Raw genomic sequence first — 53826 nt, 5'->3', positions numbered from 1 at the left:
TATTTTTTATTAAAATTTTCACAAAAATGGAATTTGAATTTAACAAAATATTTGTATAGATTATTAAGGATGGTTTCAACAAGGCAGAAATTTGAACTTCATAGAAGGCTTAAGATTTTTTTATACTCTAGAAATTTATATTTTGCATCATTTTCAATGAAATTAGGCCACAAAGATATACTAATCAATGCACTCATTTTTGCTTGTATCATCTGTCCTTACTTCTCGCTGAGAAATTATATATCATTCTAAAAATTCATATCGCCCAATCTGCGTTTCACTGCAATTTCCACTTAGACTTTAATTATGAGACAATAATAGGCAAATCTATATATTTTTTTTTAATCTGGATATTTTCTGCTCCACATTTAAGAGTTATAAATTAATTTTTTCAAAATCCCCTTCAATGATAAAACATGACATGAACAAAACACTATATTGATATAAAAGAAAAATAGAAAGCCTTGTAAAGAATTGAAAGACAAGGAGGAAAAATAAATTCAAGGTTTATCTAATCGTATGTGTTGCTGTTTTTTGAACTCATCATGAAAAAGAATTTGTGAAGACGAATGTAGTTTATACTTAATTTGATGAACAACACATTTATATATATAAATGGTTTATGGTGGTTGCATTGTGTGTTCATTTTTAGCTTCATACGCAGTACTAGCTATTAATAGATTCAGCTACTGCTCTGCATAGCTCCTAGTGGAATTTTCCATGCGCATGCGCATTGGTTATTTTATTTGTAAACATTGGCTGCATTCATTGTCTAAAAGAAAACACGGAAAATATCCCAATAGCTTTTTTACATGGAATTTCCCCGTAAAGGAGTATTATCTTATTGAGGATTGTGTCTTACAGAAAGTTTTTAACAGGTAATTTGTTCGATTCGGAGCCTATTTATGTCATAAGGCGAATAGCGTCGCTTCATCTTCCAGTTTGCACATCGCCGTAACCTGATATCAACAGCGCATCGTTAAGTAAAATCGCCAAGATGCACATTCTTTTTGTTGGCGACTCACATGTACGCAGATTTGGAAACTTTGTGAATGGTAAACATCCCGTTGAAACATTTAATATAAGGAACTTGGGATCGTTTGAATCCTATGGTATAAGTGGCGGATCAATCGGTAATCACGCACACACCCGCGCCATCACTGCCGCGATCAGAGATAAGCGACCGCAGCATGTCATTGTGAATTTGGGAGGCAACGATTTAGATTCCTCTGAGGCATTGACTGTATCGTAATGAGACTGATTTCATTTGTGTCACTACTTAAGAGACAATTCAACATCAAAAGCGTGGTGATTTTGAGTTTTATTCCCCGGGATCGGACAAGACATATCAGCCCTTCGGAATACACTCGTCGAGTGGATCAGGCTAACCGCTTGTTGAAGACTTGCGTAACACAAGACGACATGCACTTTTGGAGACTAAAAGGTTTTACCTGCAGCAGGAATAACGTTTTATGCGACGGAATCCATTTAAATCATCTTGGACAGTACAAACTCTTAAGACAAATTAGAGGAATTCTCCTTCTGTTATCCAGGGATCACTAATTACCCTTGAAGACAGGGGCTTCTCGGGTCTACAGGCGAAAATACACATTATGTGTTCTTGTTAACATTTTAAATTTCTTTAACTTTTTATTTTTATGATCATCATGCATATAATATTTGATTTAATAAGTTGTATAAAAGTTTTATGGTTTATATTACATAATAATTTCATGAATCGTCCATATTTTTGCTCCTTTGGTTAAGCATATTCAGCAATGTTTACAATTCAATTATTTTGGTTACAGCAGAAGTTTGTGTCCTAGGGTGAATCTACATCCGTGGGTTCCAATATTGTTTTTATTTTGACTTGGAAGGTAAGAGTTTTTTGGCTACCTATTTCTGTATGACGAAAAACCTAATGATTTAGCCGTAATCGTTTCTTTGGTCTAAATCATTCATGTTCTAACTGCTTAATTATTTGGCAGTAACAACTTTTATTTATGCTTCAAATGGAGGCACCACAATTAATGGCAAATGCTAATATATGAACTATAATTAGTTCACCACACTGCTTCGGCAGATTGTGTTTTTATATGATTGAACCATTCTGCTTCGGCAATATGGTTTTTTATATGTATATGGATCACGATTTGTTACCACACTGCTTCGGCGGATAGTGGTTATATACGATCCAACCACACTGCTTCGGCAGATTGTGTTTTTATATGATTGAACCATTCTGCTTCGGCAATATGGTTTTTTTATATGTATACGGATCATGATTTGTTACCACACTGCTTCGGCGGATAGTGGTTATATACGATCCAACCACACAGCTTCGGCATATAGTGGTATTATATTTTATATTATGATTTGATATCACACTGCTCTAGCAGTTTGTGCTTTTATTTAATTCATCCACAAGGCTTAATAATTCGGCCAATTGTGGCAAAATATGTACACACATATATTTATACAATATACTACTTTATTTATCAATAGCAAACAAAAGATATGATTTATAAACATATATGCAGTTAATGCAAGCCTTAATGGTTCTGATTATAATGATATTTTCAGTAAACACTGATTGGTAGCACTCGTACAGTTGTTTCTAATTACCACCTTATTTATGACTTATGAATTTTCTTAGGATGGCTTCGAGACCAAAACGAAGAAGAACCTCGACCAAACGTCAGGATCAGCCTACAACAACGACAACATCAGAGACGAGAGGCGAAGAAGTATAATTTTCCAGCAATGCATGTCGAAAATCATGCCGACGATCGAGGAGACGTTTAAAACGTGTATGGACGATTATTTTAAGTCCAAGTCTGCATCTTCGCCTCCTCCAACCGCATCTTCGCCTCAGCCAACTGCATCCTCGCCTCAGCCAACTGCATCGTCGCCTCCGCCACCAGTGCCACTGGAACCAAGTATGACGTCGCCAGCATCTACACTCCTTAGCGAAATTACAGGTGATCAATCTCTAGATAGCACGAACAAAGATTGTGTAGCTAACTCAGATCCCCCCCAGACCCTATCTGCCTTGTCCTTAACGTTAGGCGTAGATCAAAAAACACGGGCAAAAATTCAGAGCTACCAGTTCGTCAAATTTGCTTCACTAATTAAACCCATTGACCCTGATGAAGACGAAAGTTACAGGACTATAGAAAAAGACGGACATCTGATCTTTAAAAAGACTTCAGACAAAACTCAAATCACTTCCATCTACAAATGGATCGAGTGTTTCCATGTTTTTGTTGCTATCTACGCGGAAAAACACCCTAACGAAGTACCAAATCTTATGGTATACGGCCAAATCGTGCAAAAAATTTCTAAATCAAGCGGTGACAAGGCGGCTATTGCCTACGATGAAAGTTTCCGACGCTGGCGACAACTGGATCCAAAAGCCTGCCCATGGCAATCGAAAAATATAGAATTGTACCAGGAAGCCATGGCACAGGGACTAGAGCTTAAGTTTAAAAATAGAAACCAGCCCTTTCGTGCCTCAAACACCCAGGCTAAGCACCGCTATTGCTTCTCATACAACAATAACGGATTCTGTAAAACTAAAGGATGTCCACACCCCCATGTCTGCCAAATCTGTGCGGCTAGACACCACAAGAGACAATGCCCAAAGTTTAAACCAAATGACAAACCTCAGACACAAAACTCCAAACAAGGCGCAACCAGAACAGAATCGACAGCCCCCTCTAAAAAACTCTGACTCTATCGTTACTCCGATCAATGTTCAACAGCTTCAAAATTATTTAGCTGGATATGACCATTCTATATCGCAGTTTTTAATAGAAGGCTTTACTCAAGGTTTTAAGATCCCATATATGGGGGAGCGTAAATTTAGGTTTTCTCGTAACCTATCTTCTATCTTAGGCAAAGAAAAAATATTACAGGACAAGATTTGTAGGGAAATCGAAGCTAAAAGAGTCTCTGGTCCTTTTCTATTGCCACCTTTCCAAAATATTCAAATTTCCCCCTTAGGTCTAGTCCCTAAAAAAGTCCCTGGGGATTTTAGGTTAATCCATCATTTGTCTTACCCGGAAGGGAACTCCATCAATTCCCACATCCCCAAAGAAATGACTACAGTAAGTTACCAATCAATTGACACAGCCATTGCAATCATCAAACAAGTTGGCAGGGGGGCTCTTCTCGCAAAAACCGATCTGGAAAATGCCTACAAACAAATACCCATACATCCACGGGATTTTGAACTGCTAGGTTTCATGATATCTGGGTCATATTATTATGACAAAACACTTCCATTTGGCTTGAGTTATTCTTGCCATCTCTTTGAAAAGTTCAGTTCAGCTTTGCAGTGGATCTTAGAGAACAAGTTCGGTGTAACTTATTGCGTGCACATACTAGATGATTTCCTTTTTGTGGGTCCCCCCAGGTCCATAGACTGCTATAGCTCACTTTTAGCATTCTATTCCCTTGCCAAAGATATCAATCTCCCTATCAAATCCGAGAAAACTGTTCACCCAACTACCACCTTGACATTTTTGGGGTTGGAATTGGACACATTAAAATTGGAAATTAGACTTCCTGCTGATAAGTTGCAGCGTTTAAAATCTGAAATAAAATCATTCCAAAATAAGCGCACCGCTTCACTCCGCCAACTGCAGTCATTGATAGGTACTTTAAATTATGCTTGCGCAGTTATTCCCCCTGGACGCACATTCCTTAGGCGGATCATCAATCTTACTCGAGGTTTGCAAAATCCTTCTCATCATAGGAATCTAGACAAAGAAGCCCGAGCCGATTTGAGAGCATGGGCCATTTTCCTGGATCATTTTAACGCTAAAGCCTTTTTCCCCTCAGGGGTGCAACACACATCCTCCTCTTTGCACTTATTTACTGACGCTAGTAATTTGGGGCTCGGCTGTACTTTTGGTAGGAAATGGTTTTATGCTCCTTTTCCTACTCAATGGGTTGATTTTCACATCTCAGTCAGGGAATTCCTGCCTATTGTGATCGCTTTCGACATATGGGGACACTTATTTTCTAACAGCACTGTTATTCTGCACTCTAACAACCTAGCAGTTGTTCATGTCATCAACAAAAACTCTTCTAAATATGCATCGCTTATGCAACTCATGAGACGACTGATGGTCTTATCCCTAACATACAATATACATTTTCAAGCTAAACATATTGAAGGAGTCAAAAATATAGCTGCAGATCTACTTTCTCGATTGCAGGTCAAAGAGTTCCAAACACGGTTTCCTTACATGGATCCGGCCTGCACCCCTGTGAACCCAGCATTGATAAGTCTCTGAATCAAACCACAGAGTCCTTGCTGTATTGTTCTCTATCACCGTCCACAGTTGCAGCATACAAATCGGCATTCCAGGCATACAAGCTCTTTATATTACAAACTTACGGTCAAGAAACGTCACCACTACCACCCTGTTTGGAAAACCTAGCTTACTTCATAGCAAATTGTTACCAAACAAATTTAGCTGCGTCCACTACTCGAACCATTATATCCGCTCTTAGCTTCATTTTTCAGCTAAGTTCTTCCCAGGATGTTACCCAACATTTCATTATCAAAAAAATGCTTCAAGGCTTTCTAAAAGCAAAACCGATTAACGACCCTAGACTCCCAATAACCCCAGATATTCTCCTAAAACTAGTACAGGCCCTCCCCTACACTGCAGATTCATATTTTTCAAGAATTTTGCTTCGGGCCATGTTTATCTTAGCTTATTGCGCTTTTCTAAGGGTAGGAGAAATTACTAAAACCAACAGCAAAACCCATCATTATCTATTAGCAAAACATATATCAAAGGGTAACAAAACAAATGGCATAGGTTTCCTGGAAGTTGCAATACCTCATTTCAAACATTCAAAGTCAAATTCTACAACTATCCACCTATGTCAGAACACTATAAACCCATTGCTTTGTCCATACCGCGCTATCACAGATTTCCTTAACATCAGAAAACATGATTCCCCAGAAGCACCCCTTTTTTCTTTTATGGACAACACCCCAGTCCCCCGCCAATATTTTACTTCACAACTTCGGCTCGCTCTTAAATTTAGCAATTTAGATCTTTCGAAATATCAGGCCCACAGTTTCAAGATAGGTGCAGCAACAACAGCAGCTGCAACGGGATACACAGAAATTCAAATTCAAAACATGGGTCGTTGGAAGTCCAGTGCCTTTAAGAAGTACATTCGCATCCCTTCTATTACCCCGTATTAAGATTATCTGGAGACAGGGGCTTCAGGTGTTTTTGCCACAACAACTCGTTCTTACCTTAAGACAGGGGCTTAAGGTAATCCTTAATATGACATTGTTACTTAGAGACAGGGGCTCTAAGTATGGTTAAGTGTTTTTGCCACAACAACTCGTTTTTACCTTAAGACAGGGGCTTAAGGTAATCCTTAATACGACATTGTTACTTAGAGACAGGGGCTCTAAGTATGGTAAATGTTAGTAGTTTTTCTTGAGACAGGGGCTCAAGTAAAACCTTAACTTCTAGAGTATTGTCCTTTCATGCATTTTAATTTTGTGTACATAACACTTTCATTTGATCCTTATAGTAATTGTCAGCAAGAAAATGGTTTGACATCTAATTTTTGTTTTGTCTATGACGTTGTTGGATGGGGGCGGTAACAAGCCAGCATGAGCTTCTTTTACTTCTTGCGCCGGTATTACAATGCTACCTTGTTACGGTGGCAGATGACGCCCCATATTGTCTTTTTGTTGTACATGTATATATGCTGACATTTTTTAGATAGATGTTTTTTGGATTAACAATTTTTACAATTGAGACTTTTTTTAGATGTAACACAGGTGCTTCATTGTTGTCAATAGCATTTATTGTTTCTTTTTCTAGTCAGAATCGTGCACCGACCTTGCGGTTTCATAGCATAATATTTTTGTCCCTAGTCCTTTTAATTTGATTGTATGTATTTTTACTGTTTGTCATTTATTGCACTTGTTTGAATAAATGACCATTCTTATTCCTTTACTTTTTGTTACTGTTATATTTTCGGGGAGATTGCCAAACAACATAAAACACATTTATATATATAAATGGTTTATGGTGGTTGCATTGTGTGTTCATTTTTAGCTTTATACGCAGTACTAGCTATTAATAGATTCAGCTACTGCTCTGCATAGCTCCTAGTGGAATTTCCCATGCGCATGCGCATTGGTTATCTTATTTGTAAACATTGGCTGCATTCATTGTCTAACCACCACCCTCCCCTCCACCTTTTTTATTTTGTTGTATATATTTTTTAAAAATGCCTTCTGTTTTAGGCCATTATAGCCACCAGGGCAGATGACGCCCCATATTGTCTTTTTGTTGTACATGTATATATGCTGACATTTTTTAGATAGATGTTTTTTGGATTAACAATTTTTACAATTGAGACTCAGGGACGTTTTTTAGATGTAACACAGGTGCTTCATTGTTGTCAATAGCATTTATTGTTTCTTTTTCTAGTCAGAATCGTGCACCGACCTTGCGGTTTCATAGCATAATATTTTTGTCCCTAGTCCTTTTAATTTGATTGTATGTATTTTTACTGTTTGTCATTTATTGCACTTGTTTGAATAAATGACCATTCTTATTCCTCTTTTGTTTAGTTTTAATGTTATTTTTTTCTTGAGTTTCCTTGGAAATTCCAATAGTATGAAGCAGTTGCAAATGGTTATCTTGAAGAAATATTAAATTCATCCCATGTTCCTTAATCGGTGGACGTTTTAAATGTACTTGATTATTTTTAAAGTCTTACCTCTTTAAACTCCAACTCACACATGGTTTAAATTTATGTAAGCAATATTTTTTTAATGCAACAAAGAGGACTTGTTCAAACACCCGTAATATAGTAAAATGTTAATTGATTTCATATCTTGTCAGGTTAACAAGAATTGAACTAATCTAACGTAAAATTTATTTCTCAAAATGAGTGTACAATCAGGAAACTATCTTCACAGAAAACGGATTATGGGGAACGAAATAAATGTTTATAAATAATGTTTTAAATTAACGTAACAAGGCTCTCTGAAATTTTATCTTTTTGTTTAAGGTACGAAAAGAAAATGTCTGTTTTAATGTAAAAGGATAAGTTTCACAAAACCGTAAAATGCTAAAATAACTTTAACTTTTTTAAGTAAAAAACAAGGCAAGATTTATTAATCAAGAAAACAAAAATATGTCCCTAAAGCAGTAGCAGTTTTAAATGTACGTTGAGTATGAATTGTGAATTTTTGTCTCTTTAAATATCAACCAATGACATTTTATCGAACAAAAATAACTATTGAAAATAATTTTTCATGTTAAATAACTTATAGTTTTAAAAAAGAGATTATTGATTTTAATAGTTCTTGTCAGTTGAACGACATTTACATTGGGTTTAGGTACTGTATGATATAATAGTCAGAGCTGAATGCAGAGATAAAATGATCATCACAAAAAACGGCTTTGAATAAAGGCAACATTGGCAGTATTAATATTATTTAAAGATGTATATGGAAGTAACAAATGTTATTCAATAACAAAGTCCATAAAACAATACAAAATAATAGCAGAGTAAACAAGTATCTCCAAACATCACGTGTGGGATCAGGTGTCATGGAGGAGTGAGCATCCCCTGCTGACCAGTCACATCCGCCGTGTGCGCATTGTCATAATCGTGAAATAACGGAATAACCCGTCGTCATTTCAGTGTATGAATAATGGCTGCTGATGTTCTTGTTTCATCAACTTGCTTTTCAATAATTTACCTCATTTTAGAAATTGTTCATACGTAGAGCATGCTCTTCCATATCGAATCAACTGAGATATATACACTCCGTATGCAGGTGATGATTGTATATTGCTGCATAAGTAAGGGAAATTGACGATAAAAAAGTTATCACGTTTATCATATAGCCTCGCTATTAGATTACTATTACCGTCTTTTTTCAAGTAAAATATTCAAGTATGAAACATATGTGTCAGACTCTGTGGTACCTTAAACGATAAAATTTCTATAAGGACTATATAGAGTCAAAGACGATTTTTAATCTAGTAGTCCTCTGAAAGACAAAATGGTTTTTACAAAGTCATCCCTCACCTCAAAGTTTGAAGTTGTAAGATTTTTTTTTTTAAAAGAAAGACCATATATAAAAAAGCCATGTCGTGTGGAACCACTACATTTTTTTTCTTTCTCAATCTTTGATTTACAGATATTCTGTGTCAGTATTTATACCGGGAAAAATTTATTTGTATGTAACATGAGCTTTAATAATTTAAAATAACACGAGCTGTGATAGTTTAAAGTAATATTAGCTGTGATAATTTAAAGTAACAATAGCTTTGATAATTTAAAGTAACATGAACTGTGATGATTTAAGGTAACATGAGCTGTGATAATTTAAGGTAACAAATTTTTTTGGAACACATGTTGATTAAAAATAGTGATACTGAAGTTAAAGATTTTCATACTGTAGACCAGGCTTGTGTGTTGTTTTTGTTACAAAAAAAACATATTTATAACAAAGTGAAATTCAGCTTATTACAAGAAACTGTCCAATATTATTAAGAAATACCGTATTTATTGAAATTATTTGCTTTGATCAAATATACATAAGTACGAGGGGTGATCAAAAAGTTCGCGAACTATCTCTATATATACAAACCCACAATTCAGATTAGAATGAAATTAGGTACACACAGCCATACAAAGGGTTTATAAATACCATATCCTGAATAAAGTTTTTCTTCTTGTTTGTGACGTCACAATAAGAAAATGACGTTACTTTGTAGGTCACTTGTAACGAAAAATGGTTGTCTCAGTCGAAATCGTTTAACAAAGGACTGTACAATTTATTGTATATCTTAGAAATCTCTCTGCAGTATCATATAATAATTTGCACACAGTTTGTTGAGATAAATGAGTTCCTATAAATTCAATAAATGATTGGATTGATCGTTTTGGTGAAGGAAGGCACATGGTTAAAAATGATACTTCTCATCTTGCCCAGTGAAAGCAAGTTTGAAAAGATATGTATTTCTAATTAAGCAATTTGCTATCAAAGACCTCCAATTAATACTTTGAAAAATAGTTAAATATTTGAACAAAAATATAATTATCAAATACATAAGATATTGTTTACTTTTGATTTAAACATAGTAGATATGATAAAAAGGAGGCACCCATTCTCTCTCCACCTTGAATAAGGGTATCTGCCGAGACAGAATAGTTGTGTTTTAAGGGTCGCAATGCTTATTTTTGGAAAGAATTTTCTTATCAACTCATTCCGTTGCCGAGATATGGACATTTCTGACAAATAAATTGTTCTTGACATAACATTTAACTCACATGGAAAAAAATATAAAACTCAGAAAAATCTTTCAACTTTTGTGACAGAACGCTACGAAGGGGTCACGTGACCGCCAATATCACATGATTCACGCATGCGCAGAACGGTGATTGATGCGAAGTAAAATTGGGGAGGATTAATGTAAAATAGATGTATAATCAACATTAAAACCAAATATTGTTTCTTTTATGAAATTTATTCAATTAGTTCAAAATTTTTTTGATCACCCATCCTATTTTTGTTTATTTAAACAAATACATACCTTGTGTAACACGTTCTCTGTTTACATAACAAATGTTTGAATCTCTAAATATGTCTCTGGTATTTCGATAACTTTAATTGAATTTTTGATGATCATAAAAATGTCAAATATTTGTAAAAATGGAATAAAATTAATTAAAAAATATTAAGCTAAGACTGTTGTCCATATCTCTTTCAAATTAAATCTTGTGTCATCTGTTCCTTTTTTTCTTCCGTGTTTGCTCCTCTCCAAAAGTGTTGTTTGAATGGACTTTATAGGAAGCACTCTTTAAGAGTGTTAACAGTTTATTAAAATAAGAAACATCATGATCAGCATATTGAATTCCAATGCAGACAAACACATATTAAAATGAAAATAATGAATGTTAAAAAACGCAGGTGAGTTAAGGCAACAGATATGCTTTTTCTCCGCAAAGGAGCTAATAAAAATTCATAAATTGTGTTTTTTATGTACAAGCATATTTAGATTTATTTTCTTATACATACCTATTACCGACAGTATATTATTGCAAGTGCATAATATGACGTCATATTAAGACGTCATAGTTCTTTCCCATCGAAGGTTATAAAACACATCAACAAAACAACATCGGCACAAGGGCATATCCTATTTAGTTTAAAAGAAAATTAAGGAGGATAATCTTAAAAGTAAGAAAACTGCTGCACAAATCCTATGCGCTTCTTCAAATGATTAAAAAATGACTAAACTTAAACTGGACTGTGTATTTTTACCCTGTTTCAACTAAATACTGTACGAATATTAACTTTACAATTGCAGTGTCGACATTTGTCAGCAATATTGTTATCCCTTGTAATATTCTTTTTCTTTTCATACTTTTTTCTGTAAAACAAAGTAATGTATGCCCTTGCGACGAAGCGATTTTGTTGATGTTTCTTATAAACTTGTGTTGTACAGGTCGATGACGTCATAATATGACGTCATTATATGTACCGTCTATCGGATATTGTGGGTACCAAGAATGTATTAGAAAAAAATCTTACTATTTTCTTTGCAGTATGTAAAGTTCCGAATATAAATAGAAATTACGGGTTTTAAGTTTTAACTTAACGTACCCTTAACTCACTTGGAATAATTCTAAATGAAAGTTGAAAAGGTAAACTTATAGGATTCACTTAATGTGCCATGTTTACATAAAAAGGATTAATTCGAATTAAACGTAAATTACTGCAAATAAAGTTTGAATCACATTCCCACGGAAAACTTAATCAGAATTACTTTAACTGGAATCATTTTTTCTGTGCATTAATAATTACTTCGCTTTAGTTCCGTGTGAAGGCTAAGGGAAGCCAATTCTAAATAAATTTTGATGCTTGGGATTAGGTCAGAATTAAGTCACAGGACACATGTTGGTGGTTAGATATAGGTATTTGTGCTATATTTGGTTTAAAATCAAAGAAAACGTTAATCACAATATGTATACCTGTAGCCTCTGCGATTATTGTATTGTATGGATGTCTCTGTATACATGACCTGGTGATATAAAATGTCGTCAAAATAGCCTTACAGAATAGCCTTTTTGTAGAGGTAAAATTTTAATTCGCATAAGATAACTTTGCTCTACATGTAGCTGGTGTACAATGTATGAACGCAGTATAATTTGCATTATAGTTTACTTACATGTACCAATGATTTACTGTGAATTATCAGTAAATTATCTGAGCAAATAGAGCATTATACTGTTGAGTTCGTGCATGCAAACAAAAAGAGTAGCCCTAAAAAGGGAAACAACCACACAAATTTAGGTCTTCTCATCCAAAAAAAAACTTCAACACCATGATAAATATGATGTAAAGAAACAATTATTGATTACAAATTGGAAAATATAATAAGTATAATTTCAAAAGTTGAAAATATCAAATGAAAATAATAATTTTGATTTAAAATACGGAAACATGTATTCAAGCTACTTCATGTTTCTTCCCAACCGAACGTATTGAACATTGAATTGAAAAGAAATACTGAAATGATGAATTTGAAATGATTAAAAAATTTGTTGATAATCATCTTAGTAGGTAGGAAGCCTCATGTTGAAAAGTAGGGGGTACGGTTTCAGCTTTATTCTGTCCTAAAACTTCCATGTTCCTTAAAAGATATGGAATCGGCTTTATTAGCTGATTACATGTAGTTCATCAGCTGAATGTGATAAATCAATAAAGAATATAGTATGAAGATTGACCATCCCAAATATATGACGTCATTAATATAGTACATTTCAAAGTTTTATGCAGAAAATTGTGGGCGACGCATGTGCTGTATATTTTCTGAAAGGAAATTTCATTGAATATTTATATCTTTTGTAATCTTTTTTACCTTTTAGGAGAATACGGGAAAATGCACAAGTTCAGCACGTTACACTTAGCATATAGGAGATCATATTGGAAAAATGATCTGTATGTTTTTACTGCATCATATGCACAGAATTTCAAGAAAACCGAAATGGTGAATATTTATTTGTCTTCTCACTTCCATATTTTAGAAGAAATAAAGGTCAAGATCTGTATTGAAACCGTATTTTTCCCTTTTTCATAAGAAGTTCATTTTAAAGAATTTAAAAAAAACTAGTTAACGGGTTTATCTATTTATTCTCAAAACCGAAAGTAGAGACCTGGATTTTCCACAGTTGAAGATTCTCCCTGCAGGTAACATTCAAGGTATGTATGTTATATACAGTTAAATTTATATGATTGGCAAAATATTCGTACTTTATTGTTATAAGTACACTTGAAACTATTAGTAAACATATATACTGGAATGTGGTAGGATATTACTACTATGCTGCTTAAAGGTGTTTTAATTTTAGAAGCGCCCGATTGAGGATGTAATGGTGATTTAACGACAAAACACCTTTATACAAAAGTACAACCCTTTTACAGATCCACAGAACTATGCAAACTAGTCATTGTTCCTAGTGAGTATTGAACAACAGAGAGATATACACGTATCACTGTGTTTAACGTTTTTAAATGGATATTACATGAATTAGAAATACGACAATACAAAGAGCATTAAGATGTGTTTTCTACTTATATGTACACACTATTTCATATTTTCAGAATATACATCATAATGGACCACATACCTCGCCTGTCAGAGGCTGTCTATGTAGGACTGTGTCTTAAAATTGGGAGTCCTACTGAAGTGAGGATCAGGAGAGTAGTGATGGACACTGATGAGGTGGTTAATAAACCTTTCAACATCATGAAAGGAGTCAAAGGACTTGACATAATGAGGAGTGGAAGTAGACGTGAGGGATTCAGATTGATAACCTCTGATCATGATTTTATGTTTTGGCCTTTAGACCACAATGTGATATGTGATCTCTCTCAGATCAGTCTCTATCGTATCCCACAACACACTGTAATTCTGATGGAATGTGATGATCTACCACCGGGGTTTACCAGACTTAATTTGATGAGTCCTTCTAATGATGAAGAAGTTAGGTCATCCTGTGTAGAGATCAATAACAAGGTGTATATTTCTAGTACATTATTTCGTGAAAATCACCTACGGGTCATACAGACCTTTAATTTTAGCTCTTCTTCTATCTCTCATGGACCTTGTTTAACATATTGCACGGGTAATAAAGAAACAGACTGTGCATTTTGTTTTCGATCCTATCACTGGCCAGCATTAGTTTTTGCCTGGATACATAGGTGTCGACGACAAAGATGGCCGTCCGAGGTTGTTTTATCAAATATATTAAGCTCAGGATTCCATGTTGTTCCTGTTGGCAGTACACCTGAAAGCAATCAAGAATGGAGACTTTCATTCTCAATGGCGGAACAAAAGTTAGTTTATTCAATGAACCACACTCAGTTTTTATGTTATGGTCTGTTTAAAATATTTCTTAGAGAGGTTGTCAATTTAAATGAAGGTTCGCCCGTTCTATGTTCATACTTTATAAAAACGGCTGTATTTTGGGTAATTCAGACTAACAACTCCTTGACTTGGACACCAGAAAACGTATTGCCTTGTTTCTGGCGATGCTTTAAATTATTGATATTTTGGGTATTTATTGGAGAATGTCCAAACTTTTTTATTCCGGAAAATAATATGTTCCGATTTAAAGTAACCGGATCCATGCAAACATTACTGTTTAATAATTTGAACGAATTGTATTGCAAGGGTATATCAAGTCTACTACTGAGTGAAACGTTACGACCGTTCCTCAGTCAGGCCATTTTATACAGAGGATTGAGAGTTTGTACTGACGAGGGTAGTATCATTACTAACACTGAGCTTGACATTACTTTATTTGAGGAACTCCATGATTATAGCCAAAGAGTTTCAAGTGTTTCAGTTTTCGCAGCTCTCATGAGGAACATTGAAATGGTTGTTAGTAAAAGATTGACGCCATACCAGGAGGCTACAATACAATATATTACATCAGAAGTACTACAAAACACTGCCATGTTGAACCTGAGTGTCGTGTGTTCAGATAACAATCGCAATAAGGTTTATTACAAAGCTAGTAGTGTATCCAGATTGTTAAAACTGTCATGTGCATTAGGTTGCGCCTCAAATATTCTTTATCAGGCAATGTACTTCAACAAAACGTGTAGATATGAAAAGTCACTCAGTTATTTACAGAAAGCTCTTAACAGAATAACAAAGCCATACGTGATGCACATGTACAAGAACAGTTATCATGTAAATGTAGACATGTTTAGACGTTGCACGATGGGGATGTCTCTAGGTCATAAAATGAGGAATGCTTTAGTGACAGATATTGCGTTATACAGTTGGTACATATACATAGATGAACTAGTACTAGAGCAGAAGACCAGTAACGATAATGGTATAAATATATTGTTCATCCCGCCTCTAGTGACGTTACACATGTTATTTATACTGAATCACCACAGACTGGGTGACACAATGACGTCACAACAATCTCTACAGGATCTACAGAATCTGCTGCTCTATGATGACGGGGTTTATGCACCTCCTCTTGTCAGAGATATTTCTTGGCAAATTCTAGGAATCTGTCAACAAACTTGTGGAGATTTTCAGGGAGCTCTAGAATCTTATGAGCATTCGTTACAACAAGATCCATATCACAAAATCCAGGAAGCAACACTATTTAGAATTAATACACTTTCTCGAAGATTGATTTATTAAAAAAAAATTGAACTCTATATAGCTGATATTGTCACTACTGTTTTGACGGTCATATTTATAATAATTGTAAGATTTGTTGTGATTATAGAGAATAATACATACCCTTTTCCATATCACATCCTGTATCAGCCCGAGACACCAATATCAGCCAGAGGGCCGAAGGCCCGAGGGCTGATATTGGTCGAGGGCTGATACAGGATGTGATGTGGAAAAGGGTATGTTTTATTATATTTATTACATACTTAGTAATAAAATACAGAACACATTCAGTTGAGAAGAAAATAAGTAAATAATCATGCATGGACTTCTTACATACATGTACATAGTCTAATGTCTCATACGATTTGGGTTTGTTTCTACTTCTATTTCAATGCACTTGATCCGTAATTTGAAAATATTCTATAGCAATACATGTATTTGTAAATTAAGATTAACCTTATTTTCAAAAAGTTAAAATTAAGAGAATATGAACCCACCAAAAAATTGTATATGATCACAAGTACTGTTATTGTGGTTTAATTTACTAAGGGTGTGATATTGACGTCACAATAGCCGTATCAGCCCTGCAGGGCTGATATGGATTTGCAGGGCTGATACGGATATCAGCCCCGCAAATCCATATCAGCCCTGCAGGGTTGATACGGCTATTGTGACGTCAGCCATATCGCATATGCAAAAAGCCTGTATTTATTACTAAGTGTGTAATAAAAAGAAAATATATTTTTTTTAATCTTAAATGCTGTTTGTATTCTCCAAATCTTCATCTTTATTTTCAATTGTATTTTTCATCGCATATAACTTTCTGTATACAATTCTTTCAATTTAATGTAGGATTATTTTGCATTTCATTTTACATATAAATCGGAAACATGTTTCTGAGATGCGGTAATACTGTTGTTTAATCATGGAAATGGGTAATATAGAGAATCTGAAAAGATGTCAGTTCTTGTTCCCCCTCTCCATTCCTTTAGATTTTAAGATATTGCAGGGAGCTTCGGAAGGCAATCTTGAATATATTAAAGAAATTTTGTGGTCAATATCATTTTTATAATTATATGCAGCGTAAAACATGAGGTTATAAAGATATTTAAATTTTCACTATCAATGTAATGAGCATAACATTGAATTTGTGATTAAAATACATGTTTTGTGAAAACTACACTTGATAAGTAATGTTTATCTTTCATTTCAGAACCAATGCATGAAATTAAAAAAAAAGCAAATTCTTTAATCATTTCTTCGTTGATATACGAGGGTTGATCCAAAAGTTCGTGGAATTTCTTTCTAAAATTTTAGCGTGATTAAATAAAACCAAACAATAGGCATATTCATAATATAGAGTCATAATGCAACAATATTGGAAAATTTCACCACTTTCCAATTATTATTAAAGTCACACCAGCTTTTTGAAAATGGATTGTTGTGAAACCCGGGGGAGACTTCGACGTAACGTCAAGTTGGTAATGTCACGTAATGTTATAGAAGCATCTCGCTCTTATGTCCAATTCGAATACGTAGTTCTACAAAATGCTGCCCTTCTCTCCATTTTTTTCTCAAGAAAAGCCTGGGTATCCTCTCGCACCAACTTATCTTCATTTTTTACTCATATTTCAAAATACTACCCATATTTCCATATGATGTTTTAATTTCAGTAGCAATACCAAGAACAGTACGGCAGCCGACAACGTCCATTAGCGCTTTTAATTTGTCTAGGGGGATATACACTTAAAACAGACCCTCCAAAAAGCGACCACACCGTTAATGATCGTCCTTGGAAGTTCTATTTTTCTTAAATTTCTTATGCCACCTGAGAACCAGTAACTAAATGCATTTTTCCCAAGCCTCTGTCAATAATATACGCGTTTAAGATAGAGTGATCCCGGGATTTTCATAAAAAGGACGACTTGACCGAACTTTGACGTTATCTAACAACTTAAAGATGAGCAAAAAATCATCAACTTATAAACAAAATATCCAGTAAAATCAGTAAAACTCTCACACAAATGTTTATAAAAGATCAAGCAATTGTTATAATGACAAAATTTTCGTTTTATATACCACATAGCGCGGTTTAAATCTTATTTCACGTATTAAGAATTTAAATGAAAATAAACGCGTTTATGTCTCCCCCGCATTTCCAAACAACCGTTTCTATGGCAACTGCCATATAATTACTATCAGAGATATTTAAAATGTTTTTTAATTTAAAATATTCATCAAGTGTCTATATTTTCCTTTGTAATTTTCAACCAATTCCACTTAAAAATAAATAAAATATGAAGAAATTCCACGAACTTTTGGATCAACCCTCGTACATATGTTTTATTTAAAGGATGGATGTGTGGTGAGAGGTCAAAGATATAAAATGAAGAAGAAGATCTTGGAAATATGTTCTTAAATCGTATTTTTCTATTCATTTTTATTCCAGAATTGAATTTTCAACATTAATTGATATTTTGTATTTACAAAGCGTTTGCTGTTGTAATAATATCTATTAATATTATTGCAACATAATGAACAAAGTTTTAACAGTCTCCTTTTTTACAAAATCACGCATTTTAACGCATATACCGTTGCTCCACAATCACGCATTTTAACACATATATCTTTACCCCACAATCACGCACTTTAACACACGTTTCCTTTTTGACGTTTTCTCTTCTGATAACGCGTAAAGTTCTGATGGTATGATAATAATTGGTTAGGTATAAAATTCTATAATTTCATTCTAATGTTTTTCATAAATTAGAATATTTTTCCTCATTTTGATATGTCGTCCAATTCATTTAAGGAGACTTGAAATGCGATTAAAATTAAGAAGGTTTTTTCCTTGACACCAAATAAGCTCACCGCTTGATCCATTGTTTTGTGATGTGGAAGTCCCTCAAACTTGTGTGCGATGGGACCCTTGATCCAGAATTGATCATGTCAAATGATTTTTTTTTCCAAAATGAATTCGCGAATCGCGGCGCTTTCTGTAAGTCCCGTCCCTTTTCCCAAACTACGTCACGGATGCTGAGGTTAGACAAACATCTCTTTATAAACATGGCTGCAAAGAGTCAAGATCAACACGTTTTTGCAGTTTTATCTGACTTACCTCATGACATATCCGAAAATTATGTAGAGGGAGAAATTTCCATGAAAGCAAGGCAGCAAGGCTTTAAGTATTATAGTGAAAATTATTTCTAGAGGGTGAAATTGTATAAAAGCGACAAGTAGAATGAAGTCCGAATTTACACAAAATGTCACCGCTCCCAACGGAAAAAATGACTCTCCGCATTCTTTAAATCTAGACGTATCACCAGGATCCTTGGGTTTGGCGCATTGTTCATGCACAGCTGGGTATGTTTTGTTTTAAAATTTGATGCACATGATTTACATTGAATATTCCGATATCTTTGCTGTGAAAATCGTAAAATTAAACCCGACTTTCGTTTTTTTTTCAGAGCCAGTGGGTCATGTTCTCACATTATTGGCTTGCTAATGGCTCTTCAGCATTGGATCCTGATGGGTTTTAAAGCAGTCCCTGATAATCTAACATGTAATAGTTTGCCCCTGCAGTGGTCTGTGCCAAGAGGAAGCAAGATAGAAAGTTCTGCTGCTCCCCAAATATGCATTATTAAACCCCACCCTTATAGAAAGCAGAAACCTGTAGAAAATGTTTTGACAGAATGCAGGTAACCAAAAATAATTAATATCATTAAAACCTTATAAATTAAATAACTTTAATAGATTCTGCCATATTAATGCGAGCAGCAAACTCGCTATGAATATCATGGCAAAGCATGCACAAACTTGCATGAATTGAGCACAAACTCAAAATAGATTCTGCCATATTAATGCGAGCAGCAAACTCGCTATTAATATCATGGCAAAGCAAGCACAAACTTGCATGAATTGAGCACAAACTCAAAATAGATTCTGCCATAATAATGCGAGCACAAACTCGCTATGAATATCATGGCAAAGCAAGCACAAACTTGCATGAATTGAGCACAAACTCAAAGATAGATTCTGCCATACTTATGCGAGCACAAACTCACAAAGATGAAATGGCAAAGCAAGCACATACATGCATGAATTGAGCACAAACTCAACAAAAATTGTATTAAAATGAATTCATAACACACATAGTAGCGACCTGAGATAATCACCGTGTGCAATAAAGAACCGAAACAAAATTCATTTTAACATCTTAAAACAAAAACCACAACAACAAAAATTATATCATTGTGGGAAACAAAAACTTACATTTTTGGAAAGCGGATAAACTATACTTAACTTTCCATCTTTGTGCATATTCTTAGGTTTAATTATTCATACAAATGTATTGAAGATTCACGAGATCTAAAATGCAACAGGTTTAAAAAAAAATAAAAATGAATGAAATTTTCCAAACAATCAGATCGTAATATCTTTCTACAACATGGAAGTTGTAATAAATGTGAAAGTTCAATTGATATAAGTTTCAACCTTGTGCTTTAACCTTTGGCCAACCGCACTTTGACCTAACGGTCAAACTCATTGATAAATTTTCAGGCCTCACCAGACGCGATCATGTAATTTAACATTTCGTAAATACTAAGGCTTTCAAATACATGATTTACCTAAAAATTCTGCATATTTGGCACCATCATTGAATACTTAAAACATATATTAGAGAGATTTTTAAAAATAAGAGTATTCATTACGTTGAGCGAGTGATTTCCCTAATGAGTATATTCCTCAGATGTTAAAAAATATCATAAATTTATGTTTCGATTATTTTAATATCAAATAAACAAAAATGCGAAATATATAATGTAAACTATTTGAATGCCTCTAAAATACAAAGCATGCATATAAACAAGGAATCTGTTTTTTCTAAATTTTTAAATGAAAATCCTAGTCAAATTAGATTGTATGATCTAAGCCTATATTTAAAAGGATGATTATTTTTAATTTAGAGACAGGTTTTATAGAAATTAACAAATGCTCAGTATGAAAATTATTTTGTAACACAGATTTCATACAATTTGAGAGAAATTATTTAAATTATTTACACACTTCCCTTGGGATTAGGGATACAGTCATAGGTTAGCATCATTATTTACTTATTTATTTATTTATTTATTTTTTTTTCAAAGATTCCATAGCAGTATTTTAAAGATTTTATTAATATTTTTAGAAGAATTTTTTTCCCCTTTATTTATTTAAATCAAAATGTAATTTCATATGTTTCCATGAAACCTATGAAGATAACATACAGTATTCAAGATCAAAAAGTCCATAAAACTGCTGTTGTTTTGAGACTAATAATCAGCTGACTTGTCAAAATATCAAGTTAACATGGATGTCACCATATCTGTGTTTTCCTAATAAAACTATGAAAATTTTAAACAATAATGTCTTTTCCCTGCATGAATGCCATGAGTCTCAGAGAGAGATAATTAAAGATAAGCAGAATCAGAAAGAGCAGAACTTTCCTGACATAGTACCAAGGTTTTTTTTTTTTTTTTTTTTTTTTTAAAAATTTATTAGATGGAAATGACTACTCTCTGATATGCGATTGGGCCCATTGGCAAACGCCTTGACCCCTATCCTTCATGTAGCAAGAAATTCCAGAAAACGACTGAAATTTTGCAACTTTAAACTGCCATGACTTTACCTAATTAAGATATCTTTAAGAAATAAAAGTTTTATGTAAGCTCTCTCCAATGATAGAGAATTTGTGTACAATTTCCCAACAACAAACCAACAAATTTTTAGCTAGGGTCGTTACATACTGTATAGTGTTTTATATCAATAACACGAGTAAGAGGTGGATGTAAGCTGTATATAAAAAATATATCATATTATTTATTTATTTTCTTTTAATATCTATTTATTTATTTATTTTTAACACATTAATAACACTTTAAAATGTGAGGTTAGGGGGTCAAATTAGAGTGCAATAAAAACAAGAAAAAATCCCCCTCTAAATATTTTTAGAAACATGCAGAAATGGCAGATTTAATGCTTTAAAGATACTTCCTGGTGCATTTTCATGGATATCTGATCAAATATGAAACCATTCACTGCCAAAGGTCCACTGAGGCCCAAAATCCACGGTGTTTCCAGAAAGAGATGAAAGGGGATCACAGGCTGAAGCAAGTTCCTTGTACGCATCCAAACATTAGTGTTGAAGAAAGCAGTCGAGCATCTAGGGCCCCGTCTGAGAATTTGGCGAATTTTGATTTGTTTAACCATGCGTTAAATGTTGCGCATATGCAATAAATAATAGCTTTAACCAACTGCGAAATGTTCGGAGTGCTACAGACCAGGTCATTTCCACCAATGTGTATGAATAGTAGATCCGATCTTACCAGAAAGTATGTGAATTGTCTTAGGAAGCATATTCTGCTACATGTAAATAGTAATAGTGAGGCACCCCTCAGCCCCTGGCCAAACAAGACACTTGACACTGTTCAATGCCAAGGCGGAAATCGAAGCAATCGAGGTTGAGGCTGACAGTCTGATTAAAACCTGCTCCCTTCTCCTTTCCTTGTGTGAAGCTGATAAAGTCTCTGAGATTTCATAAACGAAGGAATTGAGGAAATTCGGATTGAAAGAAAACGATCGTTTTGGAAGTCAGTAACAGGACCTGAGTAAGTCTGCTAGTACGACAAGTTGCACAGATGGACAGATCAAAACAATGGATCTTACAAAATTAACTGCCGCCGCACGGAACGATCACTTGATTATTACAAGGGAAACACTTGCTCTTTTGTTCACAAAAATTACGCGGCAGCACTCCGAGTAAACAAGAAGTATATAAATAGGAAGCCATGTGCGGCAATCTGATTGGCTGAAAACAGCTAAGGCCTTGACAAAATTTATGGACGCGGTAAAACTGGGTCACTACAAATTAAAGGTTTTGTAAAATTACAAAAAGATAAACACATTGACATCCACTAAAATACATACATGAAATTTTTAACATAAATCGCTTTATTTGAAAATAAACCTTATTTATTTTAAAAAAGAATTATTGTTATTATTTATATCACAGTATTTTACTGGTTTATATTAAATTTTAAATATAAATTTTAAAATTTTTCAAATTTAAATTTCAACCATCTCGAAATGCATTGTGGGTAGGGGAAGGTATAAGTTTAAGGTCTCTCATTGACACAAAGGTTCAGATGCCAATCTTACCCCCTTACCTCGACCCATGCCAATTTCAAAAGCATCATTTCTTCTCTTGTTGTAAAAAAGAATCGTTTTTTCCTTTAAATTATTTTTTAGATAACACATGTTGAGAATTGTGCATAAAACATTTAACGATAAGATAACTTATATAAATTTGAAAAACAACAGAATCAGAAGTTACTGATTAAGTGAATTTAATAACTTTTAAACATAATTAGTACTTAACACAAGAGGCCCATGGGCCACATCGCTTACCTGAGTAACTTGGGTGATGCAGTTCATAACCAGATTCCCCCTCTTCCTATGTTCTATATATTTCTATGTAAAACTTGGATTCCCTATAGTGGCCCCGCCCTACCCCAGGGGTCATGATTTAAACAATTTAATATCTACACTACCAGAGGATGCTTCCACATTAACACACTTTCCCGTCATGTCAGCTCAAGTATGCAGTGACCTGACGTCATTTTCTATTATGACTTCATATCGAGGTAGATTAGAGAAGTTACTACAGTTTTTGATATTTTACGGACAGCCTTATCCTAGCTGCACTAGCTGCAGAGTTTTTTTTCGTGCCAGCTAATGTGACATGGGACCTCGATTAATACGGTCTCATCCGGATGACCGGTTTCCACGTCCCGCAGTTCGATTTGAACAAGAAGAGAAGAAGGCAATGTTTAACTCTGAAAATAAAGGATATTAACATGACATTGTCAACATTAACGATAACAATGTGAATTTCAAATATAAATCATCTTCTAAAAGAAGATAAAGAGATAAGTACAGAACAATATGAGGTAAGATATATTTTTTTTTTCGGCGGGGGGGGGGGGGGGGGGGGGTGAAGGCTGCTGGATGTGCGGTTGGCTAAAACTTTATATAATTGAAATTCTTATCTTTATTTTAAGGCCAGATGACACATTTCTCAAATATATGTTTTGAATTTCTTGGTATTATTTGAAAAATAATGAATAACTGTCATCCTTTCTCGATTTCGATACTGTTTCAGTGTGTTTTTAAATAAGATTAGACAAAAATTTTGATATAGGCTATTCAGAAGATTACTCATATGGGTTATGTAATAAATATCACACTGTGATATCTGGATTAAATGCCTGGTAAGGTACCCTCGTTTTTGTGAGGAAACATGTAGCAAATTCTAAGGGAAAAATTATGTATTTTGAAGGAACGTGCGTGTCATATGCCCTTAAGAAACAGCGATACTTTACTTACTTTTTAGGGTTCGTCAATTGTACGTGATTACAAGACAGCTAGAATCGTTTTCCTTCTGAAACCCTTGTTTTTCTTATGTTCAATTAAACATTGAAAGTAATAATATTGCCATTGACTGCAAATGCTATAAAAACTGAAAATCATTCAGAATGTAAAAGTGAAAGAAATGTAATATCATCTTCCACAAAAAGGTCTTTAAAGATAAAGATTATTCAAAATACAGCAGTGAAGATGATTCTTCTGGATTAAATGATGAGGTCAGATTAATTAACATGTTCTTCTAAGGAATAAAGCTTACCTTAACCTATTTAATACAATATAAAAAAGCGTTTTTAAGAGGCGTAAACTACCCCAAGTTATGTTATATCATAGGTCTTTCCTTATAATTTAATTTCAGTGTGTACAATTAAATCTCCAAAATCGCTTCAAACGGGACTTGTATACTGAAAGGAAAAGGAAACACATAGAAAACTTTTGAATTAAATTAAAACTATTTTTTCGAATATGTTTTCCAAAATTCTTATTAACATTTAATTTTTTCTTTAATCAACAAGTTACCAAAATCTTGTGAGACTTTGACTGATAATTCATGATTTATTGGCATTGATATGTCGATAGCCCATAAAAATTATAGTAAAAATTCTCATCATCTAGCTTGTGCATAAGTAACATCCTTGATTCCCCTGAACATTGAGTTCATCAGAGCATTTATCTTTCTCACAAGATTATCATAAGCCAACAATTCCCCCTGCCCCATGCATCCCACGAATTTCCGATTTAAGATAGAATTTACGGAATCCAGTTGGTTTTGGTACACACGTTAATGTTTGTAAGAAATTCTCGTCAAATACTGGTTTCATTTTCCAAGTATAAACATGCTAAAAACATTACGCATACCACACGTACGTGTGCGTGTGAGAGAAAAATTCGACGTAAAGTTGCCAAGCTCGCTGACCAAATTAGAGCAGAGAGTGTCGGTCAGTATCGGGGTGAAAATTATGAGTGTGATTGTCTGCTGTATAAATATTGGTTTCAGTGATAATACCTTGACGATAACCGAGGTGGCATGACATAAAGCCCTATCTTGATGTGACTTTGTTACGCGCCAACGTCACCATCATGGTTGGTTGGAAACCTTTTAAGTTACTGTCTGACAACCGAAAAAAAACTTTTTTGGTTGAAAAGTTAAAAACAAACTGCACGGTAACATCAGCAACATATTGTTACCTTTTTATCAATCTATGCAATTCAATTACTACATGTAAACTCCGTCAGCCATACCATGATTGCAAGAAATTTACACTGACTGCAAATATGCAAAAACGATGTATATAACTCTAATACATCGTTTGGCACTAAATATTGTAAACATAAAATAGTCTTCATCAATATGCATGCGTTTTTGTCATTTTATCACTTTCCCAACGTGACGCATTACATTTCATGGTTGAGTAGTTTTGACATTCGATTGTAGTGCAACGTAATCAAAATACACATCTGACCAATTTTCATAATTCTCGGCCACATATTCAAAATAATTTTTGCATTTTATGTTCTCATGCGTTTTTTTTTTTCTTTCAGTATATTTAAAACTGATGTTAAACGGAATAATACGTTTTTGATGCACCTCATTGTGACATATGCAACTAATGTTATACGATATAGATTAAATATTTTTTTCCAAATAAAACGGTGCGTTACATCTAGATTTAAATTATTTGTTAGTCTCAACAATGTCTGAGGTACTGGTCGTAACATGTTTTATTATTTTTTTTTTTTTATCTAACACAAATGATAAAAGGAATGGGCAAGCTCTGATGACAATAAAGATAAGCAGAAGAAAGGGGTGAGCAGTCATAAACCTTTTACCCGACTAGTATACGATTCAAACTTTAAAAAAAGTCAATATCGTAATACTTTGAAAATGAAGATTACACATGTATATTCAATAGTTATGTATTATCCAGGATATCCAAGACCACCCTACGATTAAAGATAAGATCTATGATTGTGAAACATTTGCAGGATTTAGGATATCTGAGGCATATGAGGGAGGTGAGTTTTATCAAATGAAAGAAAATGATTTATTATCAATTTTATTATTATATAACATGAATTTCAAAATGTATCGTTTATCCTGTTCTGGACTGAAAAAAAAAACAAATAAAAACATCAATTAAAAGAATGCTTCAAAGGCAATATTTTAATTAGATAAAATAAAAGAAGGACAAAGAGTTGTGCTAAATCCAGAAGTCCTTACAAAAAACAGCGACACTCAAAGAAGAAACGTTTAAATTGGAAAATCTATAATGACCTACCTAACACATAAATTTAGCGGAGCTGGAATACATACAATATTGATTTCAAACTTATACCTGAGTTAAAATATATACTTCAACTTGTATTTATATTTGTGATGTCTTTTAATTGATAAGATGTTACATTGCCTTGAATTTTTAGGATACACTCTTTATCTACAATTGAATATGTTTGTCAAAAATTGACGCAAAATATAATTTTAAAAATGCATTATTTTAAATGAGTAATTCCTCTAATTTACTTCATCAATATGAGGAAACACAATTACCCTAAACAGCTGCATTTATTTTTATCTCGAGTCTCAATATGTGTTTAAAACCTAATCTTATTATGTTATTAAAAATACAAAATGATTTTTCGAAAATTCAAAAACATTAAGAGACAAAATTAATTGTAAAATTTAACATCGTATATTTATCTGAACTTTGGTTTCAGATATGCATGGATATATCAAAGCTGGGGATGATAAAACAAAGGTATGTGAAAATGTAAAGGAGACCCTTTCATTTGTGTTTTAACCATATCACCTTCTGATAGTACTGTTGCCATCTGCAAAAAGAAGTTGTAACATAAAAAAGGAATGTTATCTTTATTCGTTATATTAATGGAAACAAACCACATATATTACAATTAAAAAAAGTTTGTTTTTTCCGGGGAAAAGAAATACGTGTTTTTTTAGATTAGATAACATTTTCCAGTATTGCATATATTTTTACTGAAATAACATATAAATGCATGATAAGTATATTCCAACAGTATGAAAATGTATATTGGAGAGAATTATTTAGAATCATATTTTTGCACAAGAAAAATGTTACCATTCTTTTGAATTTTTGCGACAATAAGACTTCAATCCTTTAAAAACATCTCATGCATACGATTCTATATCTGACCAACACGAGTTTGATAAGTTTTTATCGGCATCTTTTTCTTTGTGTTAAAATGTTAGTGGAACAATAAGAGCATAGGGGTATCAAAGTGTAATTTCTCTAATCAACATGAGAAATTCTAATTATTTCTTGCCATAACTTGTCATAAAACGTTTTTCTTCCGTCTTGAAACCTAATAACAATTCATGAAAAGTTCTTTAGGAACACATTTGTAGTTCGTCAAACATTTTTCCTAAAATGGTAGAACTGTCAGTCAGCCTTCCAGAAGGAAAGGCAAAAAATCCCACAGGCTAGCTTTGCAGAGCTAATGGGTCGACGAAGTAAGGCCCTCATTGTCTTGCAGAGAGGTCTTACAAAATTTTGCCTTTCCTGTAACTGAAATGATTTGACTTTTCTGCATATTTCTTATTTTCCTGTCAACACCTAACGTAACGAATTCTAGAGTGGCCGAATGGAAAAATTTGTTGCGTGTTTTGATTGATTGTATATTGTTTAACGTCCCTCTCGAGAATTTGTAACTCATATGGAAACGTTACGGTTTGCCGGTGACGTGCTTCAAATTTAGAGCTATACTTAGCACATAGAGCCATTGAGAAGGGAGGGCTATTTATCGTACCAACGCCTACCGTGACACGGGACCTACATTTTTAAGATCATGTCCGGAAGAACTGTGACTTTCACTTCAAGTGCAGAGGCGAGTGCTTGGCAAGGGAATAGTCACTACCTATAGCTATGTTTACGTTGTAGATATGACGCAGCGCCGCGATCGAAAATCGAACCCGGGCCTACTGTTAACGAAGCGAGCGTGTTTTCGAACAAACTAATCAAATTTCGTGTTTATTTTGTCAAACTTCTGATATAGAAAGTGATTCTAAAATTAGAACTGAATTTTTTTTATGATCAAGTACATTTTTTGATATATATTTACCGTGGTAATTTTAAGCTTTTTTGTCCAATATACATGCAAGGAAAACGTAGTTTATGGTTATTAAAAACTAAACCCGTGCTGCTTTTAAAATATTAAGAGTAAAAAGTAGTTAATTTTATGATAATTATTTCCTTATTTTACTCATTCTTGAATTGAATTTTTGTATTTCCTTTTTTCAATCTTCCCTCGTCTTTTCTCTTTTTCTGTCTCCCCCTCTTGTGTCTTTTTGGGTTGAATGTGTGTACTAGACAGTTCAAACAAACTTTTTGTGGTGGCATTCAATTTAAAAAGAAATTCCTCAATTAGAATCTGCAGCTGCAATGCCTCACATTATCAAAAATTAAGTAAAATAAACTTACAAGTAGTTTTTTCGTCATTTCAACGATAAGCTGTCACATTTTAACAAATTTACAAATCTTAATTCAAAGACGAACAGAACGCAAAAATCATATTTCTTTTGTTTTAAATTTTTATTTGGAATATGTGAAAGTTATATGACTAACATGCTGTTTAAACCATTTCACATTACAGAACATGTTTGGTTCGTTATTAAAAAATGCAGTAGGAATTTGGTTTCAGAAATTATAATCTGCTCTATGAATTTGTCTAATTTCAAATTTACCCTCGTTTGAGAAGCGCAAAGCGAAGAATTAATACAAAAGATATAGAAAGCCAACAAGAAGAAAATGAGGTCAAGATAGTACAGGGTAGAAGCAGACTCCTGCATATCATAAGAAGTGTTTCTGGTATGTAGAATAATGAGAAAATATTTCAAAATTGTTCTTTCATTAGCTTTTTTTATTGAAAATGTTTTAATCATTTTTTATTAGAAAAATCAGGGGTGCCATGCTTTTACATCGTGGAAAGGACATTGTTTTCTCAGGATAAAGTTATCATTCACCAGAAAACAACCAAAGAAACAATACAAGTAATCTCCTTTAATTTAAAAAAACCTGATTGTAACCTTTTTGATTGAAAAAGTCGATATAATGTAATATGTGTTGAGTTTCAACACAATAACTTACTTGAAAAACATAAGCGTTCCATTTCAATTTTAACAATTAAATGACATTTTTGAGGCAAAATTGTCTTCTTTTTTATGCACAGAATGCTAGAAGATTAAATAAAGTGTTATCTTCATCAACGCATGTTATACCATTAAGGTAGCTTATTCAAATGAATTCTTTTACGCAGTACAGTTAAGGTGCACAATGGAAATATCGACAATATTTTGTAATAAAAAAAAATGTATTCATACTCGGGATGGCGATTATTTTTAGGACATTATTTATGTCAGATAATTGTAATTATGGTTAATAAGTACATACTGAGGACGATTAGATTTTATATTTAGACTTGTCACGTGATGCGGCAGTCACGTAATTTTAGAACTTTTAATTTCAGTATTGATGTTACCTATAAATTTCACTAGTGCAAGGGCATAATGAAGATAAAATTCTAAGTTTAGTTTATAAATATTTTCACACGCATTGGAGTTTCTGAAAAGTGCTGTGATTCTATCTAAATTCTGCAATTTCATTTTTAAAAGTATAGCTGTATGACCTAATGCTGTATTTTCAAGATTTCATCAGGATTGGAGCACTTTTCAAATACCTTAATACTTCTAGAGATGAATTATAAAAGCTTACTAAGATCCGTTTAGGTTATGCCCTTGCACTAAATGGATTTATTAAGACCCCCACGTCACCCTCCGATGTGCTTGCATTCAAATAAACAGCAGTGTCAACTGAATACGCAATATACAGAGAATGCATTAATAAAATCGTGGAGGAGACAATGAATCCGAATTACTGGCCTATAGAATATCTATAAATAATATTTTAGTTAATTATATAATACATTTTTCGTTGAAAAATATACTTGATCTTCCTCTCACTCCATACAAACTGCGTCACGTTTTACAAAATAACGTCACATTGACAAGTGGATTGCGATTAGTGACTTGTTTATACATTGTTATGTGGGATTTAACTAACGACAAAACAGCATGCAGCAGTAAGTTTGGATGTAGTTTGATAATTTCTTTCAGGTTAAATTTGCAAATCACCTCATTTTTGGTATTTTTAAGAATTGTTGTATGACGTATTATTGTATGATGTTAAAGTTAAGTTTTCCTGTACAAGTTAGGCTCCGCCTCCTTTTTGTAACCTTAATTGTGCTGCGTATCATGTTACTTTGAAATTTATTTCTGTATATTTAAGCCTAATCAAAGAACGTGTAAAGTCAAAAGCTTTGAAACTTACTACATTTAAACTTTTTATACAACCATTCCCCACAATAGTCCAGACTTTTTGATATCATTGACAATTCCTTTTTTAATATAAATGGAACTCGTTTATTTACTTGCGTGGTCATTGGTCATTTGCAAAATTATTTTGTTAAAACACATTCTTATTGCACACACAAGTACTCTGAAAAAGACATCAAAGATATGCTTGAGTTTCTGATTGTCAATATCTAAGTAGTTTTTGGAGACAAGGTATTTCAACAATCTATTGGAATTCCCATGGGTACCAATTGCGCTCCATTATTAGCGGATATATATATATATATATATATATATATATATATATATATATATATATATATATATATATATATATATAATAATTTGAGGGGAATTTGTGTAAAATCTTACGCGTGAAAAGAAGAAAACACTTGCTGTGGTCTTCAACTCGACATTTATATATATCGACGACGTAATGTCAATTAACAATGCTGATTTCCATTTCTACGTCGATACGATATATCCTAGTGAGCTTGATATAAAAGATACCACAGAGTCTGACACATATGTTTCATACTTGGATATTTTACTTGAAAAAGACATCAATGGCAATCTAACAACCGAGCTATATGATAAACGTGATGTGTTTAACTTTTTTATCCTCAACTTTCCTTAATTATGCAGCAACATAACTTCTTCACCTGCATACGGAGTGTATATATCTCGGTTGGATCGATACGCAAAAGTTTGCCCTACATATGAACAATTTCTAAAATAAGGAAAATTATTGACAAGCACGTTGATGAAACAAGAATATCAGCCGTCTCGTTTAAAGTCATTATTTCGTAAGTTTTATGGTCGATACTAAGACCTTGTCAGCAAATACAATTTATCATTGAGTCAAATGCTGACTGAAGTTTTTCATACTTATTGTTTGTTCATTATTTATACTCTGAATTGACGACGGATTTTTCCGTTATTTTCTGATCATGACAAGGAGCACACGGCGGGTGTGACCAGTCAGCAGGGGATGCTTACTCCTCCATGGTACCTGATCCCACCTCTGATGTTTGGAGGTCCTGTTTGCTCTGCTCTTTTTTGTATTGCTTTATGGACTTTTATGGACTATTCGTTATATCCATATCCTTCATGCATTTATCTTGACGTAAATGATTTTACTTTTAATTGTTCTTTCTCTGTTTAGATGTTGATTAAAATGGGAGAATATGCTTTCGAAAGAGGCGATTATAAATCTGAAGAAAACGAAATTAAATATTTCCAATGCATGATAGAAGGTACTGTATATGATAAGAATTGACTATATTAAAATTGCTGTTAAATCACACATTTTCATGGGTGGGTGGTTTGGTTGGTTGGTTTAATTTGAAATCTCCACGAAGCAAGATTATTTCTTTTAACCATGAAAATTTGACTCCATAAAATATCTGATTTTACAGTATAATAACTGATCTCATTCGTGGGTATCAATTAAACAATATTGTTAATTTTTTTAATCAGTTTTAATCTACTTTAAAATCAAATTTTAACACACTTGTTCAAGTTTGAGTTGGCGAAAATTACAAAATGTATTTACCATTTTAATATGACTTTACCGGTATCAAATTGATAAAATTGATTAAAAGTAGAATAGTTCCTAATATTAATAGAACTGATAATAATTAGTTGATTATATTTTGGTTAGTATGTGAGTTTTTTTTACAGCTGCTTCTGGTCACGTGGTACTTCCTGTTGCCTTATCCCTGGATAATGGCGGATTTCAAAAACAGATTGTTGATAATGCTGTTGACATGAAATTTCCTATTATATCGTCCAAGGTACACATTATATGAATTATGTTTAATTACATGACTAGTTTTACTTTTGAGGATTACAAACACAAATATATTTGCCCCAAATCAGTAATTTTTTCATAAATTACTCTTCATAGGTATCATGCAAGTGATGCCCCCTCTAATGTTTTGGAGGTCCGTGTTTCCTCTGCTCCAATTTTGTATTGTTTTGCAGACTTTTGATCTTGAATACTGTTCCTTATCTCCATTTGTTACATTTTCTTGGTAGTGTGAGAGTTTTGTAAATGTGTCACAATGTTAAAAATATTCGTCAATTTTATTTAAAGAATTACTTAGAAAACGATACAAAGTGGCGTTTTAAGGACCAACGAATTCCCTCATTTATTCTAGGGATTTATCATTAAAGTCATCTTTATTTATAATCAGCCAAAAAATGCATATATATTAACCCATTCATCGATTTTGTGTTTGTAGAATGTACCCTTAGACCTGGTATCTCCTAAATCTATAGCAGACTTACCATGCAAATATGATGTAAAGTTTAAACATTATTTATACTTCTGTTCTCGTTTTTATTTTGAAGAAATCTACCAAAGATGCAACTGTGACCTTAATCAATCCTTATGGAGACCATCATAATAAAGAGGAATATAGCAGTGTTCTATTAGTAGTGTTGTCAAATCGGTTAAAAATCGGAATCGATTAATCGGTAGCATCGGTTGACCCTAACCAACTGATCATCGGTCAATAATCGAATCGGTAACCCTTTGCATAAAATACGCATAATATTTATATAAAATTTAGAATTTTATTTTTAAATAATGTAAGTTAAAGGTGCATCGTACAGATCGAAATTCTAAAAACAGTATATAGTAGTATATACGTGTATATATGTAGTATGATTTACAATTTCAGTAAATTGATACAGATTTTTGCATGATTAGGAATAACATAAGCATTGACAGACCAGGTTTTAATTTACATGATTATCTAAAATATATCTGGAATTAATTTTTTAAACTGTTATAAGACATTTACCGTATAATATACTCGCCTATAAGTCGATCCGCCTATAAGTCGGTTGTATTTAAAAAGCTTATATTTCAGATGGACTGACCTCATATAGTTCCATTCTTTTTATAGCTCGCCTATAAGTTGGACACAGAGTTTTGGACCAGAAATTGACTCCCAAAAAACCGACTTATAGGCGAGGATATACGGTAATATTGCAAATCCTTGTGATTCCGCATGAAATAAAAAGTGAATTCCCCCAAATACTGAAAACTAATATATTTCATCTATACAAGTAGTTTAGTTTCTTCAGTTTAGAAATACAATTATCATTATCTTATGATTATTTTTAAGCAGATTTTAAGTACATGTATTTTAAAATAGGTCATAAAGGAAAACGCTTGGAAGATATGTATTTGATATAAACAAGAGCCTGTTCTTCAAATAAAAGTAAGAAAAAAAAATAAAAAGATATGTGCTGAAATATACCGATTAATCGATTGTTAAAATCTCAAATCGATTGTCTAAAATCGACAGCCTTTCTGACCGATCATCGATTATAAATCGATCATCGTGACAACACTATCTATTAGCAACGAAATATTTATTTAATATTGATAAACCCTGGAAAGTAGAAATGGAATACGACGCTCAAGTGTGTCGCAATGATTTGACTACACTAAAAGACGCAAATGAAGCATCATTTACTGATGAAATGCCACATGAACTTTACCATTTGGATACAATAATATGTTGTACAGTTATTGCCGGTTCGTATTTATAAAATGGAATCACGTAATAAAAACCTCACACTTCGGGAAAGATACTAACAAAACAAAAATTTCAAGCATTAAAATACAATAAAAATAAAACTCATTAATGGGTATTTTGGAGAGGATCCTTAAAATAAAATTCTTTATTTAATATCTAGAAGAGAATGAGTCTGTATTGTTGAAATTACATTATGCACAATAAAAGTAAATTGTAGTTTAGGGAAAATATTGCATATACGGTAATATGTTTGTTTATTTTTTTTTCTTTTTGTCCATTTCAGGGTTTTTATGAATTAAGGTCCTTAATTTATATGATAAAAGTATCTAGCATAACTATAATATAGGTGTCATTTTTGGGTTCTTATTGTATAACTTACGAAAGTCTTTCTTTCAGTGTAACAAATATATGATAAATTATCAAATAATTCAAACATAAAAATTATATTGAGCTGCATGTATTGTGGTGTCTTGCTTTAAAATCACACATTTTTGAGGGACTCATATTTCCATCGCTTGAGGAAAAATATTGGTTTATGGGGATAAAATTTCGTGGTTGAAAAATTTAGCATTAGAAATATAAGTGTAAAATTGTATTTCGTTGAGGACATAAAGGATAAGATAGGGTAACCGCCGAATTTGTCCCCTTATTTGATATAAAATCAGAACACTGATAAGATTGTGATCGTTTGTAGTTAAGAGGTTAAAATGATGCATACTTTAAAACAAACAGTAATATAGATTCTAAGCTTACATGGAAGCCACTAAAGGTGCAGAAGCAAGACATTTTCAAGAATTTCCAAAATTCTTGTGGAATTTCATCATACTTGAGATATTTATCTCTTTTGAAAAGATAAAGCACTTACTTGCCTATCTGAGATTTTTACACATAAACTGCATCTGATATTAGACTATAACATAAATAAATTTGGAAGATATGCAAGCGTGTGCTCTATGTCTTCCGAAACAAAATGTGCTGCAAAATCGATGAAAATCTGCATAAAAATTAGAAATTCTAAAATTGACCTATTTTCTGACCTCACTGTGACTTCTATATATTATAAATAGTAGAACCAATACCCATTTTGTGGCAGGGGGGACAACAGGTTCTTATGGATAAACCGTTGGATAATTCTGAAAGACAACCAAAATCGGGGCCAAATACGGGTCTTACCCTATCTTGTCGTTTGGTGGTCTCTTCATACCTTGGAAACCCCGAAAAATAAACCCACACGAAATTTAGTGGTTTTACAGTATCTTAAAACAAACAAATGTGTTTTTTACAGTGTGCATGACAGAAGGAGCTCATAGTGATTTCAAGGTGAGCTCATTATTTTTAATCGAAATATATAGTAGTAAAATAAATAGAATACCTTATATCAAACCTTTATAGTTCGATAGGAATATAGAAAAAAAACTATATGTTTTTTTTTAATCTACGTTTTAGGAAAAATATGCCAATCCTCTGTGTATGTATCTTTTAAAAACTGGGAAATGGAAAATTCCGAAAGACTGCATCAAAAACTTTTTTAGTCATCGTTCCATTGAATATATTTTTGAAAAGGTATTGCATGTTTCATATAATTATACAAGTACACAATTTTCCCTTCAAAACATTGCTTATTTTATCTTTAGAGAAAAAAAATCTCATGAAATAAAAGAAATTCATGCATACATCTTGAGAGAAACGTTTAAAGATTTTTTTACTTAATTTTTTTTTCTATTCATTTATTTTAAAGAACATGACACAGGAGTTCCAAAATGGTCTTTGGATGGATATAAAAGAACTGACTAACAATGTATACCAGCCTCCTGTTTGGGATGGTAGGGTTTTTTTATTCCGTTATTCAATTCTGTTTGGGAAATCTTTAAATTAATGTTTTTTTTGCTCTCTTGCGACTCAGGGTAAACGTATTGGGTATATCGGTAGGTGGCTTTTTTCTCCTGAAATTTTAAACAAATTCATCGATGGACTAAGGAAAAAAAATTAAAGAATATATATAGTGCCCTGTAATGTTAAAAAATAAAATAATAAAAATTAGTCGAGCAAATTTTAGTCAGTCGGTCAGAGAGGACAACCAAACTTAATTTTAAAGATGTCATTGTAACAAATATTTTAAGTAGTTTTAGATCGAAATACAGAGCTGTATTTCTATATTTTGCGACATTAACTATCAATTCTTGGTAGTTAAGTACAATTATAATTTCGAAGCATTCTTGGAAGTAAAAAAAAAAATAAATCAAATCATGTAGTTTATAGCGCAAAATTCTAAGTCAGAAAGTATTCGGTTTGCTTTTTAATAAATTTCTGAAATAGGCATCAAAAATGCTTTCAGTGAAGTATTTTTTTTTTTGTTTCCCTTCTATTGATTTATTATATGAGATTCCCTATTTTGTTCACATATTGTATCTCGGTGTTTTAGAAACCAGTGTTTTCTCTCCTTCAAAATTGTATTGTTTAATGAAGATTTGATCGCAAATACTTTTTTTTGTTATCTCCATATATTTGACAGTTCGAGACAAAGAGCTTAAAACTTCAATTTCTGGGCTGTTTGGACTCATCTTTTTAGCCTTGTTAAAAAGAAAATTCTACGCCGGCGCAAAGCAATTTATTGAAACAGGATGCGTGAGTTCTTATATATATATAGAATCATTTTTCACTTACATTTATTTGTTCATTTTTATCATTTGTCACTGGGACCTATGAAATTTATTTTGCCATATCCATCAATCGTTATATTTGCTAAATTTTAATGGCTGGGGATCCTAGATAAATTCGCTATATCTGTGAATTTGTAATATCCGTGTCCATACGAATTTTACTGTATTTGCATTTACATTCCAAAATGGATTTTACAATGACCCTGTAAAATAATGAAAATTCGAAACTTTTAAGTTTAGGACGACAATGTAATATTTTATTCAACGGACCTTTGGTCCGTGAACTGAGGGTTATGACGTAAGCTTTTCTTCTAAATATATTATGACTTCATGAAATCTGTCATTTTTCATATTCTGTAAAAAGTGATCCATGCTCTTTAATTATGAATGTAATATGATAGAGCTTTTAAAGTAGATGTTCACTACTAAATGATGACTGAGATGTTGTACATATAACACTATCATGGTAACCTTTGATTTTTGTTGGAGCAGACGAAATTACAAATGTTTACTTATAGGAATTGCTAAGTGCTCTAATAATAATAATAATAATAATATTACAGTTTGATTGATTTAAAAACTTATGTGCACATTTCATTCCTGTAAGTTTTGTACTCACATGTAACCAATTTATTAACGCCTTTATGTTGGTAATGTCATTAACAGGTGCGTATTCATTTTATTCTTGTTGGATGTGTCATTCTACAAGAGGCCGTGGATGACTGGAGAACAAGTGAAGAGGATAAAGAAAGATTCGAGCTGATGATAAAGTAGGTGTACAAAATATGAGATGAAAAGAAACAAAATAGAGAAATCAACCAGTAATCAAGCTTGAAAGTCTATGAAACAATACAATTCAGGAGCAAAGCAAACACAGACCTCCAAAACGTAAGAGATGGAATCTTAAACTCTTCTGTACAAATTCGACCCACGACGTAAGGAACAACTCCTTACTTCGCGTCCCTAGACCAGAGACGTTCTAAGAACTGCCCCATACGGGACTGCTGTCTTTTTAAGATTATTTTTGCAATGTTTATCAAAAAAAAAAATACCGTTTACGGTAGCTCAGTTGGTAGAGCGCTCGCTCCGTGACCGGTAGGTCGTGAGTTCGAATCTCGGCCGCGACGGACCAAAGTCGATAAAAAATGGGTAGCAACTGTTCCTTCGCCATGAGCTCGGCACTTTGAAGTGAAAGTTGGGGGTCCTTCGGATATGACCTTATAAACCGAGACCCCGTGTCAGCGACAGGCGTTGGCACAATAAAGATCCATCACTGCTCAGAATTTGAAGCCCTTCACCGGCATACCATGACGTCTCCATATGAGTGAAAAACTCTCGATAGGGACGTTAATCAATCATTCAATCAATAAAAAATACACTTCAATATCTTCTTTCAGAATCATACATGTTTTATAAGTTTTCAAACTGCTATTTTTTAACTGTCGTTGTTATATTTATGTTTTCTTCGATGTTTATCAAAAAGAAATTTGTTACCCGCCAAGGTTTTTGTATTATGAGTTGCATTATATCCTAGTTGAGCTGGATCAGCTGTAATTGAGTAGTAAACAAACCGCCCAAGACGACTGGTCACACGTGTCGTGTGCTTCTTTTCATGATCAAGAAATTTAGCATTTACATAATGGCCTAACAATAATAATGATAAAGTTCAATCAGCATTTGACGTCATATATAAGTATAATAACATACATGTATAATAAGGCTCAACTATGATATATGGATAAGTAGTCCCGGTAAAAAATATTTTCATACGCCAAATTTGAATAAATGCGTCTTGCTTTATAATCGGATTCATGCGACAAATTCAAATTAATGCGTGTTGTTAAATAATAAAAAGGAAATTAGAAGACTTTTTCCAGCAGAAGATTGATTGACAGGTAGACAAGTTGACTGGTAGACAGGTCGACGGGTTGACGGATCGAATGGTTGACAGGTAGACAGTTTGACAGGTCGACGGGTTGACAAGTCGAATGATAGACTGGTTAACGGGTAGACAGGTCGACGGGTTGTCGGGTTCGACAGGTCGAGGGGTTGACAAGTCTACTGGCTACTGGTAGACTGGTTGACGGTTGACAGGTCTAGGGGTTGACAGGTAGACAGGTCGACTGGTTGACAGGTTGGTGGATTGACAGGTCGACGGGTAGACGGGTCGGCGGGTAGACGGGTCGACAATTATACAGATTGGCAAGTACACAGTTTGACGGGTAGAGAGGTAGTGCGTTGACAAGTCGACTGGTGGACAGGTAGACAGGTAGACAGGTCCACGGGTAGACAGGTCGACTGGTTGACAGGTCGACGGGTTGACCCCAAGGTGGAATAGAGGAATAGCCCTAATCTATCATGTTCGATAACTAACCCTTATCTCTCAGGTGGGTTTAATAACTAACCCTAATCTCTCAGGTGGGTTCGAGAACTAAGCCTTATCTCTCAAGTGGATTTGAAAACTAACCGTAATATCTCAGATGGGTTTGAAAATTAATAAGATGGGTCAACTGTCGACCTGTCGATCTTTTTGTGATGACATTGTAAGTTAACCAATAAGAGGTATCAACTGTCGACCTGTCGATCTTTTTGGTGACACTGTTGATTAGCAAGAGGTGTCAATTGTCGACCTGTCGACCCTTTTGATGTCAATGTAGGTTTAATGTGGAATTGTCAAGCATTTTTTGTAAAGGGGACTTCTTATGGACTATTTTTAAAAGGATTTATTTGTAGTAATAAGGCAAAATATTCCCAATATATTTTAAAAGGATCTATTGCTTATCAAATTTTAAAGTTGAAAGATGTTAATCGGTTTTATGGAACTACTTATACTATCCAAATTTGTTTTATTTGTGAGCTTGGGAACTGCTCGATATCTCCAAGTATATCAAAGTAAGACGGCTTCTTGTTTACCACCATAATTACTGAAATGCCTTGATTATATTTTCAATTTTTATTCTTAAAAAAAAAAAACATATTAGAATTTTTTCATAGAATCGTACATGCCTCAGATGGTTTCTTGTTAAATATATTTGTATTTACCGGACAAACTTTTTTTTTTCATTTATTTTGGCAAAGCCTATCAATTTGTTTTCATTGAATTATAGATGAACTGAGACGATATAATGATAAATTGAATCAAATTTCTAACACTGATTTTATCTCTATGTACCCTTTGATTGTTTATTAATAGAAAATTTACACATCAAGCTCTACGAATCCTCAGTTGTGTACATGAAGCAGACAAACAAAAGAATGCAAAAACACAAGCACAGGAAAATAAAACGGAATCATTCACTGGAGAGGAAGAAATATTATTAGGAACAAATATTCAGCATTCTGGCAGACTTCTCCTTAACCATGGTTATCTTACTGGTGGCATTCAAACAGAGAACAAAATTTTTCTTGACAATGAAGTTGTTAAAAACATTCTTAACCAGATGTGGTACGGTAGTGAAAAGGATACCAAATGCAAAGTTAGTGTAAATACTTGTTTTCAATTTTTGTTCATTAGAATCACACTTAAGGAGACCTGCGTCAACAAATTTTTCATCAGATATTACTCATTTTTTTAGATATGATTCCTTAAGATGTCACCTATCATTTGACGAAGAAAATTTTCATACAATTTCGTTTTAAAATCTGATAATTTTTGTATATTTTTGTTTATATCTTAATATGGAGCTCTTCTTAAAAAAATCAAAAAAGTTTTAAAATGGTCATGACCACCCAGCCCTCTTAATTTGAAAAAAGAAGGATAGTTAATGTTTCATAACAACCTTCATTAATTATTAACTGTTTAGTTGAAGAAGCTAATTATTATACCAGTTTTGACAAATTATTACAGGATTTAACAATTCGAATTGTTCTTATTTGTCATTAAATTTCCAGGTACTGGGCTTTGTGCTATTGGTAATTCTTCATGTCATTCTACTACCGTTTCTGATGATAACACTGGAAAACAAACGTCTAAAATGGTAAGATAGAATGTAATATTTACATTTCAATTGCATTTACTTACAATGAATTGGACTTGAATTGCATGACAACAGGCTTTTGCACTTTATTTTTAAGGTTGTACAGGCAATATAAAGTTCCAGTTATGAAGGTTTTCTTGAACGTGGTGAGTATATATAAAAACCCTGAAAGGATGCTTAATCCTCTTAGGCACTTGTTCCCGCCAATGTCCACAATACTTCCTTGTTATTGGTATTTGAATGATATTGGTTGTAGATGACGCTGCTGGTTATCTTTATATTTATAATTTTACTTTTAGCTGAGTCTTCTTGCTCTCCTGACAGGATATGCTTATATGCTTCTGTTTGACTTTGACAAAGGGATATCTAACACAGATATTTTTGTTATTTCCTGGATGATCAGCTTTTTCTTTGAAGAAGCAAAACAGGTATTTTTTTCTGGCCCGTTTAATCATATATCATTCCGTACAGTAACTTATATTAAAATTATAATATAATTATATAAATTATTATTTACTGAGTTAATTAAATTCTGCATATTCTGCCAACCGCTTTAATTTACCTTGCTAAATATTCACTTTTTTAATCCATACTAGAATAACAAATATTATTAATATCATTATCCCTTTTTACTACATCTTTTTAATATTTACATAGTCCGATGTACATTTTGCTGTAACTTATTTTTTATTGATTTTGACCATTACATTATATCTTTACTGTGTTCATCTTCTTACGTGTATAAAGTAGAATTTGAATATAACGTATTGATTATGAAATATCAATTGTGTTCTTGATGTATCTTTGATGTTATAAGTCAAAAGAATAAAAGGATTCTCTTAATAACTTTTCATTTACGGGAACTAAATTTTGGCGTACATTATTACGCGAGACTTTATGCTCACGAAAATTTTATTCTCGTACAAATTTCTTTTCCTTTAGATGAAAATAGCAAAATACAAGAATTTGTAAATAAAAAACGCCTCACAAATACATATTACGACTATTTTGCTAAAACTGTATGTTGCAAAAATAGAGTGTTCTTTTGTAGTTGTTCAATGTTTTGTAACGTGTTGTTTATTTACAATCCAAACTGTCAAACCCAACACTTTTTCGAAACTTTACACTGCTATATCTGACATCAATTTTCTCTCCCAAGTTAACTTTTTTCATGATTTTTACACTGTGCAATTTCACATGTTTTCTATTTTGACAAAAATTTCGTCTTCTAGAGCATGTCAGACTAGACAGGTTTCACTGTGTACACAATGGCATTTCAGGTGTTCATAGCGGTTATAAGGCAAAGAAAGAAGCAGTATATAACAAACCCATGGAATATTCTTGATTGGTTGTCTTTGACAACGTACACATGTGGCATGCTTATGAAAACTGAAGACACGAATGACTTCTTTACTGCATCTAAAGTACTGCTTGTTGCAGCTTTCATCATGCTCAGTATACGAATCCTTCATATGCTTTCAGTGTCCGAGTTGTTGGGTCCAAAGTTAGTTATCATCCAGAAAATGGTAAATAAATCATAAATAGAAATATTAATAGCTGTTGATATTCAATATTTAAAGATAATACATGTATATCAACCATCATAATGGGTTTTTAAAAAATAGAAATGCTTACCATACAAAAATTGTAAATAGATAAGAACACGTATAAATGCTGGTTTTTATTTTTTTTTAAAGATTTTGAATGAATTTCACCAAATAATACATATAATGATATGAATTCACATTTTTTTTAATTCAATATATCTCAAACTGTAATTGAGATATTATTGTTATTTAATAAATGAAAAAAAGAAATGTACTGAGTTTTTATAAAATACAGTTTACAGGAAGTATCTTAGAACAATGTATACAAGAAATTAGACTTTCTTTCTCTTATTTCTGAAAAAAACGCTTTATAATGATTTCTGACAAGATAGGCTTTCACAATTGTATTCTGTTTACCCATAATATAAGGTTATGAATGCAATGCAGTACGTGCCACGTGAGAATTGCTTTTCTGTTTTCAGTTTAAGGATACATTTGCTTTTATGGCAATTATGTTTGTTATCACCATGTGCTACAACATCTCCTACCACGCCATACTATATTCTGAAAATTCGGAATTTACTTTTGAGGAACTGGAGAAAATAACGAAAAATGGATACTGGATGTTATTCGGAGAGCTGAATTTGGAAGTAGAGAGATGTGAGAAAAAAAATTCAAATGAAGATTTAATAAAAAAAAATAATTAAATGAACATTTTAAATTAATTATTCTATACTGTTAATGATAGAAATCAGTCGTTGGATTTATTTGATATGCCTCAAAAGTTTGCTCCTGTAGTCTGAACATATTAACTATGTATTATTCCGTACGTAATATAGAATTGATGCGAATATGTCTGGTTTCACGAATGGCAAAGGTGCCTTAATGGCTCAGATGGATTTAGGCTGATAAGCACATATAGCAAATCCTTTTTTTTTTATTATTAACCTTATTTCTTGAAATAAAAGGAGCACTTTTTCATTCTTTAATTTCAATTACTGTTCTTAATTACTTATTTGCACTTTCTCACGTAGATATATACGGTATGTTACAAATAGTTAACATGTAATAAAATATATTTAAACATTTCTTTTTTCAGAACACTTTCTTATATCATTTGTTGACCATTGTCAGCAATATAAAAGCTGATACTTGTTAAGGTCTGATACAAAATGTAATAGGGTGAATTCACCATGCATCGGACACATACCTTGCTTCGGACAACTTTAGACAATAAATTCTCTTTCAACTTCAGAGTTCCGTGTATTTATTTGTTTCTGTCTAGAAGCTGAAGATTTAAATTTTTTAATGGTACCGATTGTTATTATCATGTTGTGATAAAAATACCCCGAGAATGGCCTTGAAGTTACGTCATATTTTACATCATCAAAGGGGAATAACCAGAAATTTATGATTTTGCGATTTTTAGAGTTATCGTTCTTTAAAATTCGACTTCAGCGGAACGAGTCCGACTTCGGTAAATAAAGTCAAAGATTGGTAATTTTACATAAATTTTAAAGAAATTTCACTTCAATGTTCGTATAATTCTTTATAGAGCTGGTTTTCACTAGTATGTTCATTTCTCCGTACATCGGACACAAATTAACCATGCATCGGACACTTTCCGATGCAATGGTAAGTACTACCATTTTCATACAGAACCCAGCTGATAGCTGTTTTTTGCGGAAAAGGAAAATAAAAACTCTATATTTTCAGTAAAAATACAAGTTATCGATATACAACGTCTGGAATTTGACTCAATTTATTTCTACAAACCAGAGTATGATGAACCATGAAAAAGGGCGCGAATTACTGCATTATAAGCATTTTAAAGCATTTCTAAAGCAGACTGAGGTCTCTTGAATCGTTCTACATTTGTGCAACGATATCGTCAATTAAATTTAAGTTGAGGGTTATTTCTTAGACAAAAGATAAAAATATATCCATATCAAGCATTTTTAAGCACTTTGATAAAGGTATGATATTTTTCTGGTCAAAATACCGTCTGTCCGATGCATGGTAAACAATGTCCGGTCCATGGTGAATTTTGAGTTATCACTAAAAACTCGATTTTTGAGGATATTTTCTCAATAAAGGGCATATAATTGTGTCCCAAATTGATATTTTAATCACAAACTAAATGTTAAACTCTATTTTGATAATTTTCTGTCGGTAGCGATATCGCTAGAACTTGCTGAAGTACAAGGGTATCCGATGCATGGTGAATTCACCCTACAGAAAATAGAATGCATTATTCTCCATTATCTAGAAGACAAGTAATTTACTTGCAAAGATAAAAAGAAATTGATAAAATATGTTGAGATAACGACAAGCATTCAAGTTTAAACTTTCATTAAATAATACAAAAAAAAAGCGAAGGAAACACGAACCTCTGAATCTTCAGGGATGGGATCAGGTGCCATAGAGAAGCATCCCCTGCCGACTAGTTTTTCCAAAACCAAATCTTTTTTCCTAATAATTATTATCTTTGATAATTCTAGTGACGGAACCTGATTGCACATTTAACCAAACTGAATATAGAGATGGGTCACAAGAAAGATGTCCTTCATCACTAGGGAGGATTCTGGCCCCCTATCTTAAAGCCGTTTACGTGCTCACGGCAGTCATACTGCTTTTAAATTTGCTTATTGCCATTTACAGGTATGTCCTAAAAATATTGCTTAGAAGTATTATAATTTATAAGAAGAAAAGAATAAGGCCTTGAAAGCAAAACCAATAAAAATAGTTCTAAAGAGAGAAAATGAAACACATTAAATTTTACTTAATATCAAAAGCTTTCGTTGTCAAATGATGTTTAGAATGCACAATTAGTATATGATATTCTAAAAGGATATTTTTTTTTTCATATAGTCAAAATAAAATGTCTAAGAACTTTTATATGAGATCAGTTTCATAAAAATAGCACAGGATCTAGCAAAGTCATCAAAATGCTTAGGTATTTCCTTTCTTTTTACATTCTATTTAAGAAAAGAAGTTGAAAACTATTTTTAAGACGATGGATTCATTCAGGAGGTTACATTTATTTAAAGAAATATACCCCAGCTTTTGATTAAAATTGCCTATAATAGCGTCTACACTTAAAGAGGGTTACATTTTGATAAATTTGATTTGATATAAAATGCATAGTGAAATTTTTTTTTAAATTTTTTCATAGTAATACGTTTGCTGAAGTTCAAGAGAAGTCAAAGTTCTACTGGTCTCAGCTCCAAACTGATTTTTTGGAAGAGTTCAGTCTGAAAAGCATTTTTCCTATACACATGCAATTATTAGCGATTCCCTTCTTTGTCATCCACGCTGTTGTTTGGATTGTGACTTCCAGACCTAAGTGCTGTAATTCGTCAGCTAGAGATGATAAATCAACTAATGACCATGCACCATATACGCATGGAGATGATATAAAAGAAATGGAAAGAACCCCCATGTTTGTAAAAGGTCAGTATAAATAAATTACTTGCTTAAAATGGGTAGGATCAGTTGAGAGGGGTTGGTCCTCGGGTTTGTTTACTTGAATAAGTTTTTTGTTTTGTTTTTATTTTACAAGAGGGAGTGATTTTGGAAGAACTGATTTTATTAATGTATATATATATATATATATATATATATATATATATATATATATATTTCTATAAATTTTGTTTTTCACAGCATTTATATATGATAGCAACTATGATTTAAGACTAAAGAAAACAAGGGAAGTTGAAGGTCATGCCACCTTAATCACTAAGGGGTAAGGTGTACTTGATTTATTGCAAGTGAATCACTAAGGGGTAAGGTGTACTTGATTTATCGTAGATCAATCACTAAGGATTGAGGTGTTTTGATTTAACACAGTGTCAAAAATTAATTTTTTAAAGATATTATATATATTTCCTAATTTGCCTTTTTTCATATTATTGATTTCAGCGAAATGGATATCAATGAAGAAAATAAGCTCAAGGTGATGCATTCAAGCGATTTTTAAATACGTCATAATAAGAAGAAAACTAAGTACAAAAGTAATATTAAGGCAATGTTTAAACGAAAATTTTAAATGATTTGTAGAAAAAAAAGAAATGAACAACTTAAGTTTACATATTTATTTTTCATTAATGAATTATTGTTATTGGATAGAAGTGTTTGAAAGCACGTATTTGATCAAAATTTAAGAATATATAAAGATAAAGCTATGAAATGCTCGGAGGCTTGTCTGAAAATTTTGCATTTTTATATACTTCAAAGGAAATGAATAGAAACATGATGAGGCACCGCAGAAAAATAGAAAAGAGCATGATAGAAAACTTACATAAGGTATTATATAGTTACTTTAAACTGATGAGATATACACTACCCCTCTTACGAGGTATTTACAGTTATCATGTAAAATGAAATATATGAAGATAACGAAAAGCAATCGAGCTCAAAATTCATTAACACAAAGAAGTCGGTTCAATTTATGCATAAAATGGCCCTGTAGATATACCAATTAATTGATCAACACTTAATTTTCTATTTGAAGCATTAAGATAAAATAGAGACTTGGTGCTTTCATATCCTATTAAAAAAATTCTCGTCAAAGTCCAGGTCTTGGAGAACTGGCTTTATGAAATTGCAATGTTCTTGAATTTTTAGATAAACAAGTATAATTGAGTACTTACAGTGAAGAAAAATAATATGAGCGCAACCTCTGATCTAAAAAATAAAATGTGTCCATGAATCCTCAGAAACAGTTCTATCATTTACTAGTTGCATATTTTAGATCAGAGGTTGCGCTGTATATCAAATATCAAAAAATAACTTTAAAAATTGTCCGTTTTTGTAGACTTTATGAGGAAATTGACGCATTTTGTGACGTCATAATGCATTGACTAGCCAGAAAATGACGTCATTTTTTATAGGATCGCAGTCATTAAAGATCTAAGTGATATTTTAATGCATTGTTAACTGAAACTATGCAGTTTCAGTTTTTCAGAAATTCACAGGGCCAAATAAGGCAAAAGTGAACCTTGTTCTTTCGAAACGTCGTAGGTTGGATCAAGTGACATAAAGGATTGAGCATCCCAATGTCGATCGTTCACTCCCGCCCATGTGCTCCTCATGGAAATGACGGAAGAATCAGTCGCTAATTCATTCATAAATTTGTATAAATAATGACCTATCAATTACCCTAAAAACATTGCCGAGAATTTGCATTAATGATTGCATTTATGGTCATTGAAACGACCATAGAACTTGCAAAATGGTTATGTGTAGTTTAAACGAGATGGCTGATTTTCATGTTTCATAAACCTATTTGCTAATAACATATCTCGTATTAAAAATTGCCGTACGAATCGATTGCACTTGCGCATCGAATCAACATATAAAACGAAGCAATATATACAATTTTGCACTTATTTTACATCAACTATTTATCAATAGTCAATAAACTCCTATTTATAAGTATTTGCTTCTTTCTTGTAATGGGAAAGAATTCTATGAATCTAGTTACATGTAACTATATATAATTTTGTGACAATCATACAAAGTTTTAACCTTGTACATGACATCAAGGATAGTTGTAATTCAAATCAATGAAAACAACATAATACTAATATAAAAGAGGCATGTAATATCTAAATGAGACTCTTTTTTATATAAAATATGTACTCTATCATAAAAGTATATGTTTGCTCCATAGAGAAGAATATTTGAATACAGTCTCATAACATAATATAGTTTGCATGAATGTAATATTTCAGTATCTATGAGAAATGAAAATTAATCGAATATTTAACTGAAATGGAGTGGAATACCTTCTAAAATATATAAATTTATATGCATATTTGTTACTTTTTTGTAGATGGAGTTGAACCTTCTGGCAAAGCTGACACCAGATTGTAAGTTTTAAAACAAACCTTACAAACCTATCAGTCTCTTTAAGGCTTAGTTTCTAACATACGTATTTGCATTTGCAGATGTCTTTTCATAAATGTTAATGATAAAAAATAAGACATTTAAAGATGGTCATGCATTCAAAATCTTTGGCATTTAGAAAGCATGTTAAAAATGCGACGTCACTTACATTCTTGAGTTGTTTATTAAAAGTTGATTTTTAGGTCACCTGAGTTAACGCAGGTGACCTATTACTATCCGTTTTCGTCCGTCGTCGTGCGTCGTGCGTCGTGTGTCGTGTGTCGTGTATCGTGTGTTAACATTTGAACATTTTCAGCTTCTCCTCTGAAACCACTGAACCAATTTCAACCAATTTTGGCATACAGCATCTATGGATAAAAGGGAAAAAAATTTTGAATTTCATTGTCTCTGCCCCCCTGGGGCCTCTGGGTGGGGCCAAAACCACTAAAATTAGTGTAATGTTTAAAAATATTCTTCTTTACTCCTGGACATCAAGCAGTCAAACTGTTGGTATGATTGTAATCAGCAGTGAGTCTTCTACCAAAATTGTGAAATTCATGGCCCCAGGGTCAGGGGTTCTAGTGCTAGGGCGGGGCTCTATTGATTATATAGTGAAAATGCATAAATTCTTTGAAAATCTTCTTCTCTGCTCCTGGGTATCAAATAAACATACTAAGTGCACAGTTATGATAAGCAAGAGTGTCTCTTTCAGATTTGTGAATTTTATGGCCCCAGGGGCAGGAATTCTGGTGTTAGGGCGGGGCTCTATTGATTATGTAGTGAAAATGCATTAATTCTTTGAAAATCTTCTTCTCTGCTCCTGGGTGTCAAATTAATTAACTAAGTACATTGTTATGATGACCAAGAGTGCCTATTTCAAACTTTTGAATTTTATGGCCCCAGGGTGGTCAGGGGTTCTGGTGTTAAGGCTGGGCTCTATTGGTTATATTGTGAAATGCATGTATTATTTAAAAATCCTCTCTGCTTCTGGGTATTAAATAAACAAAGTATATAGTTATGATGAGCAAGAATGGCACCTCAACCAAATTTTTGTTTGTTTATGTCCTCTGTATCAGGGTTTCTGCTATTTGCTTTAGGGGGGTGGGTGGGCTCTTTTGATTATATAGTGAAAATACATTAATTCTCTGAAAATCTTTTCCTTTGCTACAGGATATTAAATTATGCCAATTATCTAAGTTTATATATATTTATGATGGGAAAAGGTGCATCTAGCAATACAGTGAATTTTATGCCCCCCCCCCCCAGGGTCAGGGGTAGGGAGGTTACTTAGTCTGAAAATAAATCAATGCTTTGAAATCTTCTTTTTGGTATTAATCAACCACTTATGACAAATTAAAATTTATGATAAAATTTCCAAAATAAATAAAATAAATGGCCCCAGGGTTAGTGGTTCCTTTGGGGTGAGGTGCATAACTGGTTATAAAGTAGAAGTGCATTTTCTCTTTGTTACTCTGATTTACTTCTGGGTATTAAGTAACTAGTAAAGTAAGCATGATTAGTGTATAATTATGATAAGCAATACTGCAAAATTATGAATTTCATGGCTTCTGGTTTAAAACACGAATTAAATTCAATTGTCAAAAGTTGTTACATGATCCTCAGGTGACCTATAAGGTCCGTGGGCCTCTTGTGTTTCTATGTAAAACCAAACAGAGTCATAACACAAAAAATAAATACCGTTTTAGGAGTTTCATTGGAGTTTGAATGGAGCTTATCGGTGATCAAATTCTACTGTAATGTCCTTTGGGTTATAAACTATTTCATAATGGAAGAAATTTCATTTACCTGGTAAATAAACAGCAAACAAGTGTATCTTATTTATTTCAATTTTCTCAAACAAAGGGGATTTGTGTTTTGGCTTTAATATCTTTTTTTTTTCTGTACGATATACGTATATGTATATAGGAACATTTAATTGAATTTGAAGAAGATTTTAAATATAAAGTGCTTAAAAATTCTCAACATTTCAAAAATGTTATATTCTTCTATTAGTATTAACATTCTTTTATCTTTTGGTAGAAACAAAAAAACTAAAGTGACTTCCTAATTTTTCCGGAAGGGGGGGGGGGGGGGGCATGGTGATTTTGGGTAGAGATCTTCTTTAGTTTAATTCAAATGTATTTCCCCCTTTTTTAAACAGTCAATGAAATTAGTATTCATTTCACTGATATATAAATAATTTGTCATATTTGTCTTCTTCTCATAGCTTCTAATCCATCTCTCATGAAGCATCAAACGCAATCTTCCATCAAATCTAGACTATCGTCGCATGCATTAGATTTTGAAAGTGGTAAGTATTATGTCCCTTGATAAAATTTTATTCAAAAAATGAGAAATACTATTTGCAATGATAATGTCTATTCACAGTTGAAACAAGTATATCTATTATTATTATTGTTATTATTATTATTATTATTGTTATTATTATTATTATTATTATTATTATTATTATTATTATTATTATGCGTTGACTTACAAGTAAATTTGAAGTTAATATTTTTTCAGATACTGTATATTTTTATATGACTTACATATTGCTATAGCATTTCATACTAAAATGTGTCTTATTCTACCTCGTTCCTATTGTATATCTGGACGTCTTTGATTTACACATCCTTGTACTTTAAATAAAAAAAAATATTCTTAATACCTTGGAAGAGTGCAAATTATTTAATCTATAATCCAGAAAATTCATAGTAGAATGTTCAAAAGCAAATACACTTACAGTATTATCAGTTCATCTAAGTGGTGTGTGCAGACTTAAACAATTGAACACATCCCTTGAATCATAAACATTTCTAATGGTTCAGAGCTCCTGTCATGTTAGCAGTTTACGTGCAACTGGTGTATTCAATTTCTTAAATAATGTACACACCACTGAGCACGGGCTGAGGACACTAATGAGGGGGCTTTGCCTTTCAACATTTCTACCTTGAGTTTTCTGGATTAAAGATGTAATTTATCTCATTATCACAAACAAAATCGTTCTTTTTCTGAAATATCAAAAATAAAGTAAAAATTATTGAAACTGTGTTAATCAAAGGTTTTTCTGCAATTCGTTATTCTAATAAATTCCAGATAAAGTAAGTTTATAATAACATCCCATCGATAAGTACAGTAAGTTAGAAATGTGTTCTTTTTTTATTATTATTAATTCATTTAAATTGTACTTCTAAAAATTATAACGATAAGCGTATTGATATAAGTTAACATAGGTTATGAGACTTGAGATTTCTTTATTCAATCAAACGAGTCTTTACATTAAAAAAAAATGAATTAAAGATGAATTAATAGTGGAACTATTTTTTTTTTGTAAAAAAACGCACAGTTTATTTGAAAGGAGAGTTAGGATCAAACAGAGAAAAAGAGGGGAAATGGAAAAAAAATCGGTGTAACAGTTCAGTGAAATAGATTGCATATTTATTGAATGATAGAGTATTTATTGTTTAACTTCTTTTTATGTTTTCATCAATCAGCTTTACTGTTTGATAACTTTGAAATCATTTATATTTCAGATTCGGACACGCAGCACAGTTAAGGTTACAAAAAGGAGGCGGAGCCTGATTTGTACGGGAAAACTTGACTATGCCATCATACACAATATACGTCATACAACATTTCTTTAAAATACCACAAAATGATTTTATCTGCTAATCTGAACAGTAAGAAATCATCAAACTACATAAAACCTTACTTCGGCGTGTTGTTTTGTCGTTATTTAAATCCCACATAACAAGTTATAAACAAGTCACTGATTGCAAAACACTTGTCAATATGACGTCATTTCTTACAATGTGACGTAGTTTGTATGCAGTGAGAGACAGATCAAGTAATATTTTCTCAACAAAATATGTATTCTCTCATTTAATAAAATATTATTTACAGATATTCTATGGGCCAATAACTTGAATTTAATGTCTTCTTCACTATTTTATTAATATATTTTCTGTACATAACGTATTTAATTGACACTGTCGTATATTGTTATGCAAGTATATCGGGGGGTAATGAGGGGGGGTCTTAATAAATCGATCTAGTGCAAGGGCATACACTCTATGGATCAAAGTAAGCTTTTACATTTCAACTATGGAACTATTAAGGTATCTGAAAAGTGCTGCAATCCTGATGAAATCTTAAAAACAATTTAATTATATCAATATTTCATGCCACTGACCAGCAAAAAATATAGCAATCGGTCATACAAGTATAATTTTAACAATGACATTGCAGAATTTAGACAGGATCGCAGCACTTTTTAGAAACTACAATACGTGTTGAAAATATTTATATATTAAACTTGGAAATTTAACTTGGTTATGCCCTTGCACTAGTGATATTTATATGTAACATCAATACTTCAAGTCAATTTGCTGAAATCGCGTGACTGCCGCATCATGTGACTAGTCTAAATATAAAATATAATTGTCCTCGATATGTAGTTATTAATCATAGTCACAATTATCCGATATAAATAATTTACTAAAAATAATCGCCATCCCGATTACGAATATATTTTTAAATGAAAAATTTAGTCGATATTTCCATTGCGCACCTTAACTATACTGCGCACATAGGAAGCTAGACTTGTGCCCAAAATTCACTTCAAAAAAAATCAAATTGAAAGAAGAGGAGGGCCTCTAATTTACTTTTTATTTTTCTTAATTCTTTACAGAAATCTATAGTTTATAAGTTCGTATCAACGAATTTTATGAACAGCGAATCACATTTCACATGATTATAGCTATGAAAATTGTCCGTCAATTACAATAAAAGGTTTTCAGAAAAAAAAGAAAAAGACAAAAAAAAAAAAACAAAAAAAACGATGATTTATTAAACTATCAGATTTGATAATTGCGTGTATAAAAGAGGTGTTCGTATTTGAACAATGGTTATTGTGACTTTTCATTTTATGCTTGACTAATAAAAGTTCATTCTCTATAAGGCTGTTTTGTGGCCTACGATGACTTCGAATTTTCAGATAGTATTTTTCCCTTTAAAATATTGGTTGGTTAATGATACAATAGTATTGGTTATAATATAGGGTCACAAAGTAAGGTACTAGCATTAGAGTAATGTGTGAAAACGCAAGAGGGTGGCTGTGTTAGATAACTCCTACGAATGTTATAACCACCTTTAACCAACACCAAAATTTGCATGTAAATTTCTTATAAACAAAAAAAGTGACTACCAAATTATTAATTTGGTTTAAGGTGGTTATGACATGTAAATAAAAACTTTTTGCTTCATTTTTACGATATTTGCAGAAAAAGCTAACTACTCACAATAAAAGATATCAGCTTATTTATATTTCTCCTTTTTATGACCTATTGGTTAGAGTACAATTTTTCTATTGATTTACTAAGAATTAATATAAGCCACGCATATTTACTAAAAATTGTCAACGTTTTACTTAAAAAATCTAAAATCAAAGGACGAAGAAGACTTGATGTCATTAAATTTAAAGTAGAGACCTTTCGTTGAAATGTCTGATAAAAATTAAGAAATAAAAAACTTTTTCTATAGGCTATAAGATGTAAATATGATTTACCTTTTATAATTATGAATATTTATAATGATAGTTTAGTTTATCTATATA

At 32.6% G+C, this 53826-nt stretch overlaps 3 protein-coding genes and 1 long non-coding RNA gene across 7 annotated transcripts; all 4 read left to right on the top strand.

The window, feature by feature from the left end:
• Positions 1-630: 630 nt before the first annotated feature.
• LOC134256898 (uncharacterized) lies at positions 631-6802 on the top strand. 4 transcript variants are annotated; one of them, XM_062739576.1, is made up of 4 exons: positions 631-878; positions 1812-1877; positions 2657-2981; positions 5226-6353. In XM_062739576.1, exons 3-4 carry the CDS (start codon positions 2768-2770, stop codon positions 6230-6232), a joined length of 1221 nt encoding a protein of 406 aa, XP_062595560.1. In that variant the 5' UTR covers positions 631-878; positions 1812-1877; positions 2657-2767; the 3' UTR covers positions 6233-6353. The 4 variants fall into 4 exon arrangements, with proteins under 4 accessions (XP_062595560.1, XP_062595559.1, XP_062595557.1 ...); XM_062739575.1 differs by having other exon boundaries at positions 1809-1877; XM_062739573.1 differs by adding an exon at positions 6361-6802 and having other exon boundaries at positions 631-2981; positions 5226-6259.
• A 6895-nt stretch (positions 6803-13697) lies between these two features.
• On the top strand, positions 13698-15752 carry LOC134256899 (uncharacterized). Its single transcript, XM_062739577.1, has one exon. The coding sequence runs from the start codon at positions 13698-13700 to the stop codon at positions 15750-15752; it is 2055 nt and encodes a 684-aa protein (XP_062595561.1).
• Positions 15753-24124: 8372 nt separating this feature from the next.
• On the top strand, positions 24125-26443 carry LOC134256896 (uncharacterized). Its single transcript, XR_009989809.1, has 4 exons — positions 24125-24412; positions 25957-26001; positions 26123-26210; positions 26367-26443. It is a non-coding gene; the product is annotated as an uncharacterized LOC134256896 (long non-coding RNA).
• A 2513-nt stretch (positions 26444-28956) lies between these two features.
• On the top strand, positions 28957-51912 carry LOC134256894 (uncharacterized). Its single transcript, XM_062739571.1, has 25 exons — positions 28957-29038; positions 29123-29220; positions 31745-31835; positions 32263-32375; positions 32935-33019; positions 33956-34132; positions 35419-35453; positions 35580-35696; positions 35872-35956; positions 36646-36758; positions 37460-37563; positions 39987-40269; positions 40685-40770; positions 40868-40916; positions 41070-41198; positions 42051-42296; positions 42800-42977; positions 44819-44978; positions 45493-45770; positions 45984-46065; positions 46242-46275; positions 46557-46625; positions 48157-48193; positions 50437-50520; positions 51746-51912. The coding sequence occupies exons 3-25, from the start codon at positions 31745-31747 to the stop codon at positions 51766-51768; spliced, it is 2658 nt and encodes an 885-aa protein (XP_062595555.1). The 5' UTR covers positions 28957-29038; positions 29123-29220; the 3' UTR covers positions 51769-51912.
• Positions 51913-53826: the final 1914 nt, after the last annotated feature.

Source organism: Saccostrea cucullata, unplaced genomic scaffold (assembly GCF_032062105.1).
Source record: "Saccostrea cucullata isolate Sc308-1 unplaced genomic scaffold, CSIRO_AGI_Scuc_v1 ctg1867, whole genome shotgun sequence".
In the NCBI taxonomy this organism is placed as follows: Eukaryota; Metazoa; Mollusca; class Bivalvia; order Ostreida; family Ostreidae; genus Saccostrea; species Saccostrea cuccullata.
This window is presented reverse-complemented; position numbering and strand designations above follow the sequence as displayed.

Bases quoted from the DNA above. Each gene is read 5' to 3' on its own strand.
- LOC134256898 (XM_062739573.1), top strand. From the start codon at position 2,768: ATGTCGAAAATCATGCCGACGATCGAGGAGACGTTTAAAACGTGTATG. The intron at 2,982-5,225 runs GTGATCAATCTC...TCTCGATTGCAG, and splicing joins ACTCCTTAGCGAAATTACAG to GTCAAAGAGTTCCAAACACG.
- LOC134256894 (XM_062739571.1), top strand. From the start codon at position 31,745: ATGTTGATTAAAATGGGAGAATATGCTTTCGAAAGAGGCGATTATAAA. The intron at 35,697-35,871 runs GTATTGCATGTT...TTTATTTTAAAG, and splicing joins TTGAATATATTTTTGAAAAG to AACATGACACAGGAGTTCCA. The intron at 40,771-40,867 runs GTAAGATAGAAT...TTTATTTTTAAG, and splicing joins GAAAACAAACGTCTAAAATG to GTTGTACAGGCAATATAAAG.
- LOC134256899 (XM_062739577.1), top strand. From the start codon at position 13,698: ATGGACCACATACCTCGCCTGTCAGAGGCTGTCTATGTAGGACTGTGT.